The sequence below is a fragment of the Musa acuminata genome, unplaced genomic scaffold (assembly GCF_036884655.1).
Source record: "Musa acuminata AAA Group cultivar baxijiao unplaced genomic scaffold, Cavendish_Baxijiao_AAA HiC_scaffold_1137, whole genome shotgun sequence".
Taxonomy (NCBI): Eukaryota; Viridiplantae; Streptophyta; class Magnoliopsida; order Zingiberales; family Musaceae; genus Musa; species Musa acuminata.
Window position 1 is genome coordinate 1,996,538 of NW_027021349.1, and position 72,089 is coordinate 2,068,626.

At 35.4% G+C, this 72,089-nt stretch overlaps 2 protein-coding genes across 5 annotated transcripts; one reads left to right on the top strand and one right to left on the bottom strand.

Moving 5' to 3' along the window:
- Positions 1-4,194: 4,194 nt before the first annotated feature.
- Positions 4,195-7,111, bottom strand: LOC103974961 (galactoside 2-alpha-L-fucosyltransferase-like). The gene is made up of 2 exons (XM_065178780.1): positions 6,910-7,111; positions 4,195-5,660 (listed from the first exon to the last, which is right to left on the bottom strand). Exons 1-2 carry the CDS (start codon positions 7,109-7,111, stop codon positions 4,195-4,197), a joined length of 1,668 nt encoding a protein of 555 aa, XP_065034852.1.
- Positions 7,112-29,999: 22,888 nt separating this feature from the next.
- On the top strand, positions 30,000-44,196 carry LOC103999715 (UDP-xylose transporter 3). Of its 4 annotated transcripts, XR_010512579.1 has the most exons (10): positions 30,000-30,157; positions 30,260-30,444; positions 33,065-33,249; positions 35,324-35,391; positions 36,397-36,529; positions 37,242-37,403; positions 37,496-37,768; positions 42,571-42,756; positions 43,184-43,275; positions 43,380-44,192. XR_010512579.1 is itself a non-coding variant. In XM_065178757.1 (8 exons), exons 2-8 carry the CDS (start codon positions 30,324-30,326, stop codon positions 42,685-42,687), a joined length of 1,059 nt encoding a protein of 352 aa, XP_065034829.1. In that variant the 5' UTR covers positions 30,000-30,157; positions 30,260-30,323; the 3' UTR covers positions 42,688-42,909. The 4 variants fall into 4 exon arrangements, 1 of the variants encoding a protein (XP_065034829.1); XR_010512578.1 differs by having other exon boundaries at positions 43,184-44,196; XR_010512580.1 differs by lacking the exons at positions 43,184-43,275; positions 43,380-44,192 and having other exon boundaries at positions 37,543-37,768; positions 42,571-42,909.
- Positions 44,197-72,089: the final 27,893 nt, after the last annotated feature.

Below are 72,089 nucleotides of genomic sequence, written 5' to 3' on the forward strand. Positions count from 1 at the left end.
GAAAGAAATAAGAGTTTCTTTTTCTAATTATAATGCATTAAAACTAGGATTATTTTTTTTTGTTATAAGTTAAATTGACATGAATATCTTTCTAAAATGTCATTGAAAGTAATATTTTAAAAAATTCAGATAATATTAATTAATTATAAATACTTTTTTAATAAATATGATTTGTTTGGGTAATAGCAAAAGGAAAAAAATAAGAGTTTCCTTTTCTGATTTTAATGTATTAAAACTAGGATTATTATTTTTTGGTATAATTTAAGTTGACATTAATACCTTTTTAAAATGTCATTTAAGGTAATATTATAAAAAATTTAGATAATATTAATTAATTATAAATATTTTTTTAATTGACACAATTAGTTTGGGTAGTAGCAAAAGGAAATAAATAAGAGTTTTCTTTTCTGATTATAATTCATTAAAACTAGAATTATTTATTTTTTTATAAGTTTAATTGACATTAATACCTTTCTAAAATATCATTGATCATAATATTTCAGAAAGTTCATATAATATTGATTAATTATAAACACTTTTTTCTTTAACACAATTTATTTGAGTAGTAGCAAACGGAAATAAATAAGAGTATCTTTTTCTGATTATAATACATTAAAACTAGGATTAATTTTTTTTGTATATGTTTAATTGATATTAATACCTTTCCAAAACATTATTGAAGGTAATATTTTGGAAAGTTCAGATACTATTAATTAATTATAAATATTTTTTTAATCAACACAATTTGTTTGGATAGTAGCAAAAAAAAAAAAGTAAGAGTTTCCTTTTCTGATTATAATACATTAAAACTTTGATTATTTTTTTTATATAAGTTAAATTGACATTAATACCTTTCTAAAATGTCATTGAATGCAATATTATAAAAAATTCATAAAATATTAATTAATGATCAATATTTTTTTAATTAACATAATTTGTTAGGGTAGTAGCAAAATAAAAGAAACAAAACTTTCCTTTTCTGATTATAATTTATTAAAACTAGGATTATTTTTTTGGGTATAATTTAAATTGACATTATTATCTTTCTAAAATGTCATTGAAGGCAATATTAGGAAAATTTTAGATAATATTAATTAATTATAAATAATTTTTAATTAATAAAATTAGTTTTGGTAGTAGCAAAAGGAAAGAAATAAGAGTTTCCTTTTCTGATTATAATGCACTAAAAATAGAATTATTATTTTTTGTATAAGTTTAATTGATATTAATATCTTTCTAAAATGTCATTGAAGATATTGTTTCGAAAAGTTCATATAATATTGATTATTTCCTTCTCTGATTATAATGTATTAAAACTAGGATTAATTTTTTTATACACGTTTAATTGACATTAATACCTTTCTAAAATGTCATTTAAGGTAATATTTTGAAAAGTTTAGATAATATTAATTAAAATATTTTTTAATCAATATAATTTGTTCGGGTAGTAGCAAAAGGAATGAAATAAGAGTTTTTTTTATTATAATGCATTAAAACTAGGATTATTTTTTTTGTTATAAGTTAAATTGACATTAATACCTTTCTAAAATGTCACTGAAGGCAACATTTTAAAAAATTCAGATAATCTTAATTAATTATAAATATTTTTTTAATCAACATGATTTGTTTGGGTAATAGCAAAAGGAAAGAAATAAGAGTTTTTTTCTTATTTTAATACATTAAATCTAGGATTTTTTTTTTTGTTATAAGTTAAATTGACATTAATACCTTTCTAAAATATCATTAAAGATAATATTTTGAAAAGTTCAGATAATATTAATTAATTATTATTAATTTTTTAATTGACATAATTTGTTTGGGTAATAGAAAAGGAAAGAAATAAGAGTTTTCTTTTCTGATTATAATGTATTAAAACTTGGATTTTTTTTTTGGTATAAATTCAATTGATATTAATACTTTTCTAAAATGTTATTGAATGCAATATTACGAAACATTTAGATAATATTAATTAATTATAAATATTTTTTTAATTAACATAATTTGTTTAGGTAGTAGCAAAATGAATGAAATAAAAGTTTCCTTTTCTGATTAGAATGCATTAAAACTAGAATTTTTCTTTTTGTATAAGTTTAATTGACATTAATACCTTTCTAAAATATTATTGAAGGTAATAATTTAGAAAGTTCATATAATATTGATTAATTATAAATACTTATTAATTAACATAATTTGTTTAGGTAGTAGTAAAAGGAAAGAAATAAGAGTTTTTTTTTCTACTTATAATATATTAAAACTAGGTTTTTTTTTTGTATACGTTTAATTGACATTAATACCTTTCGAAAATATTATTGAAAACAATATTTTGGAAAGTTCATATAATATTAATTAATTATAAATATTTTTTTAATCAATACAATTTGTTTGAGTAGTAGCAAAAGAAAAGAAATTAAAGTTTCATTTTCTGATTATAATGCATTAAAACTTGGATTATTATTTTTATATAAGTTAAATTGACATTAATACCTTTCTAAAATGTCATTAAACGTAATATTATTAAAATTTTAGATAATATTAATTAATGATAAATACTTTTTTAGTTTACACAATTTGTTAGGGTAATAACAAAAGGAAATGAATAAGAGTTTGCTTTTCTAATTATAATGCATTAAAATAAGGATTATAATTTTTTTGTTATAAGTTAAATTGACATGAATATCTTTCTAAAATGTCACTAAAGATAATATTTTAGAAACTTTAGATAAAATTTATTAATTATAAATATTTTTTAATCAACACGATTTGTTTAGGTAATAACAAAAGGAAAGAAATAAGAGTTTCATTTTCTGATTATAATATATTAAAAATAATATTTTTTTGTATAATTTAAATCGACATTAATACCTATCTAAAATGTCATTGAAGGTAATATTATGAAATTTTTAGATAATATTAATTAATTATAAATAGTTTTTTAATTAACAAAATTAGTTTGGGTAGTAGTAAAATGAAAGAAATAAGAGTTTCCTTTTTTGATTATAATGCATTAAAAATAGAATTATTATTTTTTGTATATGTTTAATTGACATTAATACTTTTCTAAAATATCATTAAAGGTAATATTTCGGAAAGTTCATATAATATTGATAGCAAAAAGAAAGAAATAATAGTTTCTTTTTCTGATTATAATGCATTAAAAATAGGATTAATTTTTTTAGTATACGTTTAATTGACATTAATACCTTTCTAAAACTTCATTTAAGGTAATATTTTGGAAAGTTTAGATAATATTAATTAATTATAAATATTTTATAATCAATACAATTAGTTAGTGTAATAGCAAAAGGAATGAAATAAGAGTTTTTTTTTTCTGATTATAATGCATTGAAACTAGGATTATTTTTTTTGTTATAAGTTAAATTGACATGAATACCTTTCTAAAATATCATTGAATGTAATATTTTAAAATATTCAGATAATCTTAATTAATTATAAATACTTTTTTAATCAATATGATTTGTTTAGGTAGTAGAAAAAGGAAAGAAATAATTGTTTCCTTTTCTGATTTTAATACATTAAAACTAGGATTATTTTTTTATTATAAGTTAAATTGATATTAATACATTTCTAAACTATTTTTAAAGATAATATTTTAGAAAGTTCAGATAATATTAATTAGTTATAAATACTTTTAAATTTGACACGATTTGTTTGTGTAGTAGCAAGAGGAAAGAAATAAGAGTTTTCTTTTCTAATTATAATGCATTACAACTATGATTTTTTTTTTTAGTATACGTTTAATTGATATTAATACCTTTCTAAAACATCATTGAAGGTAATATTTTAGAAAGTTCAAATAATATTAATTAATTATAAATATACTTTTAATCAATACAATTTGTTAGGATAGTAACAAAAGGAATGAAATAAGAGCTTCTTTTTCTTATTATAATGTATTAAAACTAGGATTTTTGTTTTGTTATAAGTTAAATTGACATGAATACCTTTCTAAAATGTGTAATATTTTGAAAAAATCTGATAATATTAAATAATTACGTCTGGAATCTCAAATATTTGTTTGTGGCTATTAATTTTAACAACCTTGACGCCTATATCCGTTTAAACTGCTATGTGATTCGTGTGCCTCAAGTTAAATCGATCGTTCTGAAAATACGGTAGCTTTTGAGGGGTATGTATGTCATTTTAGCACAAACTTACCACCCTCCACGGCAAAAGCTAGTCGAAAACCTTGATGCCTCCGAGTTCATCTTCGCACTGCCTCACATACTGCGCGGCCGCAGCGGCTTCGCCAGCGTCGCCATGATCCTTGGAGCAATGGGAGGAAGGGAAAGGGAAAGGGGGAGGCATGAGATAGCATGGCTCCGACGACATAGCCTGGCGGCATGGGAGGTCCGACTGCGTGTGCCGGAGCAGGATCCACGGCTGCAAGCCACCGAGACCCTGCGCCACGTACCCGAACGTCGACCACGCGCTGGTGATCAGGGCGTCGCTGAAGCTCAGAAGCTCCACCTCTGCCAACGCCTTGATGTTGTGGCCTCGTTGTTCCGTGTGCTGCTGCTCCTCGTGGCTCGGCTGGTGCACCCTGACCACCTCGCCGGTCGTCGTGGGATGCTTGGCGTACATGTCTCGGATCCTCTCGGCGTATCCGGAAAACAAGCTAGCGACCAGGACGGCCTTCACCTTCGTGTCGGTCTTCGAAGCTGGTCCCGCCCACTCCTGAAAGTTCACCGCAGGCAGAATGCCTTCACTGAGCGAGCAGTTAATGACCTGACGCAGCATCGACTCGAACGGAACGGGGAAGTTGTCGAAGACTCGGATCTGGATGCCCAACGTCTCATCAGCCGCAGCAAGATGAGCACGGTAATACTTGGTGACGTAGTCCCACACGGCGTTGGTCGGGTGCACAAGATACCGAACGAGGTGGTGGAACGTGGTCGCTCTCTCCGGGAAAAGCTGCCGCAACTCCTCCTCGTACTCCTGCAGCAGAAACAGGGACGGCACGAAGTAGTGGTCTGATTTCAGCAGCAGCCAAGGGATCCTCCGAAGCATCCGCTGCGCGTCGCCGCAGAAGAACAGCTTATCCCATTGGTCGTAGTACCAGGGCAGGTGGAGGTAGACGTAAGCCGGCAACGTAGCATTGGAAGAACCTGAGAGCATCTCGTCGTCGATGACCTTATCGCGGAGCATGTTGCCGTAGCTCTGAGGAGTCCCTGTGTCGAAATCGAGGAAGTTGTGGACGGGGAAGTCGGAAGGCAGAGCCCACGAAGTCCCCGGAAAGGGCTCGCAGAGAAGGTCGGTGAAGTCGCTGGGGATGTGGACCAGCAGAACCTTGTTGTTGAGGAGAGCGTAGAGGAAGGAGGAGACGATGGTGAGCACCCTGTTGCCGAGGCCATTGTGCGGGATCCAAACCACGTAGTTGCACTCCATGGGGCCGTCGCCGCGGCCGGACTTCAACTGCTCTATGGACTTGCGGTAGAGATCGGTGTTGGGAGCGCATTTCTTGTGGAGAGCTTCGTATTCTCGTAGCTTTCGGACGAGATGAGGCGAAGGAGCGTGCGGTGATGCCTTGCGGTAGAGCATAGACTGGTATCGACTGAGGCAGGACTTGTCATCGAATTCAGGAGACAAGAGGCCGCCAAGGAGTCTGTCATTGGGTGCCTCGGACGAGCTATTTTTCCGACCTAGATAGATGTTCCAAGAAATGCACAAGTGACTCGAGTTTAGCTATAACGATTAACTGCAAGAAAAAATATTTAAGATAGTGATAAGCTCGTTTAGTTCTACATCGGTTGAGAAGTATGTGAACGGATCACCCTTACCCTTAGAGGTATTTTTTTTGAAGTTTCAATGCTCCGAAAAGATAAAATTGTACGGATACACCCATCGCCCAAGGCGAATAATTTCTCGCGAGCTTACTGGCCGCACTAAATAATCTCTTATCAGATTGGTGCTATAATGGGGGCCTGAGGTTTACACCTCAGTCGAGTAAACTCCGCTCTCGAGCTGTGCACCTCGGCTATGAGCCATTGACCCCCTTATGGGAGGGAGCACTGATAAAATCTTTAATGCTCCGAAAGGACAAATCGATCAAATGGCAGCATCTTGTATGATTTGACAACAATTATTCATTATTATGATTGTCCAAACAGAAAAAATACAACAGAACAAAAAGAAGAAGACTAATTTTATGTTCAATAGAAGATTTTTACATGACTGGACCAAATATTCCATCGAAAAATTTCAGAGAGATTTGAGTCTATATTTTAAAATATAAACACAAATATATTGTTCCTTAAAAAGAAAAAAACCGACTGATATCCCTCTCTGATTTACAGGATGTAATTATATATATATATATATATATATATATATATATATATATATATATATATATATATAACATTATATTCTTGTTTTTTTCTTGTAGTTTTTTCTTTTCTAATATCAAGACTTTGAAAAAGGAAATTCGATTTTAATGTTACTTTTCACCATTACTTAGTCCATATATCTTTTTCTTCCACTAACCTCAAATCAGAACAAAAAAATAAATATGAACTATATTTCTTTCTTTCCAAATCCTACATAAAAATACACTTGAATTTACATACGGTTCATAGAGCCTATCAAAAGTTAAAAGGGAGCATTGGGATAGCTAAGCTAAAAGATCCTAATATTAGTGGAATCAACAAAGACAAAACGTTAATAACAAGGGATGCCATATGAGGACATATTCTCAAGATAGCAGGCCTCGTCAAACAATTAAAAATGCTTGTCTTGCAGATTCCTACTCCAAAAACTAACTTGTTTGAGATATGATAAAAAGGATAAATTTATCTGTTCCTAAGTGTATTTGATCCTAAATTTTATCTCTGAAGAAGAAGAAGAAGTGAACGAATGCTTAGTGTTGAGAACACGGTGATAGAGAGTTACCTATTCCAGCGACTGCACCAACCGGCCGCAGCAGTTCCCAGGATGGCGCCCTATGGGTTCCGACGAGGAACACCAACAGCACCGAGACAAAGCAGGTGAGTAGGAGCACCCATGGCTTCAGAATACGGGAGCTGTGCCTCTTCGGCTGCTCTTCCATATTATTTCCAGACATGTCCAAGCTCTTGCTGCGTCTCACCTCCATTTTTAGGTAGCCAAGATCCTCCTCTAAGTTTCTTGTAACGGTGTGCCTATGTCTCAACCTCGGTTTGATACGATCTCGCTTTTAAAATATGAGGTTGTAAGGTCAAGAGAATGTGGTTCGACGAGGCCCGAGACAGATCCGGGCTTTGCTGCTCTAGTCGTCAACCTGTGTCTGCTCAGATCCATAGAATCTCTTTATTAGTAGTCCACCATAATCGAAGAAAGCACTTAAAGAAGCCTAGCAAACGGTTCAATGGGTGTTCCAATCACTCGCACATCGAATGAGTCAACTATATAAATCTTGCAAGGATTATATGAAAAGGTCAACACTTACGGTGAGAGACCTAATCCTAAAGTAGAGAGAGAGAGAGAGAGAGAGAGGGGAGATAGTGATTTAGCAGTCACTCACTAGAGATGTCCGCCGACATTAGGGAGGATGGCCATCATTGAAGTAAAAAGAGTGAAATAACAGTAGCAGAGACGGTTGAGAAATAGAGATATATGAACACCGTGGGATTTGGATAGCAAGTTTGGATCCCTCGAAATTTGGAAAGCTTTGAGGGGAGGTGAAAATATATAGACTGAGAAGAGTATGAGATTTACGTTATAGTGCATGTGGTAACGATGGGAACAATATCGTCCTCAATAGTAATTAGTTGGAGTGAAGGGCGGTGAGTTTCTTCCTCGAAATAAAAAAGAAAGTACAAAAAAAGAAAGTACAAAAAAAGAAGCTACACAAATCAAAAATATTTTGTATGAAAAGATCTTCTAAAATATTTTGTAAAAACAGAAACTACACACAAATCAAATCAAATCAGAAAGATCTTATGAGATTTTTCTCTTAGTTGTGTACTTTCTTGTTTTGTTAATTACTCTTAAGGAAAAGAATAGCAAAAATATTTCTTTTGTATGAAAATTTAATTTAATTTTTAATTGACATGATTTGTTAGGGTAATAACAAAAAGAAAGAAACAATAGTTTCCTTTTCTGATTATAATACATTGAAATTATGATTAATTTTTTTGGTATAAATTTAATTGACACTAAAACCTTTATAAAATGTCATTGAAGGAAATATTTTAGAAAGTTTAGATAATATTAATTAATTATAAATATATTTTTTTGATACGATCTGATTATAATGTATTAAAACTATATTTCAAAAATGTCATTGAAAACAATATTTCAAAAATTTTAGATAATATTGATTAATTATAAATACTTTTTTAATTGACACGATTCGTTTGAGTAGTAGCGAAAGAAGTATGAGTTTTCTTTTCTGATTTTAATGCATTATAACTAGAATTATTATTTTGGGTATAAGAATAATTGAAATTAATACATTTCTAAAATGTTATTGAAGGTAATATTTTGGAAAGTTCAGATAATATTGATTAATTATAAATATTTTTTAATTAACACAATTTGTTTGGGTAGTATCAAATGGTAAAAAATAAGAGTTTTTTTTCTAATTATAATGCATTAAAACTAAGATTTTTTTTTGTTATAATTTTTATTAACATTAATATCTTTCTAAAATGTCATTAAAAGTAATATTTTAAAAAATTCAGATAAAATTTATTAATTATAAATTTTTTTTTAATCAACATGATTTGTTTGGGTAGTAGCAAAAGGAAAGAAATAAGAATTTCTTTTTCTGATTATAATACATGAAAACTAAGATTATTTTTTCATAAGTTTAATTTCCATTAATACATTTCTAAAATGTTATTAAATATAATATTTTAGAAAATTCAGATAATATTAATTAATTATTAATATTTTTTTAATCAACACGAGTTGTTTGGATAGTAGCTAAAGGAAAGAAATGAGAGTTTCCTTTTCTTATTATAATGCATTAAAACTAGGATTATTGTTTTATAAGTTTAATTGGTATTAATACCTTTCTAAAATGTCATTTAAGGTAATATTTTAGAAAATTCAGATAATATTAATTAATTATAAAATACTTTTTTAATCAATATAATTTGTTTGGATGGTAGCAAAAGGAAAGAAATAAGAGTTTCCTTTTCTAATTATAATGCATTAAAACTAGGAATTTTTTTTTGTATAAGTTAAATTGACATTAATACCTTTCTAAAATATTAAAAGTAATATTTTAGAAAATTTAGAAAATATTAATTAATTATAAATATTTTTTTAATCAACACGATTTGTTTGGATAGTAGCAAAAGAAAAGAAATAAGAGTTTCCTTTTCTGATTATAATGTATTAAAACTAATATTATTTTTTATATAAGTTAAATTGACATTAATACCTTTCCAAAATGTCATTGAAGGCAATATTATGAAAAATTAAGATAATATTAATTAATTATAAGTATTTTTTTAATCAACACGATTTGTTTGGGTAGCAACAAAATGAAAGAAATAAGAGTTTCATTTTATGATTATAATACATTAAAACTAAGATTTTTTTTATATATAAGTTAAATGGACATTAATACCTTTCTAAAATGTTATTAAAGGTAATATTTCAGAAAATTCAGATAATATTAATTAATTATAAATACTTATTTAATCAACACGATTTGTTTGGGTAATAGCAAAATAAAAAAAATCATTGTTTCCTTTTCTGATTACAATGCATTAAAACTATGATTATATTTTTTGGGTATAAGTTAAATTGACATTAATATATTTCGAAAATATCATTTAAGGTAATATTTTAAAAAATACAGATAATATTAATTAATTATAAATAATTTTTTTGATCAATAAGATTTGTTTGGGTAGTAATAAAAGGAAAGAAATAAGAGTTTCCTTTTCTGATTATAATGCATTAATGCTAGGATTATTTTTTTTTATATAATCTAAATCGACATTAATACCTTTCTAAAATGTCATTAAAGGTAATATTATAAAAAATAAGATAATATTAATTATATATATATATATATATATATATATATATATATTAATTAACACGATTTGTTTGGATAGTAGCAAAACAAAAGAAATAAGAGTTTCCTATTTTGATTATAATGTAATAAAACTATGATTATTTTTTTATATAAGTTTAATTGATATTAATAATTTTCTAAAATGTCATTAAAGGTAATATTTTGAAAAATTCAGATAATATTAATTAATTATAAATACTTTTTTAATCAACAAGATTTGTTTGAGTTGTAGCAAAAGAAAAGAAATAAGAATTTCCTTTTCTGATTATAATGCATTAAAATAGGAATTTTTTTATATTAGTTAAATTACCATTAATACCTTTCTAAAACATCATTAATGGTAATATTTTTTAAAGTTTAGATAATATTAATTAATTATCAATACTTTTTAATCAATAAAATTTGTTTGGTTAGTAGCGAAAGAATGAAAAAAAAGTTTCTTTTTCCGATTATAATGTATTAAAACTAGAATTAATTTTTTTGTATAAGTTTAATTAACATTAATATCTTTCTAAAATGTTATTATAGACAATCTTTTAGAAAACTTAGATAATATTAATTAACTATAAATATAATTTTAATTGACACAATTTGTTTGGGTAATAGCAAAACGAAAATGTAAAGATAATAATATAATGCATTAAAACTATGGTTAATTTTTTTGGTATAAGTCAAATTAACATTAATACCTTTATAAAATATCATTAAAGATAATATTTTGAAAATTTCATATAATATTAATTAATTATAAATACTTTTTAATTAACAAGATTCCTTTGGATAGTAGCAAAAGTAAAGAAATAAGTTTTTCTTTTTCTAATTATAATGCATTAAAACTAGGATTATTTTATTTTGGTATAAGTTTAATTGGCATTAATAATTTTCTAAAATGTTATTAAAGGCAATATTTTAGAAAATTAAGATAAAATTAATTAATTAAAAATAATTTTTTAATCAACACGATAGATTTGGATAGTAGCAAAAAGAAAGAAATAAGAGTTTCTTTTTCTAATTATAATGCATTAAAACTAAGATTTTTATTGTATAAGTTAAATTGACATTAATACCTTTATAAAATGTCATTGAAAGTAATATTATGAAAAATTCAGATAATATTAATTAATTATAACTACCTTTTTAATCAACACGATTATTAAACGTAATAGCAAAAGGAAAGAAATAAGAGTTTCTTATTCTGATTATAATGCATTAAAACTTGGATTATTTTTTTTGGCATAAGTTTAATTGGCATTAATACTTTTCTAAAATGTCATTGAAGCTAATATTTTTAAAAATTCAGATAAAATTAATTAATTATAAATAATTTTTAAATCAACACGATTGGTTTATATAGTAGTAAAAGGAAAGAAATAAGAGTTTTATTTTCTAATTATAATGCATTAAAACTAAGATTTTTTTTGTCTAAATTAATATTATGAAAAATTCAGATAATATTAATTAATTATAAATATTTTTTTAATTAACACGATTATTTTGGAGAGTAGCTAAAGGAAAGAATTAAGAGTTTCCTTTTCAAATTATAATACATTAAAACTTAGATTTTTTTTTGTAAGTTTAATTGGCATTAATACCTCTCTAAAATATCAATAAAGGAAATATTTTTGAAAATTTAGATAATATTAATTATTTATAAATACTTTTTTTAATCAACACGATTTGTTTGGGAAGTAGCAAAATGAAAGAAATAAGAGTTTCTTTTTCTAATTATAATCAGAAAAGGAAACTCTTATTTCTTTCCTTTTCCTACAACCCAAAATAATCATGTTAATTAAAAAAATATTTATAATTAATTAATATTATCTGAATTTTTCATAATATTATCTTCATTTACATTTTAGAAAGGTATTAATGTTAATTTAACTTATACAAAAAAAATTCTAGTTTTAATGCATTATATTTAGAAAAAAAAACTCTTATTTCTCTCCTTTTACTATTACCCAAACCAATCGTGTTGATTAGAAAATTATTTATAATTAATTAATTTTTTTGAAAATTTCAAAATATTGCCTTTAATGAAATTTTAGAAAAGTATTAATGCTAATTAAACTTATACAAAAAAAATTAATCCTAGTTTTAATGCATTATAATCAGAAAAAGAAATTCTTTTTTCTTTCCTTTTGTTATTACCCAAACAAATTATGTTAATTAAAAATTTATTTATAATTAATCAATATTATCTGAACTTTTCGAAATATTACCTTCAATGATATTTTAGATGGGTATTATTGTCAAATTAACTTATACAAAAAAAAATAACACTAGTTTTAATACATTATAATCAAAAAAGAAAATACTTATTTCTTTCCTTCTACTGTCCAAACAAATCATATTAATTAAAACAGTACTTATAATTAATTAATATTATATGAATTTTATAAAATATTGCCTTCAATAATATTTTAGAAAGGTATTAATGCCAATTAAACTTATAAAAAAAATAATACTAGTTTTAATATATCATAATCAGAAAAGGAAACTTTTATTTCTTTCCTTTTGTTACTATTCGTGTAGATTAAAAGAGTATTTATAATTAATAAATTTTATCTAAAGTTTCCAAAATATTACATTTAATAATACTTTAGAAAAGTATTAATATCAATTAAACTTATAAAAAATAATTATCTTAGTTTTAATGTATTATAAATAGACAAAGAAACTCTTATTTCTTTCTTTTTTTCAACTATCAAAACAAATTATATTAATTAAAAAAATTTAATAATTAATCAATATTATCTGAACTTTCCAAAATATTACCTTCAATAACAATTTAGAAATGTATTAATGTCAATTATACTTATACCAAAAAATAATAATTATAGTTTTAATGCATTACAATTAGAAAAAAATTCTTATTTCTTTTCTTTTGCTATTACCCAAACAAATCACGTTAATTAAAAAAGTATTTATAATTAATCAATATTATCTGAACTTTTTGAAATATTACCTTTAATAATATTTTATAAATGTATTAATGTGAACTAAACATATACAAAAAATAATACTAGTTTTAATACATTATAAACATAAAAGGAAACTCTTATTTCTTTTCTTTTGTTGCTATCCAAACAAATTGGGTTAATTAAAAAAGTATTTATAATTAATTAATATTATCTGAATTTTTCATAATATTACCTTTAACGACATTTTAGAAAGGTACTAATTTTAATTTAACTTATACAAAAAAAATAATCCTAGTTTTAATGCATTATAATCAGAAAAGGAAACTTATTTTCTTTCTTTCGCTATAACCTAAACAAATCATGTTGATTCAAAAAGTATTTACAATTAATTAATATTATCTGAACTTTCCAAAATATTAACTTCAATGACATTTTAGAAAGGTATTAATGTCAATTAAACTTATACCAAAAAAATTAATCCTAATTATAATGCATTATAATCAGAAAAAGAAACTCTTATTTCTTTCCATTTGCAATTATCCTAACAAATCGTGTTGATTAAAAAAGTATTTATAATTAATAAATTTTATCCAAAATTTTCATAATATTGCCTTCAATGATATTTTAGAATGGTATTAATGTCAATTTAACGTATAAAAAAAATAATTCTAGTTTTAATGCATTATAATTAGAAAATAAAACTCTTATTTCTTTCCTTTTGTTACAACCCAAACAAATTATGTTGATTAAAAAAGTATTTATAAATAATTAATATTCTCTATTTTTTTAAAAATATTTCCTTTAATGAAATTTTAGAGAGATATTACTACCAGTTAAACTTACAAAAAAAATCCTAGTTTTATTACATTATAATTAGAAAAAAAAACTCTTATTTCTTTCCTTTTGTTACTGCCCAAACAAATCATGTTGATTAAAAAAAATATTTATAAATAATTAATACTATCTAAATTTTCAAAAATATTTCCTTTGATGATATTTTAGAGAGGTATTAATGCCAATTAAACTTACAAAACAAAATCCTAGTTTTAATGTATTATAATCAGAAAAGGAAACTCTTATTTCTTTCCTTTTGTTACTACCCAAAATAATCGTGTTAATTAAAAAAATATTTATAATTAATTAATATTATCTAAAATTTTCATAATATTAATTTAGACAAAAAAAATCCTAGTTTTAATGCATTATAATTAGAAAATGAAACTCTTATTTTTTTTCCGTTTACTACTACCCAAACCCATCGTGTTAATTAAAAAAATATTTATAATTAATTAATTTTATCTGAATTTTTAAAAATATTGCCTTCAATGACATTTTAGAAAAGTATTAATACAAATTAAACTTATGCCAAAAAAAAAAAAATCCTAGTTTTAATGCATTATAATCAAAAATAAAAAACTCTTATTTCTTTCCTTTCGCTATTACGTAAAATAATCGTGTTGATTAAAAAATTATTTATAATTAATTAATATTATCTAAATTTTCATAATATTACCTTCAATGATATTTTAGAAATGTATTAATGTCAATTTAATTTATACGAAAAAAATCTTAGTTTTAATGCATTATAATTAGAAAAAGAAATTCTTACTGCCAATTAAACTTACAAAAAAATCCTAGTTTTATTACATTATAATTGAAAAGGAAACTCCTATTTCTTTCCTTTTGCTACTACCCAAACAAATCATATTGATTAAAAAAATATTTATAAATAATTAATATTATCTAAATTTTCAAAAATATTTCCTTTAATGATATTTTACAGAGGTATTAATGCCAATTAAACTTAAAAAAAAATCCTAGTTTTAATGTATTATAATCAGAAAAAGAAACTCTTATTTCTTTTCTTTTGCTACTACCCAAAATAATCATGTTAATTAAAAAAATATTTATAATTAATTAATATTATTTGAATTTTTCATAATATTAATTTAGATAAAAAAATCTTAGTTTTAATGCATTATAATTAGAAAATGAAACTCTTATTTCTTTCCTTTTACTACTACCCAAACCAATCGTATTGATTAAAAAATTATTTATAATTAATTAATTTTATCTGAATTTTTAAAAATATTACCTTCAATGACATTTTACAAAAAAAAAATAATCCTAGATTTAATACATTATAATCATAAAAAGAAACTCTTATTTCTTTCCGTTTGCTATTACGTAAAATAATCATGTTGATTAAAAAAAGTATTTTATAATTAATTAATATTATCTAAACTTTCGAAAATATTACCTTTAATGATATTTTAGAAATGTATTAATGTTAATTAAATTTATACCAAAAAATTAATCCTAATTTTAATGTATTATAATCAGAAAAGGAAACTCTTTTTTTTTTCTTTTGTTATTACACTAACAAATTGTGTCAATTAAAAATAAGAGCAATTAAATTTTCATACAAATGAAATATTTTTGCCATCCTTTTCCTTAAGAGCAATTAACAAAATAAATAAGTACACAACTAAGAAAAATCTTTGAAGATCTTTACATATAAATCATAACATCTAAAGAATATTTCTTGTACTTTCTTTTTTATTTGTGTGTAGTTTTTTTTTGTACTTCCTTTTTTTGTAATTGCTTTTTTATTTTGAGGAAGAAACATGAGTTCTCAACACACCACCCTTCACTCCACCTAATTACTATTGAGGACGACATTGTTCTGACGGTTACAACATGCACTATAACATAAATCTCATGCTCTCCTCCATCTATATATTTCCACCTCCCCTCAAAGCTTTAAGTTTCGAGGGATCCACACTTGCTATCTAAATCTCATGGTGTTCCCATATCTCTATTTCTTAGCCTATTCCACTCTCTTTACTTCGATGATGACAATCCTCTCCAGCGCTAGCGGTTATCTCCAGTGAATGATTGCTAAATCACTATCTTTCCTCTCTCTCTCTCTCTCTCTCTCCTTTATGATTAGATCTCTCCTAGTAAGTGTTGATCTTTTCATATAATATTTGCAAGATTCCTATAGTTGGCTCATCCGACGTGTGAGTGATTGGATCACATGTTGAGCCGCTAGCTAGGCTTCTGTAAGTGCTTTCTTCGATCATGGTGGATTACTAATAAAGAGACTCTATGGATCTGAGCAGACACAAGTTGACGCTTGGAGCAGTAAAGTCGGATCTGTCTAGGGCCTCATCGAACCACATTCTCTTGACCTTATAACCTCATATTTTAAGCACGAGATCACATCAAACCAAGGTTGAGACGGAGACACACCGATACAAGAAACCTGAGGAGGCTCTTGGCGACATAAAAATGGAGGCGAGACGCAGCAAGAGCTACCAAAGCTTGGACATGTCTGGGGATAATCTAGAAGCGATAAGCTAATAGGTGAGGAGAGTTCATCTTCTATATTATGTGGATAAGTCAAAAAGTCAATAATACTCTCCTTCCATAGGTTCGTAAATTTAAACAAAAAGGGTAGTTTTGGTATTCAAGATTATTTGGATAATATTCTTAGGATTTTTTTGTAGATTTATCTATAATTAAATAGTTTGATTAAAAAAGTATTTATAATTAATTAATATTTTCTGAACTTTTCAAAATATTACCTTCAATGATATTTTAGAAAAGTATTAATGTCAATTAAACTTATACTAAAAATACTAATTCTAATTTTAATGCATTATAATCAGAAAAGGAAACTCTTATTTTTTTCATTTGCTACTACCCAAACAAATTGTGTTAATTAAAAAAGAATTTATGATTAATTAATATTATATGAATTTTCTAAAATATTGCCTTCAATGACATTTTAGAAAGGTATTAATGTCAATTAAACTTATACCAAAAATAATAATTTAGTTTTAATGTATTATAATCAGAAAAAGGAACTCTTAGTTCTTTCATTTTGCTACTACTCAAACAAATTATGTTAATTAAAAAAGGATTTATGATTAATTAATATTACATAAATTTTCTAAAATATTGCCTTCAATGACATTTTAGAATTATATTAATGTCAATTTAACTTATACAAAAAAATAATCCTAATTTTAATTCATTTTAATTCGAAAAAGAAATTCTGATTTCTTTTCTTTTGCTACTACCCAAACAAATTGTGTTAATTAAAAGAGTATTTATAATTAATTAATATTATCTATGCTTTTCAAAATATTACCTTCCATGATATTTTAGAAAGGTATTAATGTCAATTTAAACTTATATTAAAAAAATAATCCTTGCTTTAATACATTATAATTAAAAAAAGAAACTCTTATTTCATTCTTTTAGCTACTAACTAAACAAATTGTGTTGATTAAAAAAATATTTATAATTAATTAATATTATCTAAACTTTTCAAAATATTACCTTCGACGATTGTTTAGAAATGTATTAATATCAATTAAACTTATACTAAAAAAAATAATCCTAGTTTTAATGGATTATAATAAAAAAAGAAACTATTATTTTTTTCCTTTTGCTACTACCCAAACAAATCGTATTGATTAAAAAGATATATATAATTAATTAATATTATCTAAATTTCCAAAATATTGTCTTGAATGACATTTTAGTAAGGTATTAATATCAATTAAACTGATAAAAAAAATCCTATTTTTAAAATCAGAAAAGGAAACTCTTATTTCTTTCCTTTTTTCCTACCCAAACAAATCATGTTAATTAAAAAAGTATTACTTTCAATGACATTTTAGAAAAGTATTACTTTCAATGACATTTTTGGAAAGTATTAAATATTCTAGACTCATACTCTTTGCAAACGATTCACGTAAAGATTCATTCATGGAACCAAAAATAATATCATCAACATAAATTTAAATAATAAGAAAATTAATTTTAAAATTTTTAATATATAATGTGGTATCGACCTTGCCTTTAGAGAAATTATTTTGGATAAGAAATGAGCTCAGTCTCTTATACCAAGCCATTGGGGCTTATTTCAATCCATAGAGAGCTTTAGTCAATTTAAATACATGATTCAAAAAATTATCATTTTTAAATCTGGGAGGTTATTCAACATAAACTTCTTTGGAAATAAAGTTATTAAGAAAAGTACTTTTAACATCCATTTGAAATAACTTAAAATTATTACTACTAGCATAGGCAAGGAGCATCCTTATGGCTTCTAATCATGCCACAAGAGCGAATGTTTCTTCATAATCGATACATTCTTCTTGGTTGAAACCCTTAGCGTTGTTTCTAACTATGATACCAAATTCATCTTTCTTGTTTCTAAAGATCCATTTAGTACCAATAACTAAATGGTCATTTGGCCTCGAAACAAGCTTCTATATCCCATTTCTCTCAAATTGGTTCAACTCTTCTTGTATTACTATAACTCATGAATCATCTTTCAAGGCCTTGTCAATGCATTTAGGTTCAATTTGGGAGAGAAAAGCAACGTTGGTACAAAAATTCTTAAAAGAAGAATGAGTTTGAACCCATTTTAATATATCTCCTACGATTAGCTCTTTAGGATGAGCATTTACATACTTCCATTCCTTGGGTAAGGATATTTCGAAAAAAGATGCATCTAAGTTGTTAGATGGAGAAAGGGTTTCATTTAAATTAAAAGCATCAAAATTAAGATCATCGTCAAAATCATTTTAACTTTGGAAACTTTATTAAAAACAACATGAATAGATTTTTCTATAATCAAAATTCTTTTGTTAAAGATACGAAAGACCTTAGAAATAGAAGAATAACCAAGAAAAATCCCTTCATCAGATTTTACATCAAACTTTCCTAAGGCATCTTTTTCATTCAAGATAAAACATTTACACCCGAAAACTTTAAAATATGAAACATTGGGTTTTTTGTTGTTCCACAACTCATCAGGAGTTTTGGAGAGTAATGGTCTTATTAGAACTCTATTCATGATATAGCATGTCGTATTTACGGCTTCGGCCCAAAAATATTTGGGTAGGGTATATTCGTTTAACATGGTTCTAGCCATTTCTTATAAGTTTTTATTTTTTCTTTCTACTACTCCATTTTGTTGAGGATTTTTTGAAGTAGCAAAATTATGGTTGTATCCATTAGATTCATAAAATTCTTAGAAATCATGGTTTTGAAATTCACCACCGTGATCACTTCGAATTGATGAAATCATAAAACCATTTTCATTTTGAACAAGTTTACAAAACTTAGAAACATGCTTAAAGCAATCACTTTTGTGCGCCAAAAAGTAAGTCCAATTATATCTATTATAATCATCCACGATGACAAAGGCGTATTTGCTACCTCCTAAGCTTGATGTAGCAATTGGTCTGAACAAGTCCATATGGATCAATTACAATGGTCAATAGGTGCTTATTTAGTTCTTTAGTTTGAAACTACCTTTTATTTGTTTTCCTAGTTGACATGCATCATACACATTGTCTTTAATGAACTTAATGTGAGGAATTCCTCTTACAAGTTCTTTAGATGAGATTTGAGAGATTAGTTTCATGCTAGCATGACCTAATCTCCTATGCCAAAGCCAAGCATCGTCATTCAAAATCAAAAAACACATTTCATTATAAAGATCATCAATATCGATAGTGTATACATTATTTTGTTTTAGGGCAATCATAGATGTGTTTTTGTGTGGTTTTTTAATAATATAAGCATTGGATTCAAATCTAATGATGTATCCTTTATCACACAATTGACTAATGCTCAAAAGGTTATGTTTTAAGCCATCAACCAACAACACATCTTCAATAAAGAAGTTGAATTTGTTACCTATGATTCTTTTGCCAATGATTTTACCATAATTGTTATCTCCGAAGGTGACATATCCTTCGTCTAGGCTAGTGAGCTTAGAGAATTAAGATGGATCTCCGGTCATATGCTTTGAGCAACCACTATCAAGGTACCTTCTCTTGCTCCTAGCTTGTGATGGTAAATATTTCTACAAAAAAAGGTGATTTTTAGGTACCCATTTGACCTTGAGTGCCTCAAAAATCGATCTACATAATTTATCATGTTGTATTGAGTCATTTGAGGTTCCTTTAGGAACCCAAATCAATTTATGTAGACTATATCTCTTAAATGGACATTAGTACGCAACATATCCAAATTTACAACAAAAGTTGCATTTGTTTTGGGGTGAAAGGTAGGACCTTTAACAAAGATGGTTGGATTTTTATGAGTGTTACTTACAAAGCTGATTCCATCTCTTCTTTTATGAACGTGACCCTTATTGATAAGGATCATGTTCAAGGACTTGCTACCGACCTCAAATTTTTCTAAGGTTTCTTTGAGTAGCAAGTTATCCTTTCTAAATATTTCTAATTGATTGCATTTTGTGCAAGGAGCTGAACTATCATCATGCTTAATTTTTAGTCTATCAAAATCACTAACAAGAGAAGTATGTTCCCTTTTTAACAATTTATATTTTTTACTAACTAATTTACATTCATCGAATAAAACATGAAAAGCTCTTAGTAATTCATCAAAAGATAAACTTGCATCTAATGAACTGCTTACCTCATCTCCAATAGCCATTAGCGCATAGTGAGCAACTTGCTCAGTGTTGGTTTGTTCCTCTTCTTCGGATGCACTTAAGTCGTCCCATGTTGCTTTAAGAGCCTTCTTCTTCTTTGATTGTTTCTTCTTTGCTTGGGGACATTCACTTTTGAAATGTCCCGGCTTCTTGCATTCGTAGCATATAACATGTTCTTTTTTGGGTTCAAATTTATTTTTAGTGTCATTTCTAAATTTATTCTTTTTTATGAATTTTTTAAACTTTCTTATCAAGAGTGTCAAGTCATCATCATAGTCCTCATCACTTGAATTTTCTTTCAAGTGGTCTTCTTGAGTTCTTAGTGTCATATCCTTTTTGTTTTTTGGAAGGTTATTCTCAAACTCTTCATGAGCATTGAAAGTCATCTCATAGGTCATTAATGATCCAATTAGTTCTTTGAGTGGAAAGTTATTTAAATCCTTAGCCTCTTGAATATCTGTTACTTTAGGATCCCAACTCTTTGGAAGGGATCTTAAGATTTTATTAACAAGTTCAAAATCCAAAAAACTTTTACCAAGTCATTTTAAACCATTGACGACATCTATAAATCGGGTATTTATGTCTCCAATGGTCTCACTCGGTTTCATTCGAAACAACTTATAAGTATGGACTAAAAGATTAATTTTTGACCCCTCTACTCTACTAATGCCTTCGTGAGTCACTTCGAGTGTGTGCCATATATCAAAAGCTATTTCACAAATAGACACTCAATTGAACTCGTTTTTATGTAAAACACAAAACAAGACATTCATAGCCTTGGCGTTTAAAGCGAAAGTCTTCTTCTCCAACTCATTCTAATCGCTGAAGAGAAGACTTATGAAAACTATTTTCAACAATGTTCCATAGCTTAAAATCCATAGAAATCAGAAAAATTCTCATTCTAGTTTTCCAATATGTGTAATTCGTTCCATTGAACATGGGCGGACGTATAATTGAGTGACCCTCTTGGTTGCTAGTAAATGCCATCTCTCTTGGGTTTCAAACCAAATGAGAGTGACCTTGCTCTGATATCAATTGTTAGGATCAAGAGCGACACTAAGAGAGGGGGTGAATTAGTGCAGCGAAAAAATTACCCATTTCAAAAGTCTTCGTTTCGATTAAACCCGATTCTGACGAAAATCATTTCGTAAAGATTTTAACTTGAAAGCGTATGAGAGCATAGAGAAAGCAGTAAGAAGGTAAAGTAGCTTGCAAGAAAGGTAAATTGCTCAAGATGAAATGCAAACCGGAATTTATAGTGGTTTGGTCATTGTGACCTACATCCACATTCGGATTCCTCCTCTGTTGAGGTCACCGGCGTCCACTAATGGCCTTCCTTCAATAGGCAAAGACCAACCACCTTTTATAGTGCTTTATCCTTTTCACGGGTTTAGGAGATAACCCTTACAAGTCTCACACCTTTCTTAAATGATCTCAATACTTAGAAAGGGAGGAGGAGGACTCTAGCACTTTTACAATACTTTAACACTTCAAGGATTTAAGATTATACTAATACTTTTGTACCATTTTATGCAAAAAAGGGTGAGGTATTTATAGGCTCCAATGACTTCAAAATTAGAGCTAAAAAGTATCACATCCCCTGATTTGGAGGTATTGGTGATACCACCGTCATTACTGGGCGGTACTACCGCTTGTAGTTTGACACTAAAAGGAAACCAATTCCTATTTGTTAAAGAGTAAGAGTAAGAGTAAGAGGAAACCAATCTCTAAAATCTCATCCAAAGAACTTGTAGGAGGAATTTCTAATATTAAGTTTGTTAAAGATAATGTATGTGATGCATGTCAACTAGGAAAACAAATAAAAGGTAGTTTCAAACCAAAAAATCAAATAAGCACCTCTAGGCCATTGCAATTGATCCATATGGATTTGTTTGGACCAATTAATACATCAAGCCTAGGAGGTAGCAAATATGCCTTTGTCATTGTGGATGATTATAGTAAATACGCTTGGACATACTTTTTAGCACACAAAAGTGATTGCTTTAGGTATTTTTCTAAGTTTTGAAAACTTGTTCAAAATTAAAAAGGCTTTATGATTTTATCAATTCAGAGTGATTACGGTGGAGAATTTTAAAATCATGATTTCTAATTTTTTTGTAAATCAAATGGATACAACCATAATTTCTCTACTTCGAGAAATCCTTAACAAAATGGAGTAGTAGAAAGAAAAAATAGAAATTTACAAGAAATTACAAGAATCATGTTAAACGAATATAGCCTACCCAAATATTTTTGGGCCGAAGCCATTAATATGACATGCTTTGTCATGAATAGGGTTCTAGAAAGACCATTACTTTCCAAAACTCTTTATGAATTATGGAATAATAAAAAATCTAAAATTTTATATTTTAAAGCTTTCGGTTGTAAATCTTTTGTCTTGAATGAAAAAGATGCCTTAGGAAAGTTTAATGCAAAATCCAATGAAGGGATTTTTCTTCGCTACTCTTTCATTTCTAAAGCTTTTCATATCTTTAATAAAAAAACTTTGGTTATAGAAGAGTCTCTACATGTTGTCTTTGATGAAGTTTTCGAATTTAAGAAAAATGAGTTTGATGCTGATCGTAATTTTGATGCTTTGAATTTAAATGAACCCTCTCCTCCAACTAGCAACTTGGATGCCTATTCTTTCGAAATATCCTTACCCAAGGAATGGAAGTATGTAGATGCTCATCCTAAGGAGCTAGTCATAGGAGATATATCAAAAGGGGTTCAAACTCGTTCTTCTCTTAAAATTTTTGTGTCGTCGTCGCTTTTCTTTCTCAAGTTAAACCTAAATGTATTGACGAGACCTTGAAGGATGATTTATGGGTTATCGCAATGCAAGAAGAGTTGAATCAATTTGAGAGAAATGAGGTGTGGAAGCTTATTCTGAGGCCAAATGACCATTTAGTTATTAGTAATAAATGAGTCTTTAGAAACAAACAAGATGAATTTAGTATCATGGTTAGAAATAAGGCTCGATTAGTGACCAAAGGTTTCAACTAAGAAGAAGGTATCGATTATGATGAAACCTTTGCTCCTATGGTACGATTAGAAGCCATAAGGATGCTCCTTGCCTATGCTAGTAGTAATAATTTTAAGTTATTTCAAATAGATGTCAAAAGTGCTTTTCTTAATGACTTTATTAGGATGAGCATCTACATAATTTCATTCCTTGGCTAAGGATGTTTCGGAAGAATATGCATCCAAGTTGCTAGTTGGAGGAGAGGGTTCATTTAAATTCAAAGCATCAAAATTAATATCATCATCAAACTTATTTTTCTTAATTCGGAAACCTCATTAAAGCTAACATGTATAGACTCTTCTATAACCAAAGTTTTTTTGTTAAAGATATGAAAAGTTTTAGAAATAGAAGAGTAGCCAACAAAAATTCCTTCATCGGATTTTGTATCAAACTTTCCTGAGACATCTTTTTCATTCAAGATAAAACATTTATAACCAAAAATTTTAAAATATGAAATGTTAGGTTTTTTGTTATTCCATAATTCATAATGAGTTTTGGAAAGTAATAGTATTTCAAGAACCCTATTCATGACAAAGCATGTCGTATTAACGGCTTCGGCCCAAAAAATATTTGGGTAGGCTATGTTCGTTTAAAATGGTTCTTGTCATTTCTTGTAAATTTTTATTTTTTTTTCTACTATATTTTGTTGAGGATTTCTCGGAGTAGAGAAATTATGGTTGTATCCATTTGATTCACAAAAATTTTGAAATTCATAATTTTAAAATTTATAATTTTAAAATTCTCCACCATGATCACTCTGAATTGATGAAATCATAAAGCCTTTTTCATTTTGAACAAGTTTTCAAAACTTAGAAAAATACCTAAAGCAATCACTTTTGTGTGCCAAAAAGTATGTCCAAGTGTATCTATTCTAATCGTCCACAATGACAAATGCATATTTGCTACCTCCTAGGCTTGATGTATCAATTGGTCCAAATAAATCCATATAGATCAATTGCAATGGTCTAGAGATGCTTATTTGATTCTTTGGTTTGAAACTACCTTTTATTCGTTTTCCTAGTTGACATACATCACATACATTATCTTTAACAAACTTAATGTTAGGAATTCCTTTTACAAGTTCTTTGGATGAGATTTTAGAGATTAGTTTCATACTAGCATGACCTAATCTTCTATGCTAAAGCCAAGCATCATAATTCAAAACTTAAAAATATATTTCATTACAAAGATCATCAATGTCTATAGTGTATACATTATTTTGTTTTAGGGTAATCATAGATGTGTTTTTGTGTGGTTTTTCAATAATGCAAGCATTGGATTCAAATCTAATGATGTATCCTTTATCACAAAATTGACTAATGCTCAAAAGATTATGCTTTGAGCCATCAACCAATAATACATCTTCAATCAAAAAGTTAGATTTGTTACCTATGGCTCCTTTGCTAATGATTTTACCCTTGTTGTTGTCTCCGAATATGACATACCGTTCGTCTATGCTAATGAGCTTAAAGAATTGAGATGAATCTCCGGTCATATGCCTTGAGCATCTACTATCAAGGTACCATCTCTTGCTCTAGCTTGTGATAGTAAACATTTCTAAAAAAAGGGTGATTTTTAGGTACCCATTTGACTTTGGGTGCCTAAAAAATCGATTGACTTAAGTTATTATTTTACATGGAGTTCTTTATGGTTCCTTTAGGAACCCAAATCAATTTATGTAAACTACATCTTTTAAATGAACATTGATAAGCAACATGTCTAAATTTGCAACAAAAGTTACATTTATTTCAGGGTGAAACATGCAAAGTTGGATCTTTAACAAAGATGGTTGGATTCTTATAAGCGTTACTCACAAAGCCGATTATATCTCTTCTATGAACATGATTCTTACTTGCAAGAATCATGTTTAAGGATTTGCTACATATTTCAAATTTTTCTAAGGTTTCATGTAGTTACAAATTCTCTTTTTTAAGTGTTTCTAATTCATGACATTTTGTGCAAGGAGCTAATCTATCATCATGCTCAATATTTAGTCTATCAAAATCACTAACAAGAGAAGCATGCTCCTTTTTAAATAATTTATATTTTTGACTAACTAATTTACATTCATCAAAAAAATCATGAAACACACTTAATAGTTTATCAAAAAACAAATTTGCATATAATGAACTACTTACCTCATCTCCGATAGCCATTAGTGCGTAGTGAGCAACTTGCTCTGTGTTGGTTTGCTCCTCTTCTTCGGATGCACTTGAATCGTCCCAAGTTGCTTTAAGAGTCTTCTTCTTCTTTGATTGCTTCTTTTTTGCTTGGGGACATTCACTTTTGAAATGTCCTGGCTTTTTGCATTCGTAGCATATAACTTATTCTTTCTTGGGTTCAATTTTATTTTTAGTATCATTTTTAAATTTATTCCTTTTTTATAATTTTTTTGAACTTTCTTGTCAAGAGTGCCAAGTCATCATCATAGTCCTCATCACTTGAAATTTCTTTCAAGTGGTCTTCATGAGTTCTTAGTGTCATATCCTTCACGTTCTTTGGAAGGTTGTTCTCAAACTCTTCATGAGCATTGTAAGTCATCTCAGAGGTCATTAGTGACTCGATAAATTCTTCGATAGGAAAGTTATTTAAATCCTTGGCCTCTTGAATGATCGTTACTTTAGGGTCCCAACTCTTTGTAAGGGATCTCAAGATTTTATTAATAAGTTCGAAGTTCAAAAAATATTTTCTAAGAGCTTTTAAACTATTGACGATATTCATAAAATGGGTGTACATGTTGACAATAGTTTCGCTTGGCTTCATCCGAAACAATTCATAAGTATGAACTAAAAGATTTATCTTCGACTCCTTTACTCTACTAGTGCCTTCATGAGTGATTTCGAGTGTGTGTCAAATATCAAAAGTTGTTTCACAAATAGACACTTGATTGAACTCATTTTTATCTAAAGCATAAAACAAGGCATCCATAGCCTTGGCATTTAAAGTGAAAGTCTTTTTCTCCAACTCATTCTAATCGTTTATTGGAAGAGAAGATTTTTGAAAGTCATTTTCCATAAGGTTCCATAACTCAAAATTGATTGAAATTAGAAAGATCCTCATTCTAGTCTTTCAATATGTGTAATTCGTCCCATTGAACATGGGTGGACGTGTAATTGAATGACCCTATTGATTGTCGACAAAAGTCAACTATTTTAGGTTTTAAACCAAATCGAGAGTAACCAAGCTCTGATACCAATTGTTAGGATCGAGTCAACACTAAGAGGGGGAGGGGGTGAATTAGTGCAGCATATTAAAATGTCGATTTAAAAATCTTTGTACGCTAAGAACGATCTCGGAAGATAACTTGAAAGCGTGTTTATTTATAAGGGTAGTGAAAGCCAAGTAAGAATGAAATGAAGCTATTGCAAAGTAAGTAAATAGCAATAATAGAAATGCAAACAAGAATTTATAATGATTCGGTCGGTGTGACCTACATTCACTTTCGATTCCTCCTCCGTCGAGGTCACTAGCGTCCACTAATGGTCTTCCTTCAATAGGCGAAGACCAACCACCTCTTTATAGCGCTTTCTCCTATTCACGGGTTTAGGAGATAACCCTTACAAGTCTCACACCTCTCTTGAATGATCACAATACTAGATAGGGAGGAGGACTCTTTGCACTTTTACAAGAATTAAATATTTTATTCATACTTTTGTTGCACGTTTATTACCCTTTCATGCAAAAAAGAGTAGAATATTTATAGGCCTCAATGGCCTCAGAATTGGAGCAAAAAAGTGTCACATCCCCATATTTTGGGATACTAGCGGTACCATCGCCATTACTGGACAGTCCTACCGCCTGTAGACTAACACTGGGTGGTACCATCGCTTGACAGGGGTGATACCACCGCTGGCAGCATTAACTGTCGATGGTACCACTGCCCAGTTTGGGTGGTACCACCGCCTAGACCACCTGGGAGACTAGGTCACCAGGCGGTGCCACCGCTGGCCCTAACTTCATGTGCTAAATGGGCTTGTTCAACCGGTCCAATTTAGCTTTATTAAGGGCCCAATTGGCCCTTAACTGAGTTAGTGGGATTACCTCCCAATCCTAACTCAACTTAAGGTCTAACTATAATAATTAAGACATTTAAACAAGCAAACTCTGTCCGGTATGTCGGTTGTTCTCTTGGCGATCTTCCGATGAACTTCTTGGCGAACTTCCGACGAACTCCCGACGAACTCTCAGCAAACTCCCGATGAACTCTCGGTGAGCTCCCAACGAACTCTCGACAAACTTCTGATAAACTTCCAACACATCATCCGAATCTTTGACGTATCGTCTGATCTTTGACTCGGCCCAATATCTGCTTTATGCCTTACTACTATCGTAGTTACTCCTGTACACTTTTCTTAATATATAGATTAGATCAAACACTTTACCAATTGATTTCATCATCAAAATCCAAGATTCAACAAACTGGGCCCTTAATAGGGCTGAACTGAGCCGGTTGAATAGCCCATTTAGCACCTGAAGTTACGGACGACGGTGGTACCACCTGGTGACTCAATCTCCCAAGTGGTCTGGGCGATGATACTAACGACAATAAATGCTGCCAGGCGATGGTACCACTAGAGCTCGGTCTCCGAGCTCTGTCAAGCGGTCATACCACCCAAACTAGGTGATGGTACCACCCAATGTTAGTCTACAAGCGGAAGTATCGCCCAATAATGACGGTGGTACTGTCAGTACCATAGAAATCTAGGATGAGATACTTTTTGGCTCAAATTTTGAAGTCATTGGGGCCTATAAATACCTAACCCTTTTCTGTATGAAAGGGCACAAAAGTATGAACAATATCTTGAAATTTTGGGGTGTTAAAAGTGTTGCAAAAGTGAAAAAAAGTCTTTCTCCTCCCTTTCTAGTGTTGTGATCATTCAAGAGAGGTGTGAGGCTTGTAAGGGTATATCCTAAACCCGTGAAAAGGAGAAAGCACTACAAAGAGGTGGTTAGTCTTTGCCTATTGTCCCGATCACAGTTACGCTAACCCATAAATGATGAAAGTGGGAGGACTTCTGAAGCAACAACCTATCACCGTTCTTATTGACACCGGGAGCACTAATAATTTTATGAACAGTAAGGTTGCTGTCCTGATGGCCTTACCTATCGAGAATTATAGCAGGTTTGACGTTAAGGTCACCGACGGATGAGTTTTGAAGTGTGATCGTAGGTGCCCGCAGGTGAAACTATTGCTGCAGGATCAATAGTCCTAATTTGAAGAGGATGAGTCTGTTAGGACTCTAGCTAGGAGAGTCCTAATTGAATTTTATTAAAAGGGGCATTCATGTAAAACTTACCTAGCCGACCCCTATTAAAGAGGTGAAGAGGTCGGCTAGGGTTAGGGTTAGTTGGGAGGTTACTTCTTAGAGTATGAGTCTTATTAGGAGTTGGTTAGAAGTAGAAATCTTGAGTAGGAGTCCAATTAGAAGTTAGGGTTTAGAAGCCCTATAAATAGTCATGTATTCATCATCTTTTGACAAGCAATAGATGAATCTTCTTAGCGGCCTTTGAGCAACAACTTGGAGGAAGAAACCCCTATAGAGTTCCAAGGAGGTTGATCCCCTAAAGAGATTAATTCCAAGCTTAAAATCCACAAGGGTTCTAACAAGGGAGCCCACTAGCTGATGCCTAGGTCGCGCGCATGCCCCGCGGGGCACGTTGATGATGGCACGCGTCATGTCCTCGACTGCATCGACGGTATCCCCTCGAACGAACGATCCGTCCGAGCTTCGGCCGTCGATGCAGCCCGCATCGATCCGCACCTTGAGCCGAGCGACGGATTTAAAATAAATTATATTAAATAATTTACTAATATATATCAATTTATATTAAATTATAAAAAATAAAAAAAATATAAAAAAAATAATTTCATGAAATATAAAGTAAAGAATAATATAAGTAAGAATAAAAATAATAATTTTTATAATATTAAAAAACTTAATTTTTTTTGAAAGGTCTAATTAACCATTATTTTTAAGTTGTTAAAATAAATTTTTACTAATTTTGACCCATAAAAATTAAATTTATCCAAAAATAAATAAAAAATATTTATTTTAAATTTTTTTTTTTCATATGAGATCAATTCAAATGTTTCCTTGAGGTTCTAACTTATTTTGACTAAGTTACATTGTTTCCTATCTATTTAGAAGCTCAAATATCAAGAAATATTTCATGATCATATTATGATAAAATTAAAAGAAATTAAAGAAAATAGATAAACTTTGATAATGTTTAGATGCAAAAGAAAAAAAAATTCTTAAATTGAAAAAATATATATATTTTTATTTTAAATAATATAAAAATTATTGGTAATGACTTTTGCTATTTTGAAAAGTTAGATTGGCTCCATAGAATTTTTTTGGAAATGGGGCGTTCTGCATAATTTTCTCAAAAATTAGAACTTTTTCTGAAATTTGCCAATAGGGGTCTTTCTGAAAAATTCCTTGTACGCGTATCGCTGCATCAGATCCACCGCCATGATTCATGCATTGCCTCATCGACCTCCGCCTCATAACAGGACTCCATTCATCGGCTTTACTAATCTGGTAAACTCGCAACAGTTCGCAGTTGTGAAGGCCAGCAGTGACGGCCAGAGATATTTAGCGACTAGTTTTAGAGCGCAAGAGGAATCTCTCTCTCCCGCCGCTTCTCTGCTCCTCGCAACCTCGAGAAATCGAGGGAAAAAAAAGGTGTGGATCTTCGCTTCTCTCTGCATCTCGGTTCAGATCTGAAGTCCCTGTCCTGAGATTATCGTCTAATTCGCTTCATCCCTCGCCCTTCTCCGGTGATAGGTGAGTCGCATACGGTTTGTTTTGTAGATCGAGGAAGTGAGAAGGGGTTTTGATTGGACTGGAGATGGGGGAGGGCGGGGGGTTCCAGTTGGGAACCGTCGGAGCGCTGAGCCTGTCGGTGGTATCGTCGGTGTCTATTGTGATTTGTAACAAGGCGTTGATGAGCTCCCTTGGCTTCATATTTGGTATGAGATCTGACGATTTCTCTCTTTCTTTCTTTATTTGCTTCTGCTAGTTTTTCTGTTACGTTCACAACGTTCATGTCTTGATTGCCATAAGTTGTGTAGGTAATTCTCAAAGTGGTGTGGTGTTCAATGGTTTTGTTATATATATTTTCCTGTTGCATGTGTCATTCGGACGATTGAAGATCTGCTGATAGTTGATTTTGTTTTCTTCATTCTTCACTATACATATCTATATTTCTATTTGATCTCAACTATGGTCTAAAGATGCTTTCTTGCAACCTTTTTAATAACATTCTTCCAGCAAAAGACATCTAAAGGTCTTTTACATGGTTAAATAATGGGTCTGATCCTCATGGCCATAAGCTAGTTATATGAACAAAAATATTTTTTGAAGTGTGAGCAAATAGCACATGTTTTATCTTTTTGTAGGCAAGCTTATTATATATGTATATATATACATATACATAATGTGATATATATGTCCATTTTAAGAGGGAAGTGTTGTTAATAAAATTTTCAGCTGGAGAGATCAAAAGTCTTTAATGATTCATTTGAGTTTTTATTTTTTCCTCTCCACACCTTTTTTAAGAGTTCTTGGAGAGCATGACATCATATTTTCACCAATTTCTTTTTTTCTCTTTGGTGAAAAGAAGGGGGATGCGGACACATTGTGCTCGAAATATTTAATGACTTCCTGGCTGAAAAATGTTGGCATTTGCAAAAGAAATAAGTTTGAAGACTTACTCGAAAGACAACAAAACTGGGGCCGAGGGGTAAATCACCATGGCAGATGGCTTGTGATACACCCTAGTCTAATTAGAGCAAGATGAAGGACCGTTTTCTCCTTTAATGGCATACATTCATGTCATTGCTTGAAATATATTCTTAAGTTACTACTAGTTAAAAGAAAACTTTAGTGGACACTGAACGATGATCTAGAAGTATAAACATGTAAATTCTTGAATGAAGCGCAATAAGTTATGTACATTTGCATTCTTCTGCATAGTGTGTTTGCTAATATTATGTCAAAACAAAGAGCAGAAGCTCAAATGAACTTTTTTTTGTGACACTGACATTGATGTGAAGATGAAACAAACAATAGTCTGGTAGGAAGGATATTTAAATGACAGGTTTTGATAAGTAAGGCTAAAAAATGAGGTGAGTAGAAGCATAGATGGAGTATAGAACTGAGCTATTTTTGTGTAGTACTTTTAGAGTTTCGATTTACTAAAACATAGTGGTTTGAAGAACTGCAATTTATTTCATGGCCTGAGTTGAGCTTTACTTTGGTGTTTTAAAGTAGCAGTGCAACTGATGAAGTGACCTGCTGATGGAGGTCCTAGTGATCTCAAATATTATATAGTGATTTATATACTTTATTTGCTTATGAAAAGTCAAGTATGAAAGGGAATATGCAAGAGCTCTTGTGTAAGAATATGAGGAATTCAAGTCCATTCTAGTCTGCATGGATCTCCACTATTGTCCAAAGAATAAATGACATGAATATTTTTTAGCATGTAAATCAAGAAAAAGTTTCATGCTTGCTAGTGAAATTCTTAAAGGTCCATTTTTCCTGGAATTACTTTCTTATAATCTGATATCATGTTGTCCATACCAACAATTACTGTACTACCCGAAATGGTATGAAAAGGGTGGTCCATATCGGTCAGAGAATGGATTGGTCACAGATCAGATCGCTCCTGTTTCGGGATGATACAGTCCAATTCAGGAAAAATATAAACGAAACCTATGACAACGATGAGCCCATACAACTCAGTATTAAAAAAAAAGAAAACCTAAAATAGAAATTAGGGCTCACGAATGCAAGCCCTCTTCTCGCGAAGCTGCTACCGTCACCACTGCCTACTATTTGAGGTCGTCGTTGCCGCCACCACCACCTTTCGTCGACATCTTTTGGCCATATGGTACACTCCCATCTCTTCTCCTTCTCTTTTTCCTTCTTCTTCTTTCCTCTTCCTTCGCCGCTTCCTCTTCTTCCTTTTCTTTCTCCTCTTCCTTTACCGCCTCCCTTTCTTCCTCCTCTTCCTCCATGGCCTTCTCTTCTTCCATCCTCTTCCTTACTCTTTCTTTTTCTTCCTCCCTCCTCCTCCATTGTGCCTTCCTCTTCTCCTTCCTTTCTTCTCCGTCTTCAAAATGTCTTCCCTTCTTCTTAGTCTTCGAAACATCGGTACGTACCATGTGTTGGTATTTCAGTGTTGACCAGTACATACGGGTCAGGCCAGCGACTGGTACGGGTCCAGCACACGATACACAGTCCTTGGTCCATAGAATTTATTGTTGTGTTGTAGATACAATAAGTTGTAAACATTTTTTGGGTCTTTTATGATTGCTTCCATCCAATGACTGACTTCGATAGAAACACTTTTAGAGAAGTATTCTGGTATGGTACTGTCCACATAATTTATTGTTGTATTATACATATGCTAAGATCTTAAAATTTCTTGGTTTATCTTTGATTGCTTGCCTCTGATGATTGACTGCCTTGTAAACAATCAAGCAAAGAGCTGGTTTTGTTTAGATGAAATATTCTGCATATTTGTTGTCATATATTTCTAATTTGCAAGAGTAATTACAAACTTGCATTATCTGTTGTTCTCAGCCACTACTTTGACAAGCTGGCATCTTCTTGTTACCTTCTGTTCTCTTCATGTGGCATTGTTGATGAAACTATTTGAGCACAAACCTTTTGATCGAAAGGCTGTCATGGGTTTTGGAGTACTAAATGGAATCTCCATAGGGCTATTAAATTTAAGCCTAGGTTTCAACTCTGTTGGTTTTTATCAGGTACACATACGCATTCTTCTAATAGTGACTGGGTTTTTTAGAATCAGTTTGATTTTCCCGTACTAGGAGCAATTCAGAAATCATGCTAAATCTGATGCAGTGCTTCTTTAATTAATCAAAGTATTATCCAAAGCCATTCAATTTAGGTCAATTTCTTGTCCGTGTGGTTGAAACTCAATGGGAAATGACTAGGATGAATCAAATTAACATGCGTTGGCCAATTTTGGTCACTTTTAGTTAATTTCACAGCCTCAAAAGAAGAAAGGAAAGAGGGAATGATGGCCAAGATGAAAGTCAAGATAGAAACAAGACAAAATATTGTATGATCATAACTATAGGACACAGCAGATGTTGCTGCTATTTGTTTGTCTGCAATTGTTGCAATGTCTGATATCCATTGTCATGTAAGAGAGAATGACATCGGGAAAGAGAAGGGATGACAGATAATAGTCCTTAATATTTTAAAGAAATAGGGATGCTATCACAGAGAATGAAGATGTCACATGATTCAGAATGAATCTTACATTTTTTTTTTTATATGTTTTGCATTACTTAATACTTCACCTGCATGTTTACTAGATTAATGTTAGGGCCAGAATGCAGCTTCTCATTGTTTTCATAGAGAGGTTGATAAAAGTTGAATCTTTTGTATAATATATATACTTAGATACTGTAATGATGTCCTTGTATAACATGATTGTTATTTACCTTCTAGTAAGTATAATAACTATTTTTAATATTTTTAATTATTCTTCATTAGTGGATTTACATAATATTTTATCTTTTGTATTTCATTTTCATGTTATTTTGGAAAGATAGTTATATTATGAAATATGAAGATAAAATAATATTTTAACTCCAATTATTTTTATTTTTAAATTTTATTGTATGTTTTATAGTGTTTTGATATTATTGTATAATTTTTATTTTTAAAATTTTAAATTATTTTCTTGATCAATTTTGATTCTTCCAATCAGATTTGATCCTTCCTGATTGTATTCCATTTTGGAGGCATTTGATATTACAAAAGGTATATTGCATTTATTTGATTCCTTGGACCAAAATTTACAAGATCAAGATTGGCATTTGCATTGGTGTTGGAATTTTGTCTAAGACTAGATCTGGTTTGGATAAAATAATTTGAAATCAATATGTAAAAAATTTGAAGAAAAAGTTATACATGTTAGTTTCATTATTAAAATATATGCATAGAAATATATTGAATTTCAGGATATATGTTAATCCAAATGTGAAGTTACTTTATTGTTTCCCAACAACTTAATGCTTTTTTTTCCTCTTAATAATCAAAATTGTTGCTTCTTACATATGACATAAAAGAGCAACATATTTGCAGCCTCCTTGGTTCATCATTTACAATCAGGTTAAGATCCTTTCCAATTATTCTATAAATCCAATTGTCGTTAGACTATTCATGCCAATGGGCAGTTGGTAGCTAAGGTTAATACCAATGAGCAGTTGTAGTGTGAGAACTGAATTCCAGTTAAAATACATTGGGATTCTTGGCCATGATATTTCATTCTATTGTTTTTGCCTTTATCTTCTCTGTTGCATCCGTCTCTTGCTTCCCCCTTTTCTTTGTCCAAGATAACCAATCAATAGCAAGATTTGGTGAGCATGGTGATGAGTTATAATACTCTACGTTTTCTTCTGGTTGATCCTTGTTGAGATTGATTTTCATTTCAGGAAAAGTGGCTTCTCAATGTTATCTGTTATACGTTCTAGGGTTCTAATTGTTTATAGCCTTCAATAAAATATCAACTTGACTTTTTTTTCCAAATAAATGACCAGAATTTGAACAAAAGTAAAATCCTATTCCCAGTAACACCTCAGGTGGTGCTATGTGGTAACTTGCGAGACGCTGCCAGCTGATGAAATTAGAGGGCTAAACTAAAAGAACTAAATGGAAACTACAATTCCTGCAAACTAAACGACCATGTTAATATTGGAAAAGGCTTAGATGTCATGATCTTCTTTTTTGAGTCTTGTGCTATTTTAGTTGTAGATCTTTATTTTAGTTTTGACTCATATATCTTGCTGGAACACTTCCATCCAGATGACAAAGCTAGCAATCATTCCCTGTACTGTCTTCTTGGAGACTGTATTTTTGGCAAAAAAATTCAGGTATGTTTACATTAATTTTTTTTGCAAATTTTCTTATACTTTTGTTTAAAATATTTTAGCAGTTAACCAGATGAATATAGTTGCAAAGCTCATACTTATCCAATTACAAAGGCACTTCAAATGGAAGCACTAATACTGCTGGTTTCCTATCTATCATTCAGACATCTAATTCATGACAACTAGAATATGTACAGTGATCTTAATGGCATCACATGCCATTTCATGAATTTTATTCTTGTTATTTCGTTGTAAGTGCCATTATTACTACATGTTATTTAAAGGAGCTGGAAATTAAAAATTAGGACTGCACTGGACTCTGCATAGATATAATGTAATTTCCTGCACGGCACATTCACCTTGGAAACAAGCTATTATATCAGGGCTGACAGTTGACCTATATAAGATCAGTAATTCATTCTGTTAAACAGATGCACTGATTGCCCAGAAGAAATTTCAAGTAACTTAGTGCATTGTTCTACCCTAAAAAATTTATAAATTTGTCAGGGACTCAGGATGTTGCTTTCAATTGTCCTTTTTTGAAATGTTCACCTAAATTGATATTTATATTTGCATTTTCCAGCTGCAAAATCATAGTAGGCCACTTTCAATTCTACAAAGGCAAGAATATCTTTGAGTTACAGTTACAGTCCCTGATGATCATTACTCATCAGGCCACACTGTTTTGCTTAATGGTGTCCACAAATCTATTTGTTCATATGCTGCTATGTTCATATACAAGTCTAAAAAGTCTCATTTGTTAATCTTTCAAAATAAGGATATATATTTTTCCTGATGACATTTACGAGGGCCAGCAATTTTAATCTTTCAAAGTTGGAATATATATATATATATATTGGTCCTGATGTCATTTAGTGGGTCCAGCGAGACAATCTTTGTTTGTTTAAACATCCACAGATCTATCTCTTGTTAGTATTTTATGCTAAACTAATTCTGTTAAAAGTTAGTATGATTTTATTTGACTGTTAATTTGTCCTTGCATTGCAGTCGGAGTATTCAGCTCTCACTTACCATCCTTTTATTGGGTGTTGGAATTGCAACTGTGACAGATCTGCAGCTTAATTTGCTCGGATCTGTATTGTCTCTTCTAGCAGTTGTTACCACTTGCATTGCACAGATTGTATCCTTATATAATAATCTTTCTTTATTTATTGTATGGCATCGATCAATTGTAACATCTAAAATTTGAAATTCTGACAGTATCAGCAATTTAATTTTTACATGTGGCCGTTTACAGGTAAGACGCTAGTATAATAGCATGGGTTCCATGCTAACTGACATGCTACCAATATGCATGTATGTTCATTTTGTCATATCTTTGGCATGACAAGGATGTCCATGCTGACATCATGCTGGCATCATTTGACATGGCCCAAAACTCACCATAACTCGAAACCATGATAACCATTTAACTAATCTTCACATAGGGTGTTATTTGGCATGCAACTGACGTCCTTTCAGGCGTTTAGGTAATGACACAATACACCAAAAAGAAAGCTTACTGTTGAAAGAATGTTGCTATATGTTCAAATATGTTCAAGTTGGGAATATTTATTTGAATTTGGCTGGTCCTGGATTTAACAGCCAGTTATCACAAGCCATTATAAGTATGTGTAATAAGCAAAATATGATCTTATGATATTTTCTTTGTCCATCTGTGGAGGCTTTTGTATCAAGTAACGAGGAAGATCAGAAAGACTGGTTGCAGTAGATCTGTGTGGTACTAATTTTTCTGTTACCATTGATTGAGTATAGCTTGTTCCCTACTTTTTATACTGAACCACTCATGCTTTTGATTCTTCGGAGTTTGGACCTTAACCAGTTGTTTGCAGATGACAAACACTATACAAAAGAAGTTCAAGGTCTCTTCAACCCAACTTTTGTATCAATCTGCCCCTTACCAAGCTTTAACTCTGTTCATATCTGGTCCATTTCTTGATGGCCTTTTAACGAACCAGAATGTCTTTGCATTTAACTACACTCCTCAAGTTCTTGTAAGTAATCTCTTCTGTATTTCCTTGTAAAGTACTGCTGTTCTCATCTTTTATATATATATATATATATATATATTTATTTATTTTTGTAGATCTTCATTGTGCTTTCATGCCTAATATCGGTCTCCGTCAACTTCAGCACATTTCTTGTAATTGGGAAGACATCGCCTGTGACATATCAAGTTTTGGGTCATCTCAAAACATGCCTGGTTCTGGCTTTTGGTTATGTGTTGCTTCATGATCCATTCAGTTGGAGAAATATATTTGGGATCTTAGTTGCAATTGTTGGCATGGTGTTTTATTCTTATTTCTGTACAATTGAGGGCCAACAGAAAGCTCGTGAAGCATCCTCTCAAGTGTTGCAGGTATGGCTACATTTTTTTTAAATTTCTGTAATTCTAAGATTTTTCTCCTTGACTGAATGCTCATCTATCCCTAAGCATTCTACACCTGGTTCTGTGCCTCCTCCCTTGTGGTGGTTCAAGGAGGATTAAGTGTTAATTTTGGCATCAATTTTAATGGACTGTCAAGAGAATGTAGATTTACTTTTTCCTAATTAAAGGGATGATAAATCGCTCCAACTTTTATTAGTTTTTGCATGCTATCTTATTCCTTTACTCAATAAAATATTATTAAATCAATATCAAGCAAGATTTATTAGTTTCAAGTTAGCCGGTGATGAGGTATTTTCACGCCTATCACTCGGCGAAAAAGTAAGCGCCAACTATTTCAGGTATCACATGATACATTGGTAGCTGAATTCTTACTGTTAGATATTCTAGATGTTGACTACCTCGTAGTACAAAGGAATTTGGTAACTAAATATATGTTTGGAAGCAATAATTTGGGCAGATTATAGATAAAGACTTGAATGGGTTGAAACAACCTAATAACGTTTAAAAACATGGTTACTTGAGTAATCGCAGTGATTTAAAAAGCGCTAGGCGCAAAAGGCGCCGAGGTCCAAAAACGCTCGAGGCGCTAGGCGCTCGCCCAGGCGCTCGCCCGAGCGAAGCGAGGCGCTAAAATATAAAAATATATAATATAATTAATAAATATAATTATTTAAAATTTTAAATAAAAATATGCTATTAAATTAAGAAAATCTAAGATACAAAATCACAATGTCACATTAACAAAAAGTTTCAAAATTCAAAACATTAAAATTTTACATCAAAGTCACTCATCATAATCAATATTATCGTCATTTTCACACAAATCATCTTCATTGAATTCGTCATCTTCCTTTTGTTCTTTGATTCCTTCCTCTTCATCAAGATATGTTTCATTCTCTATGTCTTCAACAATAGCAGGAGTCGAGCTTGATGCTTTTGCACTCATTTTTCTCTTTGACATATGTCTTGTATATGTTTGTAATTCTCCAGCATCTGAAGCTCTTGCCACATCTCCCCACGTCAATCTATCATCTTCAAATACAAACTTGTCTTCAGCATCTTGCAAGTTAGCACCCATTTCTCCTACTAACCACTCATTTGAATCATCAATATCTTGCAATGAGATTGAATCAAATCTATTTTTCAAATCATGATGAGTCTTTAAAGCTTGATTATACTTTATGTAAACAAGATCGTGCAATCGTTGATGTTCTAACCGATTTCTTCTCTTCGAGTGAATCTGTCATGTCATATAATTTAAAAATATATTAATACATATATCTAAATAAATAAATAAATTAAAATAAAAATATTTAGTAATACTTACATGCTCAAAGACACTCCAGTTTCGCTCACAACCCGAAGGACTACATGTCAAACTAAGTACTTTGATAGCAAATTTCTGTAAGTTCCGGGTGGAATTTCCAAATAGACTCCACCGTTCAGCTGCAAAATTTATGTTATTATTAGCAATAACATAGTAACATAATATATATGAAATTAATTATATCAAATTATTAATACCTAGAGAGGTAGTTGTCCTGGATCGAACGGCAATTGGAATTCCAAAAAGACCTTCAGCATTTTTATATAAAGATAATTCATGAATGATCTTATCTTGAACCTCAATGTTGGGAACTAATCTTGCAACACACTGATATAACCCACCCAAAACTTCTGCATCAAATCCAACAGATTTAATCTTATAAAAGAATTCAGGGTTCAAATAATATCCTACTGCATGTAAGGGACGATGAAGTTGACAATTCCATCTTTCGTCAATGATTGTAAAAATTTTCTTATATTTTTCTTCATTGCATTAAAAGATCTTTTAATCGTCTCCTTTGCTCTATCCATAGCCTCATAAATATATCCCATTGCAGACTTATTTTCATTATCCACCAACCGAAGGACTCGAACAAGAGGGCCCATTACCTTTAATATATAAACTACATGATTCCAAAAGGATGACATTAAGATGATATCAGCAGCCCTCTTGCCTTTTGCTTCTTTTGCCCATTTGCTTGTCACCCATTTCTCAGAGGTAAACATATTTCTCAGAGTATGTTTTTGACGATGCACGCTCTGTAATGTCAAGAATGAAGTAACAAATCGGGTAACACCATGTCTCACTAATTCTTTATTCCCTGTAAATTCTCTCATCATATTCAAAGCCCCAATGCGATTATAAAGAAATCCAACAACAAAAATTGCCCTTTCTTAGGTTTTCTTGATTTCTAAGATCTTTCCAATATCTTCCAACATTAAATCAATACAATGTGCTGCACATGGAGTCCAATACAAGTGTTGTCTTTTTGATTCAAGCAATTTACCTGAGACAAAGGATAACAAAAATGATAAGACTTAAGAGTTTAACACATTTAATTGAAGATAAAATAATTAACAAAATCAAAAGATAAATATTACCAGCTAAAACATAGTTGCTTCCATTGTCGGTTATGATTTGAACGATATTTTGTTCTTCAATTTCTTCCACGAAGTTGTCAAGTAAATCATATATCTTGTCTCCAGATTTTACAAAAGATGAAGCATCTATTGACTTCACAAACATAGTCCCTAAAGAACAATTAACCATAAAATTAATTATACTCCTGCGCCTCCTGTCAGTCCAAACATCTGACATAATAGAGCAACCATGTGTTGCCCATGATTCTTTATGACCCTTTAGTAAGTCATTTGTATAATTCAAGTCTTTTTGCAGGAATGGAACTCGCATCTCATAATAACTTGGAGGTTTTAATCCTGAACCATATCTTCCAATAGCTTCAATCATATCCTTAAAACTGTCTAAACGAGTTGTACTAAGGGGAAGACCAGCCTTATAGAAGAAGCGAGCAATGTGCTGAATTGTTCTTCCTCTTATTTCTTTATCACAAGCATCACTTATATTTGTTTGTCTCAATTTTGAGCATCCTGCTTGCCCTTGTTGTTTCTGGGATCCTTGAAGCATATATAGATCCATCGGTCCTTTTCTACCTTTCTTAGTACTCATAACTTCTTTTCCCTTTTTGTCGTATACTCTTTTTTCACTTGGGTTAATACTCGTAAAATAATCTTCTTCTTCATCCCTGAGATATTCAACATTGTCTTCTGGTAAATTCCCATAAGATTCATTCTTTTGTGTCTTCTTTTCATTCATATAATTCAGCAACTCTTCTTTTACCTCAGGTGGACATTTTTTGCAAGCTGCTGCATTCTTGAAATTTCCTACTAGATGTTGTTTTGCACGAAAAATATCACCTCTGGTAGTCTTATCGCAGAATATGCAAGTCACTGCATTAGGATCTTTCGGATCCTTCAAATAATTATACTTCCATGCAGGATCTTTTTTTGATACCATTGGAGACTCGATTGAGTTGCTCTCTACACTTGTCATTTATGTTGAAACCTAACAATAATTTCAAATAAATAAAAATTAACAACATTAAAATCAAAATAATATATTATTAATCTATTAACAGAAAATTAATCATTTCAAAATTCAAATAAACTTAATATTAAGAGTATACTGAGCCTGATGGAGAAACGAGGAAGCAGCGGCGAGCGGCAGCAGCGGCGGCGAGCGGCGGTAGCGGCAGCAGCAACAGCAGTGGCGAGCGGCGGTAGCGGGAAAGGGAAAGGGAGCGGAAGGCGCGAGCAGCAGGAGGCCTCGAGGGAGGCGCGAGCAGCGGGAAGGCTCGCGAGCAGCGGGAAGGCTCGCAGGAGGGCTCGCAGGAGATGCGAGCAGCGGCAGCGAGCGACGAGATCGCGATCGGGATCGGGATCGAGAGCGGCAGCAGGTTAGTGTTGGGTTAGGGTTAGGGTTAGGGTTGGGGTTATATCGGTTTAGTTGGTTCGATTGAACCAACTAACAACCGAACCAGGACCGAACCAGACCTAAAATTCTGGTTCGGTCGCCTTGGTTTACCCAGGCGCTCGCCCGAAGCGCCCAGCGCCTGGGCTCGGGCGAGCGCCCAGGCGGCGCCTGTTTGAAGCACGCCGCCTGGGACATTAGCGAGGCACTCGGGCCTCGCCTCGCCTCGCCCGAGCGCCTAGGCGAGCGCCCGAGCGCCTTTTGCAATCACTGAGTAATCGTGGCCTACATGAAGACCTATGTAACCGTTGCTATTGATATAGTTATTTGTAATGTAAATCTATCACCTGCTAGCAGGCCTTCATTTCATCGGCTAGCAGGCTTTCACCTCATCATATTTGTTTTGAGCTACATAATAATAATTGTTGTTGATATAGTTTAAATCTATCATCTGCTAGCAGGTCTTCGCTCCATTATATTTTGTCTTAATCTGTGTCCTTCCTATGGTTTAGATGTCACCCATTACTCAGTAACCCAATGGAGGGCGTTGTTCACCAAGTGTTACTCTAGTGCAACAAACAGGCCACAACTTAAACTGTATGCTACTGGTTTCATCTAAATCTATGGTCTTATATATATGCCATGTTTTGGAAAATAAGGTGAAATTGTTGGAAAGAGATGATGGTTGTTTTTAACTGATTGCTAGTGAAGCGGTAGGTGTTTCATCTGAACATAGTGTGATGAGGGGATTTATCCTTTTAGGTGTCTTGACTAGTTTTCTGGACCACATTATCTCATGAACATGAAGATCAGGTTGTTCAACCATCAGTGCGAAATTGAATATATATCGTTCTAAACACGTTTCTTCTTTAATCTCTTTCAGAACTCATGCGATACTTTTGTGGTAATTTCGTGTGTTCTAACCCACTCGGTTCTCCATTTTGGTCAAATGCCACAGGTGAAAGACGATGAGTCTGATCCTCTGATCGGAACCGAGACTGGAGCTGGCATAAATGATGATGGTGCAGCTCAAACGGCGCAAGCATGGAGCTCAAACAAAGATTTGCATGCATGAAATCTGCCCTAATGTACAGAATCATACATGCAGACCAGAAATCATCAGACCAGTTTTGGAGAAGTTGCTGTATGTTTTCGTATGCAATTTTTATCTATATTCTTACATGCTCTTCGAAAAGCATATTAATTCTTCTTCTTTGTAAGTTGCGTCCTCAATTTGTAACTTAAAAGACTTCATTATTATTATTATTAATTTTACTTAGAAGACTTCATTATTACACTATGAAAATGAAGTTAGAATCATTAGTTCCTTTTTCTTGTTTCCCTAATAACTTTGATCCTCCCCATCCAATCTCAGTCTACAATACAGGTAGCTACAGTACCATAGAGAATCATGAACTCACCTTTTAGATCATGAAATAAAAGGAAAAAAAGAAGAGAAATATTAATTAGATTCGGATCATATCGGTTGGTCAGATAAAAAAAATGAGAATCCATTCACTTAAACGATTTACTAATTGAAATACTTTTATGTTTTTTGTAAAACTAATTAGGTCTTTGTGGATGAGAAAGAAAGCTCTCCAAGTTGCCCTGTGGACACTACATATGCTGGTGGACCAATCTCCAGGAACAAACATGCAATGAGGTTTGATGTCATGTTCTTTGCATCATTTGGCTGCCCATATTATTTCTTATGCTAGCTGATAAGATCAAACACTTGGCTGCTCATATCATTTCTCATGCAACAAGAAATCTTCCGGTTCTTCTTCACTTGTCATGGCGGTCCTTCCGCCGGTGCATCCAACGTGTTCGAGAGTTTGCTTCGCTGAACCTTCTTCCATCAGCCGCGCCATCGACACCCATCTTTCGCCGCAGGGATCGAGCTGCAATAAAAGCCAAGCCATGGCCATCATCATTCTCGTCCTCCCACCTTGAATTATCCACCTAATACTCCATGGCTGTAACCATCAACGAAGCTGGGACGTTCATCGTGTACACAAGTGAGCAGAAGAACACAGTGCAGTTCCAACTAGAATAGATCCATGCACATGCTGCGTCCATTTCTGTCGCTGCCGGAGGAGGAGAAGGATCCACTAAGCGGACGGTATCTGTCTCGCGACGGATGGACCAAAGTCTTGTCTCTAATGCGGCCTGCACATGCTCGGAAGATTGCCCCAAGGATTTTGGTTGCAGTGGATGATGACCTTACGATATATGTCAGTGGCAGTCAGCAGTGGCTGTGTGACGGTGGGTGGATGAGTCCACGCCGCCATGTTCTCTGGCTCCAAACAGCTCACGAGAACTCTAATATAGATTATGAGGGCCAAACCTTGAAAAGCTTCTCTCGTCCACCCGATCAAACGCGCTGCTTATGTGTGGAGTGAGTGAGATTAAGGAGAAAAATTCAAATGCATCGAAGGTTTAGCAAGCATTTGATGAAGTGAAGAATCTTAAAAAGGATTTGCAATTAGCTGTTCAGAAATTTGTTGGACCAGTGGCTGACAAGCCATTCATTCTCTTTCTTTTTTTTAGTTCTGCAAATATGTTCAGAACAAGGTACGTAATACCGTATCGTATCGGTGTTTCGAGATTGACTCGATACGGTATAAGTGATACATCAGGATGTATCGAACGGTACACTAGAGCTTACCGATCGATTTTAAATATTTCTTCTTCTTCCTGTAGCACGGTCCGTCCGATAGCGGATGGTTCGCATACAGATATATCGTCGGATCGGTACGTACATTCCGTACCGGATGGTACCATTCGAAATTACATACCATGATTCAGAATATATGACCAATTAATTATTGGTCATGACCACTCACTTTCAAGCAGTAAATAAATATCAAGCATCATAGTCTTCACTCGCATGTGTGTGTTCTTAAATAGTTTTAGTCCCTATCAACTCATCTAAAAATTTAAGCTTAGGTTGTACAAAGTAAAATTTGAACTTCCAATGTCAAATATTAGATATCTCAATTTAAATTTTACACAATTACTACTTCTTTCGATACGGTGTGAGTGGATTTTAATTTTAGGACCTCGTAATGATCTGACGACGAACTGTGGAAAATATTCATACATAAACTTAATAAAGAGAGAAATCTATGGATTTGCAAGAGAAGTCTGCACTGATTTCAACTCAAAAAAGTAGTACGAGTTCACATGGAACTAAGAACAAAGCAAATATGGTCGAACACCTTGATGATAACCTCATGGTACTCTCTGGAGTTGAGCGACAAGTAGCAGGCAAGCAGCTCACCCAAATCCTTGGCGTCGTAGATGTTGTTCTCCACGATCATCTCCACCATCGACTCCATGAAGTCCCTCATCGGGTCCGATGACGACTTGACCACCACCAGGTTCTCAGACGGCGTCGCCGCCGCCCTCTGTTTGATGCCATGACTTCCTGAGGCTGGTCTCCTCGCTGCTGTCTCCTGCCGCTTCAGCTGTGACTTGAACGTGGTGGAAGAGTCATCAGACTTGCAGGCGGAGGTTGAAGTGTGGCGGCAACTGCAGCTCACGGAAGTGGCTGCACTAGCACATGGCCTGAAAGCCTTCCTTCGGGTCTCCGGCTTGGGTTTCTTCGGTGGTTCGATGGGGAAGTGGGTGTCGGAGGCCTTGGAGTTGATGGTCGAGCGATGGAACTTCTCTGTTCTTCTCTTGGTCGGCATGTTGCAGAAGGCTCTGCTGGGGAGGCAGTCATGCTGTTTGAGCTGCTGCATTGGATGCAGAATTGCTGAAGCGTGGCTTTTCTTCTTGAAGTGACGAGTACTTTGGCTTCTCTCACCTCTGCCCATATCTTTAAGCTTGTACAACCACGAGCTTGACATCATATCAGATAGCCAAAACCTGTAATTTCTCATCAGAGATAGCCACACACAACAATCTCAGGAACTATAGTCGCTGTAAAGTAGTTGCTACACACACATGAAGGGCTTGAAACCATTCATTCAGCTCATGCACAGATATTAGCTTCTCTCTCTCCCTCCCTCTCAAGTGGGTGTGTCGTTTTCTAATAGCTCAATGTACTGTGCCCTGGTGTTGAGGTTGACATGGATGGTGGTGGGAGCTGGAGAGAGAGGAGAGGAGAGGAGAGGGTTGTCAAGCAGGCAGAAGATTGGGGTTGTGTCCTTTAGCATATGGTAGGGCTCAAAGTCACAAACACAGAATGAATGAAATCTATATGTAGATATGTTGCTCAGTTGCTCATCTTTTATTTGCAACATTGTTTGAATTTTAAATGACAGCAAAGAAGATAAGTATCAGATCTTGGACACAGAGAGAGAGAAAAAAAGAATAATCATGTAAGGATCCACCAAGGAATGTCTTCTTGCAATCAAATACACTATATTTTGATTATGATAAGCTTACATAACCCATGCATAGTTTATTTTTGTCAAGGGATTCTTGAATAAGAACAGCAGAACAGGCAACTACATTATATATATATATATATATATATATATATATATATATATATATATATATATATATATATATATATATATATATAAAGGCAATTAATCCAAATGAATGTTGATGTTAAGTTTAATTAAGATGTACAAAGGCATGTGTCTTCTAAATTCTGGAAGTGAATAGCCATGAAAACAGAGATATGAAACCTGCTCAACCTAAATGCTATATCTTAGAAAGTCCCTTTGGCTGGGAGAGAGAGTTATGATATGAGGTTTGGTGTTAGTGGAAAGGTAGGGAGGAGAGAACATGGAAGAATACAAAACTAGTTTCTCTCTGTTAACAAATGGAATAAGTTATTAACTTAAATATGATACTAAAAAAAAATCTTAAAATTTATAGATGAAATTTTGAATCTTCAACCATCATTGAGTCTGATATATCATTATTGAATCAATATTATAAATATAAAATTTATCAGATGATATTTAAAAATCTTAATCCATGATAAATAGATATATTATATTTGATTAATATTTTAGGTATAAATTATCGGATGAACTTTTGAACCTTCAATCTCTAATAAATGAGACCAAACTAATATGTTAGGAAAAGATATTAGATTTGAATCAATAGCACTTTTCAATTACCTATCAAATTCCTTTTAATATTCCTCTATAGGAAGGAGACTTTGCATCTCTTTCAAACCCTATATTTGAGGGTACTAGTCTCACTACATTACAACATTACTAATTGAAAGAGTGTTCTGAGATGTGCCTACAAAACATACTCCCATTAGTAGCCCAAGGGACTTATCCTTTAGATCTTACAAAAAAATATTAAAGAAATGGATCAAGTTCCTAACAATTTAAAATTTTGAGGTTTGATAAGACATTCAAAATCTTTATTATTGTATCAAAATAGATTATAAGTTTGAAATATGTATCTACCCCTCTTTATTTTATCTGGTATATGATTGATGCATGCACAATATCCTAATCCTTAATTGGCTTATACCTCATGTTTAAGTTTGGTTCATACATCAAACTTCATCTTACTTGCACATGAGATGGATTGTTAGAACCTAATAGTTTCACTATCTTTAGCTCATTCCCCACTTGGAGACTTCTTCTCAAATTTCCTTTGTTTTTTTACTGAGAGTGATGTGATCTCAACTGCATCACCTTTGCATGCTATTATCCATTGCACAGTTCATCTCTGCAACTGCTGGCTGAGTGTTAGATCACATTTGATGGGGAGAAGAAAGGGGACCAAAACAGATGTCCACCTCAATGCAACTCACTTTTGCCATGAATTGGAGCCCATCAGGGGTTGGATCTCACTCTCCTGTGATGATTTCAAGGTTGTCATGATTTCTTTAAGGAGAACATTAATTTGGAGTTAGATATCACTATCATTCAAATCTCAAGTTAATATATCTAAAATTTTCCTAATTGATGCCAATAATCTCTTCACACTTGACTTAGTCATCATCAAATATATATTAGATCATAATATATATTCAATATCTTAAGTTGGTATAGTTAGTATTATATTTTTTCTTTATGCAAAAGGTAAGCGATTAGAATAAGATTCGAGTCTTATAATAAACTGTTAAAGTCTTTACCAGCTAAATTTATTGACACATTTTAGTAACTTATGTTTTTTTCTTTTTATTTTTATTGACTTCTATCATATGTTAGGTTTAATTTGATTAGTAGGTAAAAAATAATGTTTTAACATAATATATATTGGACACTTTCCTAAGCGATTTAACCTTATAAAGTTTATGATAATTTAATAAAAATTATTTGTCACTGCATAAGTTAAAAGTATATATATATATATATATATATATATATATATATATATATATATATATATATATATATATATATATAAGAGAGAGAGAGAGAGAGAGAGAGAGAGAGTTTTGATTAGTAGGTAAAAATAATGTTTTAACATAATATAATATATTGGACACTTTCCTAAGCGACTTAACCTTATAAAGTTTATGATAATTTAATAAAAAATATTTGTCACTGCATAAGTTAAAAGTATATATATATATATATATATATATATATATATATATATATATATATATATATATATATATATATATATATATATATATATATATATAAGAGAGAGAGAGCGAGAGGGATAGTTTTGTTGTGGGGCTGCAGAAATGAAGAGGGTGACGGTCATCTTCCACCTTTGGTCTTCACATTTCTCCTGAGGACCACGTCGGAGAATTTGACAGCCGCAAGAAGAGTTGGTGACGCTACCACAAGGACACGACGATGATGACCAGAGGTCGGTCCCCAGGAAGGACTCGGGGAGCGCGGACGGGTACCGTCTTTTCATGGCAGCGCCAGCGGAAGTGGACAAGAGAAGCTAACCGCCGGACGGAGAGCGGTGGTGGGTGGGGTTGCACTGCAGAACACGATGTAGGCGTCAACCTCGGCGCCGATGACGGCGAGGCAGATGAAAGGGAAATGAGAAGGACACAGCTCATGATCTGTGATGCATGCATGACTTGTGTAGCAGTAGACGTGTTGGTGGGAGAGTGAAGAAGATAAGACATAAATTGAGAATTAGATCCTTAAACTGATCGGATTCACTTATTACATCTATCATGTTATAAAAAACCTAAATGAACCAATTTCCTAAGCAACATGATGAAAAGTTTAATAAGGTGAGAATGATGGGACATAAAATTGGGAATGATAATTTCAACTGGGATCCATAAAATTTTTGAGAATTGGATCGGATTAGGATGGGAGCATGAAATTTATATTCGTCAATTTCAACCCAGACCCAAAGAACTTTCAAAAAGAGATTCGATTCTTTGATCTTATTATTAATCATTACAATCTTGAATTTTGCTAACTAATAAAACTTTTGATAATTTATTTAAAGTTCCATTGCTCAAATTTCATATTCACCACTTAAAAATAAAAAAAATAATTATGATCTTTACTTAATTTATATTTTCATTTAAACCCTTTAGATCAGTAGCTAAGTTAGATATATAGCTAAGTTAGATATAAACTCCTCCTATCAAGTTTGAGTTAAGAAGGGTTAGAATTTCGACATATTGACTGGTAATAAATTATTAATATAATGACATATATAATTTAAGTTTAAATAAAATAATTTATTTTAGTTTTTCATGAACCATTTAAGTCATTATGATTTTGTTTATGTCTAAAATAACCCTTATATTTTTTAAAAACGTAGCATATAAGTCTCTCCCACTAAGTCTGAGTTATATTCTACTTGCGTGACATATTGATTTATAATAAATCATTAATATAATGATATTCGTAATTTAAGTTTTAAGAAAAGGTCTATCTTGTTGAGGAAAAGAAAGCGATAGAGGCATTAGCAACGGACAAAGGCAAATAGGCAAAGGTAAGAGAGGCCAGAGGTGGAGGTGAGGAAGAGCTGGATCATCATGTCATAAGCGCGACGGGTGAGGGTGCAAAAGAGAACGAAATGGGAGGTGGTGGGGACGAAAACACTCAAGAAGAGGAAGAGGGACTAAGAGACCATTGCATAACTAATGTTAGACTAGTCGACGCACATCCACTTGAGGTAGGACTGAAAGCTCTTGAGCTTGCCATTAACTCAGGAGAGATTGCATGCGTATGATGCCCTGTTAGGCAATAGTGGCTCGGTGCTACTATTGGTGGTTGCTTCCACGATGACGCATCCTCCCGCCATTGATGGTGGTCTCAATTTTTTTATTTAAATTATATATATTATTATATTAATAATTTATCATAAGTCAACATGCCACGTAAGTAAACTCTAATATCTATTAACTCATACTTGACAAGAGAGGCTTATATACTATGTTTTTGAAAATGTAATGGTTATTTTATACACGAGCAAAATCATAAGGGCTTAAGTGGTCTATGATCAAAATCACAATGGCTAAAATTAATTTTTTTTTAACTTAAATTATATATATTATTATATTAATAATTTATTATGAGTCAATATGTCCATACTATTGACTCAAACTTGACTGGAGAAACTTATATGCTATATTTTTCAAAATGTAGAGATTATTTTAGATACGAGTAAACAATAAAGGTTTAAGTGGTCCATGATCAAAACCACAAGAGCTAAAATAGACCTAACCCAAAAAAATTTTGGTATAAAAATTTATAAGATAAGGTTTGAGTCAAGTATTTTAGGTATTTGTAGGATAATATTTCAAACCTTCAACCAAATAATCATCAACAAACTAATTATTTATATATAAAATTTTTTATCTAGATAATATAATACTGCAACACTAATATTTTATGTATACAAATTTATTTGTGAGGTAAGGATTAAAAAGAAGGTTAAGATTAATCCCACATATGTTAGTCGGGTTATATATATCATGTTTTAATCTTTGGGTCTAATTTAATGTAAATTTAGACTAATAGTTATTTGATTTCTAATATAGATTAATGTTTGAGATGTAAAATATAAATAGTATTATATGTAAATTATATTTACATATTTACGTTAGGACGGATCGAAGAACCATTGCTGGTTCTATTTCTTATTTAGTTTGAATGTCATAGGAGGAATTATTAGTTTCCCCAGACATAGAGTGAGATGGGCATTGAACACTTTGGTGGGTTGGATCAGATCGTGGGCCAACTAATATTACAATTGTCGATGTTGGAATGGCATACTCACGGATTCAAATGTCTTCCAACCCTAATCAAAATCTGTCACTTGGGTTAAGTTTAGGTTCGGATAGATTTGTGATATGATCTCCACATCTAGGCACACCGTAGAAGGAATTGCATGAACTAAGTCTCTATTTTTTTCTCGAAGGTGTCCCTATTTTTTAGTTACTATTTTTTTTAGTTGCATGAAAAAGTATAAGCTAGTGGCCCCTATTTGGGACGTGTGGACAATAAGAAGGGACAACCCCTTTTTTATTACGTGATACGCATGAAAAGAAATTTTGGATAGCTGAGGAGCATCTTCGCAGCCCCTACCATATGGATCACCGCGAGAGAGGAGGACAGTTGACATTCTTTATCCTCTCCCACATATCTACATGAATTCAAAGATAAATGATCTCTCTAGGTAATACAACTTTCTTACTATGTGTAGTTTTTAGTTTTGCGGATTTATGTGCACCAATCTTTGCAAGACAATAAGAGACTTGTTTTCTACGAGAAATTATGAGATTTTTATTTTCTATTCTTCCGCTATACATGTGATGTCGCCCCAAATTTTTCAACACGTACTAGGCCAGTACGCTATAGTCCCTAGATGATACAGGGGAATCCAATCCGTTGGACCTATCTATCCTTTGTTACCATGTATTTATAGTCTCTCATCCATCTAATATTCCAAAAACCATATACCAGGTATAGTGCTATTAGGCACATATGGAATCTACTCGAGTCTCGCTCTAATTGGATTCTCTCGGAGAACTCTTTTTCTCTTAATTCAAATTATCTTAGTTAGGGATTTGCTTGAGTAATAATACATAGGATATTCCTCTCATAACACCAAGAGCGGATTATCCTCTATTGATACTCAATTGCCCTTGTAAGATTGACTACCATTCCCAATGACCAGTTATGTTAGATCTAGAACTTCCAAACCTATAAGTCCAGTATCAAAGAGTGGAGTACTCATACAAAGTATTCTTGGAGTCTCAAGTTTAAGAACCAAACATATAATTGGAGCCACAAAATCATTGTCTGAAACTGAGGTGTCATTGATTATCTAGCATTCCATGAGTGGATCAATCAGTGAACTCATTCTCCAATGAGCACCTACACTGTATCCCTAGTGGCCCTACACGAGTAGCTATGAGACTAGCCATCTCCATCATATGGATGAGTATACAATACACCAATCTATCTAGTTATTTCGATGTCCCTCTTGAGTAACCTATTACCAGGGTTATTTAGGGTCCTTGTTTAAAGGCAAATCGATCTCATTATCATAATTTCATCACGATCCGATTCTCATTGCATAAATTCAAAGACATCACAATATAATGCAACATATAATATAAAGTGAGAAAATATCAATAATAATAATAAGTAAAAAGACTACATAGTGAGTCACACATGCCATCACTCACGTGATTGACTTGTAGGGCATCTATGACTAGCAGCCATGACCCAAGGTAATGGAGCAGTGTGGAGCCAAAGTAATGATATTGGCTACCCAGAGGTAACCTCTTTAGATGGCTTCGGGATCGACCCAGATAATGGCCCTAGAGAAGTGACAGCAATAGGAATGGGACCCCCAACTAGGGGTCCCATTAGAAAGACAAGGGGCGGCTCCTCCAAGTCCCTCACCCCCATGGGCAATCCTTGCTAATTGCAGGTGCCCTACAAGCCAATCACATGAGTGATAACACATGTGACATGCTGCACAATCTTTTTCACTATTATTATTATTATTATATTTTTTCACTTTATATTAGATGATGAATAAAATATGATGTCCTTAGATTTGTGCAATGAGAATTGGATCATAATGAGATTATGAGAATGAGATCAATTCACCTATAAACACAGACCCTAAATATTCCTTGTTATAGGTTACTCGAGAGGGACATTGAGATAACCTTATAAACTAGTCTGCTATACACTCGTCCATATGATGGAGACAACTAGTCTCATAGTTGCTTATATAGGGACATTAGGGATATAGTGCAAGTATTCATTGGAGAATGAGTTCACTAAATGATCAACTCATAGAATGTTGGATAGTTAATAATACCTTATCGTCAAACGGTAGTTTCCTAATCCTAGTTGTGTGTCTGATCCTTAGACTTGAGATACCAATGATGTCCTGTATAAGTACTCTACTCTTTGATACCAAACTTATAGGTATGAAAATTTTAAATCTAGCATAATCGGTCATCGGGAGTGATAGCCAATCTTATGGGGGCAATTAAGCATTAATAGAGGATTATCTGCACTCAATGTCGTGAGAGGAATGTTCCGTGTATTTTCGCTCGAGAAAATCCCTAGCTATGGTCATTCAGATTGAGAGAGAATGAATTCTCCGGGAGAATCCGATTAGAGTGAGACTCAAGTAGATTCTGTATGAGCCTAATAGCACTAAGTCGGTCTTTTGGATATTAGATGGATAAGGGACTATAGATACATAGTAACTAAGGGTAGACATATCTAATATATTAAATCCCTTTGTACCATTTAGGAATTGTGGCGTAGTGGCTTAGTACATCTATAGTCAATTAGTTGAGTGAATTATTATGAGATAATAATTCATTAAATTATTATGGGATAATAATTCATTGAATTAGGAGTTTTGATAGATATAATTCATAGCTAGCTCAATATTGGGCTTAGAGGGTCACACACATATGGTGGATAACGCGACGAATAGAGGATTGAATATATGATATCCAATAAGCCTCTGTTTTATAAGATCTATTGAGTAAAACCCAATAAGAGCTTAAAGTGAATATTTGGATAGAGATCCAATTTTCATTCAGCTAGGGATAATTAAATGAAGATCCAATATCCAATAGCCCAAGATAATTGGATGGAGATTCAATACTCATTAAGGTATGATCCATTAGGGTTAGCGATAGGAGCCCTATATAAATAGAAATTGGGGCTACATGAGTCATAAGTTGGACTCAATAGTTGCCACCCCCTATCCTTCTCTCTCCTTCTTCCTTAGCCGACTACCCCCTCTCTAGTGTGAGAGGGCAACGAGAAGGATTGCCCTTTTTACGTGGTGGTGGTATGTGAAGGTGAGGAAAGAACGCATCGCGAGAGGAGGTGCTTCGTTGCTTCATCCGCCATGTAGATCACCGCTAGAAAGGAGAGTGTAAGATCTCCTTCATCCACGAACTGGGATTTGTAGATCAGGAATATACGAGTTCTCTTATGTGAGACCAACTTACATCTTACATAGTTTTCGATTCATGAGTTTTTCACTCCCAATAATTGCATGCGATTTGATATAAATTTATTTTTGGGAAACTAGTTTCTATTCTATTATTTTGCTACACATGTGATACTCTCTTATGTTTCCCAACAATCCTGGCTCAAGAGACAAAGCCACCTCTATCGCCACGGGCAATGGCTCTAGGGGTTCAATAGGGGCCCCCTGATGCCTCTTTTGAGGATGTAAGCTTGTAATGTCGTGCTCACTTGAGGACCCTGAAGAAGCCAGAACCCTTGTAAGGGGTTGCGGGTCCCCCTCAAATAGGTCAGCGTCGGCCTCGGAGCTTCCGAAGCCCCTGATAAGAGGGCCGTGAAAGGAGCCCCAGGCCCACGATGGTCGCTCGCTCGCTGACAAGTCCTCACTGGGCCCGGAGAGGGGAACATAAGGGTGCCACTCCTTTAGCTCCCAAAGATTCACACCTACCAAAGGACTATAGAGCAAGGGACAAAAACAAGTGAGAATGAGCAAAAAAAAACCGATCATACTAGATGGGGTCAGAGGAGTGGCCTCCACTGAACGGACTTCCTCCTCATGCTCCACGGCTCCAGATAGAAAGAACTCCCATATCTTCTCCAGGGCCTCGGCTTCACCCAAGGACAAAGGGGGCAATGGTTGTCTATGGTATGCACTGCCCAAACCATCAGGAAGCCCCAGTCTTAGCTTCCACTAACAATAAAGAAGCAACTCCTTCACCCCTTGTTGCAGGAGATTACTCCACTTATCTTGAACCCTACATGAGGGGACAAGTAGTAACTACTCGGCCCCCAACTTAACCGAAAGCATGAGCAGTAGAGGTCGCGAGAAGGCACCACCCCCGCATCGTCGCTTGCCCTGTGAAAGACTCTTAGGAAATGCCAAGAATTTGACACCATCTGAGAAGGCAAAATCCACCAATATCTCAGACAAGAAGCCACCACCGAAGGAATAGGAAGCTGTAACCTCGCCTCCACAGCATTGATAAGAGGCAGAACCCCCCCGAGAGCTAGTGGAGGGTGAACCTCATCCCCAAGGACGGATAAAACAAACTTCGACAAAACCTGAAAGCGATTGTGCAATGCCTTTAACTGCCATGATGTCACCATGGTGTTGAATCTCGTATTTTGATGATGAAACTCCTTGATATATGTTTATGATTTAATCTGCGTTTTGAGTGACGCAGGGTGCTTCGATTAGGATGAGACAATTAAAGCAGGAACATCATGTTGTGCCGGAGGAACATGTCAGAAGATTGGACGTCGGGCCGGTGGATCGGTTGACGTATCGACAGAAGGCTTCGGGTCGTGGACTCGGGCATCGGGCCAAGAAGAGCGGGTATTGTGCCAAGGATATCGGAGTTGCGGAGTCAACTAGCCGATTGGGCAATAGGCTGCAGGAAAGGACGATGCGCCGAAGAATCGGACGAAGCGTCGAGGGACCAATGACATGCCGGACAACTTGGTTAATTGCTTAGGATTAATTGTCTCGATCGAAGTTTTTGTTTTGAGTGTGCAGGATTAACTACAATGAAAGTAAGACATGCAGCAGGAGTTGCGCCGGAGTCATGACAATGATCACGTTGGGAGTTCGAGAGCTCGATGGAAGTTCGGACAGTCGTCGGAGGTTCTGCGGGAACAAATCCGAGAAGTCCAGAAGCTTGCCAAAGGAGCTCGTCGGAACTTGCCAAGTGGATCGTCGCAGTCCAGGAATTTGCCGGAAGTCAGCAGGATCATCACCGAGGGTTCATCGGATGATCGACGGAAGTTCGCCGGAAACTCGCCGGAAGAAGCGAGTGACGCACCGAAGCAAGCTGCAGAATATGTCTTAGGAAATAATCGTAGTTAGCACTTTGATTAAGTTAGAAATGGGAGGTGATCCCATTAGCTTAATCCTAGGGCAATTGGGCCCCTGAAGAACTCAAATTGGGTCGAATGGTTCAACCCATTCAGACCCAGGTTGCTGTGGGAGGTGCAACCGCCCAGGCAGGGAGGTAGCACCGCCCAGGCTATGTCTCCCAGCGAGACTGGGCGGTGCAACCGCCCTAGCCAAGAGGTGCAACCGCCTAGGGCTCAGTCTCTTAGCGAGACTGGGCGGTGCAACCTCCTCTGTCAGGAGGTAGCACCGCCAGAGCTCAAGTTTCGAGCTCTGCCAGGCGGTGCAACCGCCTGAGCTCGGTCTTCGAGCTCTCGCAGAGAGGTGCAACCGCCCCTGACAGAGGTAGCACCGCCCAGAGGCTCAGTCTTCGAGCTTTGCCAGGCGGTGCAACCGCCCCAGTCAGGAGGTGCAACCGCCTGATCCCGGAATTCCGGGATTTGATCGTTTTGAGCTCCAAATTTGAACTGGGTTGGGGCCTATAAATACCCCACCCATTCAGCACTGAAAAGATACAGAACTACATCGAATTCTTGATCTTTTCTGTGATTCTAAGAGCTCAAATTTGTGTAAAGTCCAAAAGTTCTCCTCTTTCTGTTCTTCAAGTCTTGAGTTGTAAAGAGAGGAGAGAAAGGTTCTGTAAGGGTTGTCTCCTGAGCCCGTCAAAAGGAGTGAAACTGTAAAAGGGCAGTTGGCTTTCGCCTATTGAAGGAAGGCCTCTAGTTGACGTCGGTGACCTCGTCGGTGGAGGAAGCCAAAAGTGGAGTAGGTCAAGACTGACCGAACCACTCTAAATCTCTGGTTTGCTTTTATTTTGAGCACTTTATCATTACTGCAAACCTCCTACATAGCTACTGCTCTCTGCGCTTTTACGAACAAGTTTCTAAGTTCTGATCTTTCCGAATCTGCATTCAGACGTAAATCGGTGTTTTCGTACGATCTTTACATTGCAGTTTACATTTACGTTTTGATTCTATTTATAACTGCAAACTGTCTTCTGCGCTTTTACGAACGAGTTTCTTTGCAGTTTACGTTTACGTTTTGATTCCATTTATAACCGCAAACTGCGCTTAGACGCAATCTGCGCCTAGACGCAAACTGCGCTTAGACGCAAACTGCGCTTAGACGAAATCTGAGCTTAGACGCAAACTGCGCTTAGATGCAAACTGCGCTTAGGCGCAATCTGCATTTAGACGCAAACTGCATTTAGACGCAAACTGCGTAAACTGCGCTTAGACGCAAACTGTGTTTAGACGTAAACTGCACTTAATCATAAGTAATCTTAGAATCGGCTTTTGCATCAAAATAGTTTTTATCGAACGAACGCAGCTTTCGATTTTAATCGCTGAAAGATTTCCGCTGCACTAATTCACCCCCCCCCCCCTCTTAGTGCTCTCGATCCTAACAATTGGTATCAGAGCGGGGTATTTCTCATTTCGGATTTACACCCGAGATATATGGCTCTTCAAGAGGGCTTTTCAGTCTTTCGTCCATCGTTCTTTAACGGATTGGACTACACTTATTGGAAAACTCGAATGAGAGTTTTCTTGATTTCTCTAAATCTGGATTTATGGAATATCGTTGAAAACGGTTTTCAACTTCCCTCTAAACCGATGAACGAATGGTCGGATTTAGAGAAGAAGTATTTTTCTTTAAACGCAAAGGCTACGAATGCCTTATTTTGCTCTTTGGACAAAAATGAGTTCAATCGGGTTTCTTTGTGCGAAACGGCTTTCGATATTTGGCGCACTCTTGAAATCACGCACGAGGGAACTAGTAGAGTCAAAGACTCGAAAGTTAATATTTTATTGCATGATTTCGAGCTTTTTCATATGAAATCAAGCGAAACCGTTGTTGACATGTACACCCGTTTTACGGATGTCGTCAATGGTTTAAAATCACTTGGTAAAAGCTTTTCGGACTTTGAACTCGTTAACAAAGTTTTGCGCTCACTTTCTAAAACTTGGGATTCAAAAGTTACTGCTATTCAAGAATCGAAAAACTTGAACCAATTTCCACTTGAAGAACTAATTGGTTCATTAATCACACATGAAATGACGTGCAATGCACGTGAAGAACTTGAGAACCACCTTCCAAAGAACAGGAAGGATTTGGGACATAGAACATTTGAAGACCACTCGAGCATAAGCTCAAGTGATGGTGAACTTAAACTACAAATGAAACAAAAATTAAAAAGTAAAAAGAACGGAACTACTTGCTTTGAACGCAAGAAGAAGAACAAAAATTGGGATGAATCAAGCTCCTCCGAAGACGAGGAGAAAATCAACAAAGGCGAGGTGGCAAACTACGCCTTTACGCCTTTCAACGCTGAGGTAATCAAAATGCCTTTAATTTACTTTGAAATTACATGATGCTTTTCATAAAGCATTTTTCTTTTTTTTTTTTAATTTTCTTGAAAATTACATGTTTAATAATTTTATAATGAAAATACAAACAATTAGGAATCATGCTTATCATTCTAGTAATTTTGAAAATAATCATAAAAATTGCATGTTTATGATAAACAAAATGATTTTGATTAAAAATACCTTATGAAATCATGCTATATGTGGTTGAGAAGTAATAATGTGTATCATGGTAGGCATTGCGATGAGTAGAGGTTCGGATATGAGATATCCGACGGAGCCCTTGTCTTATTGGATGCAGATCCAATACCCACTAGGGAAGGACCCATTAGGGTTTGACACGGGATCTTTATAAATAGGAGGGATTCACAGCCTTATAGGCTAGAGTTTTGCTTGCCTTTCCTATTCTCCTCTCCCTCGCGTCGTCGCAACCCTGCTGTGTGGATCACCGCTAGAGAGGAGGACGCTTGACCTGGATCACCGCTAGAGAGGAGGACGCTTGACCTCCTTCACCCTCTCCTAAGGATCTGCAAGGAAACAGGGATATACGATCTCCCTAGGTAACACAATCTCTATACGCAGTTTTGTGTTTTGCGGATTTTTGCGCACCAATCTTCGCACGACGACGAACATCTTTTTTGGAATCGGGGATTTTTGTTTTCTTGTTCTTCCGCTGCGCATATGATGTCGCCCCCAATAATTTCCCAACAGTGGTGTCAGAGCCAGGTTGTTCGTGCGAATGATTGGTTTTGAACTGCGTGTGTTGTGTTTAGCGAGAAAGGGCAGCAACAGTTGCTGCCCTCGATCTGCGTGCGTGCAGCGCAGCCGAAGGCATGCAGCACAGCGCCGGCGCATGCGCAAGCGCTGTGCCTGCAGCAGCCGGCCGGCGGTCTGCTTGCAGCAGGCTTGCTGCTGGCGGGGCTGGCAGCCCACGGGCAGAGGCGCCGCAGGGCAGCGGCGCCTGCCGCCGCTGCTCCCGCGGGCGAAAACCCCCCCACAGGGGCGGCCGCCCGGCGGGACAGCACCGCCTGCGGAGGCAGCGACGCCCGAAAGGGGAGCCCACCTGCAGCGGCAGCGCCGCCAGCGAGCGTGCCGCCTGCAGCCGAGGGCAGTGCCCTCGCCCCGCCGCACAGGCCGCCGCCAGCAGGGTGGCGGCGGCGGCAGCGGCAGCAGAAAGAGGGAATTAGGGTTTTCTGGGCAAAAGACAGTTTTGCCCCTCGGAATTTGAAAAATTCCAGTTTCTGTCTTTTGTCCAAATTACGAAAATACCCTTAGGAATTAAGAAATTCTCTACATATCCATGATTTCAGAAAATATTAATTAATTAAAAGGTTTAGTTGATTATTATTTTTATTATTATCTAGTAGTCCTACATGATGATGATTATTTATACATGTGATGTATGATGTGTGGACGGATGATCATGGACCGTGTGATGTGTGTACTTGTGATTATTATTATTGAGGTCTGCGAACCTCCATTATATTTCTCGTTTAGTTTATTGTCGGGCCTGCGTGCCTATGATTAAGTTGTAATCACATGAGGAGGTGCAGCGGGAGCGTGGATGCGATAGCGGGACCCACGAGACGGACGATCGTGATGCATGGAGATGCATCAAGATGTCGACGAAACTGACGAGGACGAGATGGACGATCACAGGGCATGGAGATGCACCGTTGCACATATAGATCTTGATGTGAGTGATTAGGCCTACTGGCTCGGGCCTAATCATATTAGGTTGTGGTCCATGATCATCTGGTGTGATTGCTTATACACATACTAGATATGTATATATATTTGCATGCGATGTAGATATATATTAAATATGTATATGTGTGACATGTCATATTAGGAGACCAAATTATAGAAACATCTCTTGATAATATTAAGTCGGTAAACGTGAGGCAATTAGATTGACCCACGTGGCCTTCCATCGTTATGAGTAGGAACCGATTCCCGATGTAGGTTGAGTTGGTCGAGTCCCTCGAGACTCACCTATATCGCGATTCGCTATCTTGCTTACGACATAGAGATGCCACCGGTGACCTGAGGACATGGTATGCTTGGTCGAGTCCCTCGAGGGTATATCATTAAATCAGACTCATCTTGTAACGAAGGTGTTGACTTAACCGAGCATCATGGTTGGTCAAGTCCCTCGAGGCCATGGTGATTTGGAGGCCGAACAGGACGGGAATCACAAGGAGTTGTCATCGGCAAGAGTTGCCTACCTTTTAGGCTTAGTGTGATTGGTCGAGTCCCTCGAGGTTATACTAAGACGCTGATTGGATCCTGATCCCCACTAGAAGTCTGCCGGAGACTTCCGTTTCACGTGCTGAGGGTGTCGCGTGACTCGTTAGTAAAATAGTGGGAGCATATTAAGATAGAAGTCCATATCTTGATAGTTTATTTCTTGCAAAATCTGCATGTTATTCATTTCTGCTACATCTTTATTTTCAGAAAATGTCGCTTTCAAATCCCTTACGTGGCATACTTGATGTCAACCGCCTCACTAGTCCAAATTATACGGATTGGCTCCGTAACTTGAGAATTGTTCTCACAGCGGAGAAAATCGTGTACGTCCTTGATACAGTGATGCCTACGCCCGAAGAAGGGGCAAGCGAGGATGAGATCGCTCGCTACATGAAGTACATTGATGACTCCACTCTTGCTCAGTGCTATATGTTGGGCTCTATGACTCCAGAGTTACAGAGACAACATGAAAAGATGGATGCCAGATCCATTCTCCTACATGTCCGTAAATTGTTAAATTATTTGAGGAACAGGGAAGGACTCAACGATATGAGATATCCAAGAGCCTTTTTCCGCGCTAGGATGACTGAGGGGACACCGGTTCAGAACCATGTCCTAAAGATGATTGAGTGGATAGAGAAACTCATAGGTCTAGGAATGGTCCTAGAGGATAACTTGTGTGTGAACATTGTGCTTCAGTCCCTACCAGATTCCTTTTCACAGTTCATAATGAATTTTAATATGAACAAGCTTGAGGTGACTCTCCCAGAGCTCCTCAATATGTTGAGGGAGGCAGAGAGTACTATTAAGAAAGAGAAGCCAGTTCTCTACACTAGTGAGACCAGAAAGAAAAGGAAAGCAGAAAGGTCCCTTAAGAAGGGAAAGGGCAAGGGCAAACAAGGTAAAGCAAAGGTTGCTAAGAAAGACCTAACAAAGGACAAAGGCCAGTGCTTCCACTATGGTAAAGATGAGCACTGGAAGAGAAACTGCAAAGAGTACCTTGCAGAAAGGGCGAAACAAAAGCTTGATGAAGCTTCAGGTACATTCATGATCAGTCTCTATTTGTCAGACTCTTATGATAACACATGGGTATTGGATACCGGTAGTGCTTATCATATATGCAATTCGTTGCAGGTTCTGGCAAGGCCTAGGAGACTAGAGAGAGGCGAGATGGACCTCAAGATGGGTAATGGAGTAAAAGTTGCTGTATTAGCTGTTGGCGAGATCGCCCTACATCTGCCTAGTGGAGCTTTTATTGCATTAGATGCATGTTATTTTGTTCCTTCTATTATCAAAAACATTATCTTCATTTCATGTTTAATAGTTAGTGGATATAAATTTGTTTTTGAGAACAATGGTTGTTCGATATTATTAGATGATAAGATCATCACGAAAGGAACATTGCATAATGGTTTATTTATGTTAGACACCACTCCACATATCATGAATGTAAATGTGTCCAAAAGGAAACAAGATGAGTTGAACAGTGCATACCTGTGGCATTGTAGGCTAGGTCACATCCATGAAAGAAGGATTCAAAAGTTGCTAAATGATGGATATCTAGATCCATTCGACTATATGTCTTATGCAACTTGTGAGCCTTGCATTCGTGGAAAATTGACCAACTCTCCATTTAGTGGAATTGGAGAGAGAGCCACTGAGTTGTTGAAATTCATACATAGTGATGTATGTGGACCCATGTCAACTCATGCCATTGGAGGTTACTCCTACTTCATTACATTTACTAATGATTTCTCAAGATATGGATATGTGTACTTAATGAAGTACAAGTCCGAGGCCTTTGAGAAATTCAGAGAATATAAGAATGAGGTGGAGAACCAGATTGGAAAGAGTATCAAAACTCTTCGATCAGATCGAGGAGGTGAGTACTTAAGTACAGAGTTTACTCAGTTCCTCAAGGACCATGGGATATTATCCCAATGGATACCTCCTTATACACCTCAGCTCAATGGTGTCTTTGGAAGGAGGAATCGTACGCTATTAGATATGGTACGGTCCATGATGAGTTTCGTTGACCTACCCATCTTATTCTAGGGATATGCCCTAGAGACCACAACTTACCTTCTGAATAGAGTTCCAACTAAGTCGGTAGTGTCTACACTATATGAGATATGGAAAGGGAAGAAGCCTGATCTTAAGGTTGTTAAGATTTGGGGCTGCCCTGCCCACATTAAAAGACACAACCCCGATAAGTTAGAATCAAGGACAGAGCGATGCAAATTTGTGGGATACCCCAAGGAAACTTGTGGGTATTATTTCTATCATCTCGAGGACCAAAAAGTCTTTGTAGCTAAGAGAGCAGTGTTCCTTGAGAAGGAACACATTCTTGACGGAGACAGTGGGAGAATGATAGAATTGAGCGAGGTTGGAGAACCAAGCTCAAGCACCACTCTACAGCCCGAGTCTGTTCAGGTACCTAATACACAAGTATCAACTTTACGCAGGTCTGATAGAGTATCCCATCCTCCTGAGAGATATGTGGGACATATTAGAGCAGAGGATGTAGAGGATATTGATCCTCAGACCTACGAGGAGGCTATTATGAGTATAGACTCCGGGAAGTGGCAAGAAGCCATGAATTCTAAGATGGATTCTATGTACTCCAACAAGGTTTGGAACCTAGTTGATGCGCCCGAAGGTATTGTACCCATCGGTTGCAAGTGGATCTTTAAGAAAAAGATCAGAGTAGATGGAAAGGTAGAGACCTATAAAGCAAGGCTAGTGGCTAAGGGGTATCGTCAAAGGCAAGGTGTTGACTACGACGAAACCTTCTCACCCGTAGCAATGCTAAAATCCATCAGAATTCTATTGGCTATTGCAGCACACTATGATTATGAGATCTGGCAGATGGATGTGAAAACCGCATTCCTCAACGGGAACCTCGAGGAGGAGGTGTATATGATGCAACCTAAGGGATTCGTGTCCAAGAACTGCCCAAATAAGGTGTGTAGGTTGCTTAGATCCATTTATGGACGAAAGCAAGCTTCCCGAAGTTGGAACATAAGATTTGATGAGGCAATTAGATCTTATGACTTCGTTAAAAACGAAGATGAGCCTTGTGTATACAGAAAGGTAAGTGGGAGCGCTATCACCTTTTTGGTGTTATATGTGGATGACATCCTCATCATTGGAAATGACGTAGGAATGCTATCTACAGTAAAGGCTTGGTTATCTAGACACTTCACCATGAAGGACTTAGGGGAAGCATCCTATATCTTGGGGATTAGAATCTATAGAGATAGATCCAAGAGGATGCTTGGCTTGTCCCAGTCCAGGTACATAGAAACCATTGTCAAAAGGTTTGACATGGAAAATTTTAAGAAAGGGCGAACATGGATATGATACCTTATGCCTCAGCAATATGGTATATCATGTATGCCATGCTATGTACTAGGCCTGATATAGCGCATGCTCTGAGTGTCACGAGCAGGTATCAGGCGGATCCAGGCTTGGAGCACTGGAAAGCAGTAAAGTGTATCCTTAAGTACTTGAGAAGGACTAAGGATCTTTTACTAGTATATGAAGGTAATAGCCTTAAGGTTGAAGGCTTCACTGACTCAAGTTTTCAGTCTGATGTCGATGATAGTAAGTCGAATTCAGGGTATGTGTACACCTTGAATGGAGGAGCAGTGTGCTGGAAGAGTTCCAAGCAAGATACCACTGCTGACTCGACCACAGAGGCGGAGTACATTGTTGCATTAGATGCAGCAAAGGAGGGAGTCTGGGTGAAGAAGTTCATCACAGATTTGGGAGTCGATACAGATAGCGACAAGTCGACTTCCCTTATTGCGACAACTATGGGGTGATTACTCAAATAAGGGAACCCGGGTCTCATCAGAAGTGTTCTGAGGAGGTTCCAACTTATCAGAGAGATCGTAACCCGAGGAGATGTAGCAGTGGAAAGAGTTCCATCCGAAGATAACATTGCAGATCCACTGACAAAGCCGTTGTCTCAGATTGTCTTTGAGCGTCACAGGAGTCTGATGGGGATCAGACACATAGGTGATTGGCTTTAGGTCAAGTGGGAGATTGCTAGTCATAGGTGCCCAGCAAGCCAATCACGTGAGTGATGGCACGTGTGACTTGATACATAATCTTTTTGCTTGTTATATTTTGGCGTATATCACTTTATAACTATTGCATAAATGCATACATATATTGTGATGAGATCACGATAATGAGATCGGTTCACCTTTAACACATATCCTAAATAATCCCGGTCATAGGTTACTCGAGAGGGACATCGTGATAACCGGATAGACTGGTGTGCTGTATACCCGTCCATATGATGGATGCAGCTGGTCTCATAGCTGCTCGTGTAGGGACACTAGGGATACAGTACAGGTGCTCATTGGAGAATGAGTTCACTGATTGATCCGCTTACGGAATGCTGGATGGTTGATGATGCCTTATTGTCAGACAGCGATTCCGTAGTCCTAGTGGTGTATCTGGTCCTTAGACTTGAGACACCAAGGATATCCTGTATGAGTGCTCCACTCTTTGATACCAGACTTATAGGTTTGGCTGTCCCCAGATCTAGTACAACTGGTCATTGGGAGTGGTAGTCGACCTTACGAGGGCTATTGAGTGTCGATAGAGGATCATCCACTCTCGGCGTCATGAGAGGAATATCCCATGTGCTCTTGCTCAAACAAATCCTTGGCCAGGGTCATTCGGGTTGAGAGAGAAAGAGTTCTCCGGGAGAATCCGATTAGAGCAAGACTCGAGTAGAAACCGTATGGGTCTGACAACACCATGCTCGATATACGGTCTCTGGGATATTAGATGGATGAGGGACTATAGGTACATGGTAACTGAGGATAGACAGGTCCAATGGATTGGATTCCCCTGTATCGTCTGGGGACTACGGCGTAGTGGCCTAGTACGTCCGTAGTCGATGAGTCGAGTGAATTATTACAGAGATAATAATTCACTGAGTTAGAAGGAGTTCTGACAGGTATGACTCACGGCCAGCTCGATATTGGGCCTAGAGGGTCACACACATATGGTAGGTATTGCGATGAGTAGAGGTTCGGATATGAGATATCCGACGGAGCCCTTGTCTTATTGGATGCAGATCCAATACCCACTAGGGAAGGACCCATTAGGGTTTGACACGGGATCTCTATAAATAGGAGGGATTCACAGCCTCATAGGCTAGAGTCTTTGCTTGTCTTTCCTATTCTCCTCTCCCTATCCACCTCAAAGTAGGCCTGGAGTTTTGAGGAGCGTCGTCGCAACCCTACTGTGTGGATCACCGCTAGAGAGGACGCTTGACCTCCTTCACCCTCTCCTAAGGATCTGCAAGGAAACAGGGATATACGATCTCCCTAGGTAACACAATCTCTATACGCAGTTTTGTGTTTTGCGGATTTTTGCGCACCAATCTTCGCACGACGACGAACATCTTTTTGGGAATCGGGGATTTTTGTTTTCTTGTTCTTCCGCTGCGCATATGATGTCGCCCCCAATGATTTCCCTACAGGAACATCATGTTGTGCCGGAGGAACATGTCAGAAGATTGGATGTCGGGCCGGTGGATCGGTTGACGTATCGACAGAAGGCTTCGAGTCGTGGACTCGGGCATCGGGCCAAGAAGAGCGGGTATTGTGCCAAGGATATCGGAGTTGCGGAGTCAACTAGCCGATTGGGCAATAGGCTGCAGGAAAGGACGATGCGTCGAAGAATCGGACGAAGCGTCGAGGGACCAATGACATGCCGGACAACTTGGTTAATTGCTTAGGATTAATTGTCTCGATCGAAGTTTTTGTTTTGAGTGTGCAGGATTAACTACGATGAAAGTAAGACATGCAGCAGGAGTTACGCCGGAGTCATGACAATGATCACGTTGGGAGTTCGAGAGCTCGACGGAAGTTCGGACAGTCGTCGGAGGTTTTGCGGGAACAAATCCGAGAAGTCCAGAAGCTTGCCAAAGGAGCTCGTCGGAACTTGCCAAGTGGATCGTCGCAGTCCAGGAGTTTGCCGGAAGTCCGCAGGAGCATCACCGAGGGTTCATCGGATGATCGACGGAAGTTCGCCGGAAACTCGCCGGAAGAAGCGAGTGACGCACCGAAGCAAGCTGCAGAATATGTCTTAGGAAATAATCGTAGTTAGCACTTTGATTAAGTTAGAAATGGGAGGTGATCCCATTAGCTTAATCCTGGGGCAATTGGGCCCCTGAAGAACTCAAATTGGGTCGAATGGTTCAACCCATTCGGACCCAAGTTGCTGTGGGAGGTGCAACCGCCCAGGCAGGGAGGTAGCACCGCCCAGGCTATGTCTCCCAGCGAGACTGGGCGGTGCAACCGCCCCAGCCAAGAGGTGCAACCGCCCAGGGCTCAGTCTCCGAGCGAGACTGGGCGGTGCAACCTCCTCTGTCAGGAGGTAGCACCGCCAGAGCTCAAGTTTCGAGCTCTGCCAGGCGGTGCAACCTCTCCAATCAGGCGGTGCAACCGCCTGAGCTCGGTCTTCAAGCTCTGGCAGAGAGGTGCAACCGCCCCTGACAGAGGTAGCACCGCCCAGAGGCTTAGTCTTCGAGCTCTGCTAGGCGGTGCAACCGCCCCAGTCAGGAGGTGCAACCGCATGATCCCGGAATTCCGGTATTTGATCGTTTTGAGCTCCAAATTTGAACTGGGTTGGGGCCTATAAATACCCCACCCATTCAGCACTGAAAAGATACAGAACTACATCGAATTCTTGATCTTTTCTGTGATTCCAAGAGCTCAAATTTGTGTAAAGTCCAAAAGTTCTCCTCTTTCTGTTCTTCAAGTCTTGAGTTGTAAAGAGAGGAGAGAAAGGTTCTGTAAGGGTTGTCTCCTGAGCTCGTCAAAAAGAGTGAAACTGTAAAAGGGCAGTTGGCCTTCGCCTATTGAAGGAAGGCCTCTAGTTGACGTCGGTGACCTCGTCGGTGGAGGAAGCCAAAAGTGGAGTAGGTCAAGACTGACCGAACCACTCTAAATCTTTGGTTTGCTTTTATTTTGAGCACTTTATCATTACTGCAAACCTCCTACATAGCTACTGCTCTCTGCGCTTTTACGAACAAGTTTCTAAGTTCTGATCTTTCCGAATCTGCATTCAGACGTAAATCGGTGTTTTCGTACGATCTTTACATTGCAGTTTACATTTACGTTTTGATTCTATTTATAACTGCAAACTGTCTTCTGCGCTTTTACGAACGAGTTTCTTTGCAGTTTACGTTTACGTTTTGATTCCATTTATAACCGCAAACTGCGCTTAGACGCAATCTGCGCCTAGACGCAAACTGCGCTTAGACGCAAACTGCGCTTAGACGAAATCTGAGCTTAGACGCAAACTGCGCTTAGGCGCAATCTGCATTTAGACGCAAACTGCATTTAGACGCAAACTGCATATAGACGCAAACTGCGTAAACTGCGCTTAGACGCAAACTGTGTTTAGACGTAAACTGCACTTAATCATAAGTAATCTTAGAATCGGCTTTTGCATCAAAATAGTTTTTATCGAACGAACGCAGCTTTCGATTTTAATCGCTGAAAGATTTCCGCTGCACTAATTCACCCCCCCCCCCCCCCCCCCCCCTCTTAGTGCTCTCGATCCTAACACATGGAACTATAGTCATGGGCCTCCTTCATTTGCACTAGGTCTCGCGAGACTATGGGAGAAGGTTTGCTCCCTGCATACGAAGAGCTCACCTGAACCACCTTCTAGGAGAGGTGGTTGACCTTTTAGCACCTCGCTAGCACCAAGAAAGAGGATGGAAGGTAATTAGAAGGTCGTCTCCAAAAGAGGATGACTCGAAATGAGAAGGTAGAGTTTTGTTAGAGGAGAAAGACATCTTAGTCCACACTAAAGAGTTCAACGACCAATAACAAAAGCAGCGATAGAGGAAGAAGAGCAGGAGAGTATCATATAAAGGCAACTCCCTCGCCTAATAGGCATTGATATGATGTAATGATATGCTTAGGGACCATGCGAGCAATGATGGTGAAGATCATATCGCTTGCCCTAGTGCAACCGTATAAGCACTAGAAGCTAAAAAAGAGCACTCAGATCCCTAAGCAGATCAAACCCATGAAGGAATACTCTATCAAAAGAGGTGTAAGCGATCAGAATAAGGTGGCACATCATATCCCGAGTAGAATACCTCGCAATGGCAAAAATCACTTTCAACACGGACGAATTCGACCCTAGGCGTATCTAGTCTCCCTCATGAATGTGGTTGAGCTGAACCTCCGGGTGGGTCCGGATCCCCACTTCAACATAGCTGAGTCCGACCCTAGATGGGCCCAATCCTCTATCTTGATGTGTCCAAGCTCAACTCCTCGAGGAATATACCTAGGCTGAGCCTATGCACTTCGTAGCTATGCACTCTGTCATAAAGACTCGTGGCCTGCACCTCGAATAAGTAAGAGTTAAAAAGGACTCGCTCCCGAGCCATACACCTCGACGTGGCATCCCAAGGGCTGCACCTAGGTCGAGCCTATGCGCTCCCTAGTCATGCACTTGGCATGAAGACCTAAGACTTGCACCTAGATCGAGTCTACACGCTCCCTAACCATGCACTCGATATGAAAAACCGAGATCTGTATCTCGGCTGAGCTAACATATTTTTTCAACAATAAGTAAGAAAGCCATCAAGAGAGACACACTAAAGACACACCTCAAATCCCCCTACAATTGACATGTGGTACGCCTTTGTGGGGGAGAGAAAATGATAAAGGATATTTTGGTACCACCCAGTTGGCAGCCACCTTACACCCCATGTGACACCCCCCAGCTGGAGCCTGACTCAGAAATGGCTACATCTTAAAGCGACGCCACCCGGCTCAAAAGTAACGTAAAGTAGAATCCATGTCGCTCGAAAGAGTCATATCGAGCAACCCCCGACGCTGGCTTATCATGTAGGATCATCGGTCGCCCGAAGACACTCGGACGATCTAACCCCTTGGGAGAAATCTTTCAACTAGGAAGATCTCAGTCTGTCTACCCAATCATCCCAAACTGGATCCTCACTAACATAATTACGACCATATGATCTCACCTCACTAAGTCTCCCATGTCAGTCAGGAAAAGACACTTACGTAAGCTTGCACCTTAGATTGTGGATCAATTGAGACAACTCATCGATTAGGTATCGACGAAGAGAAGGTGGCGGGGAGGGAGAAGAGAACGTAAACATTTTTCTCTTTTTACTTTCTTTTCTTTCAACCCTTTCTTCCTTCCTTAAGATATTTTTCTTTCCTCCGTTTGCTCCTTTTCTTTCTACTTCTTTTTCCTCTTCATTTCTTCTTCTTCTTCTTCTTCTCCTTCTTCCTCTTTTCTTTCCCTTTTTCCTTCTTTCTCTATTCTCCTCTACTTTTCTTTCTTCTTCCTCTACTTCTCCCCCACAGCCACAGCACCTTTTCCTTTCCTCCTCTGCTTTCTCCCTTCTCTTTCACTCTTTCCTTCTTCTCTTTTCTTCCTTTCCCCTTCTCCCTTCCCTTCCCTTCCCTTCTCCCCCATAGCCGCAATTGCAGCCTCCTCTGTTTTCCCCCTTCTCTTCTCTTCTTTTCCTTCTTTCCCACAGCTATAGCACCCTTCTTTTCTTTCTTTCCCTTCTTCTCAGTAGCCGCAGCCCCCTTCTTCCTTTCCTCCCTTTAGTCCTATAAATTTTACATATCTATAAATATTTTAAAACATATAAAACCTTAAAACAAAAACATTATCAATCTCAAATATTAATTTTTGAACATAAATATTTTTATTTTATTTTAAATTTTAAGATAACTTAACATAAACATTAATGTTTATACATGTTTAATCAATATTTCATAAAATATTAAAAATAATATATTTTAAAAAACATGTACTTTAATCTTAAGTGTTGAAAATATGAGTATATCATTTATCATATTTACATAGTATAAACATTAAAAATTATATCATAAAATAAAAATAATATATATATTATTTATTTTATTATTGACATGTTAGTCTATATGTAAAGAGAAAGAGAGAGAGAAAGAGTTTCTAATGAGATTGATAAAAGAAAAACTAGCTATCAAAGTTGAATATGTTGTGCTTCCCAAACACGTTGTATTATGACCCGAGCCTGATGGGCTAACTAGCCTATCAATTTCGTTTGGTCTAAACCACTAACCAAAATGTTTAAACTGAAATTAATAATAATACACTCATCAGACCCTTATAAGTCAATCTTAATCTTACCCACTTTCGATGTGGGACTAATAAGGGGTGTTACACGTTGACCCAATGGAAAAAGTTTATCTTTCTCATCTGTTCATGACATGAGAGTCTTACAACTTATCTTACCCCACTGCTTGATTCTGTGCCTCTTTTTCCCAACACCTTTCGGTTGCTGTCATCAGCTACCATAATTACATGGATATAAAGTATATAAACAAAAACATGTACAAATGGCAAATCAGCAACACGAAAGTATACTTAATAACCATGAAATAATAACAACAATCAAAATACAGTATCAGAAAGAAAAAGAAAAGAATTCAGAGGCCAATATTCTTTCTGTTCTTGAAAGTATGCATGTAGGTACGTATACATGTATGCACTGATCTACGTAGAAAAGACAGCAGAAGAGAGAGTGTATAGCTTGTATATGTTCTTCTTCCTTCTAATTCTTGTTCTCATTGATTCCATCACTCGGACCGGACGGCGGCGGTATTCTCCTGAGCACCGTTAAGAAGATCTTCCCATACCTCTCCACGCCCTTCTGCTTCGTTCTCGTGGCCATCGTCGCCATGCCGCATGGGGAAGCATTAATCTTCCTCTCGTGGAGTGGCATAGGCCTTGCGGTGGACTGATGGAAGGCCAGCAGAAGAAGCAAGACGAAGGTGGTGGCGAGGACGTTCTTCAGACACGCCATTGCCGGAGGTGAGAGAAGTTTGATCCGATGAGGAGAGCAAGAGTGTTGGGAGATCGGATTTAAAGGAAATGATATGATGATGATGATGCATTTACTGCTTGAAACATTTCGGTGCTTTGATGCGTTTGTGAGTGGAGCTCACACGTTCACACTTACAGTGTTTGAAAGCGGTGTGGTGTTGCTGCACATCACCACTCAGCTCAGACAAAGTCATGGCCGTGAACAAAAGGTAGCCGAATTCTTAAGCTTTGCCATGGCATTCTCCAATCAGGATTACAGTGATGTTTACTTATCCTTAAAGGCGTGTCTCGTGCTGCATGATGACAAGGCGGCAAATGGAGTTGGAAGTGAAAACGTGTCTTCCTAGTTCCTTGTCACCGTTGATTGGGATTATGTCGGCCGGCCGTGGCATGACATCGAGGAGGGTTCGTCAACCTCGTGACTCCAAACTCAAGAGCGACGTCCAGTCAACGACGTTGACGCCATACTTGTAAGACTCCGTCGACGCCATACTTGCAAGACTCCGTCAACGCCGTCCCTGCCATGGCGTCGACTTCTCTCTCTCTCTCTCTCTCTCTCTCTCTTAGATCACGGAGAACACATTATGGTTGATTGATTGCCAGATCTGTGATGTCTTCTTCACTTTCGGCAAGCACTTAAACATGCATCATGCTTTGGAGTATTCTACAGAAGACGAATAAATTGCATGAGTCTCCAGGT

Coding starts and splice junctions, on each gene's coding strand:
- LOC103974961 (XM_065178780.1), bottom strand. CDS start 7,111: ATGGAGGTGAGACGCAGCAAGAGCTTGGACATGTCTGGAAATAATATG. Junction 5,661..6,909: donor TGGTGCAGTCGCTGGAATAG/GTAACTCTCTAT, acceptor ACATCTATCTAG/GTCGGAAAAATAGCTCGTCC.
- LOC103999715 (XM_065178757.1), top strand. CDS start 30,324: ATGGGGGAGGGCGGGGGGTTCCAGTTGGGAACCGTCGGAGCGCTGAGC. Junction 33,250..35,323: donor ACTCTGTTGGTTTTTATCAG/GTACACATACGC, acceptor ACTTCCATCCAG/ATGACAAAGCTAGCAATCAT. Junction 36,530..37,241: donor CCACTTGCATTGCACAGATT/GTATCCTTATAT, acceptor AGTTGTTTGCAG/ATGACAAACACTATACAAAA.